The 72,089-nt window shown below is 47.2% G+C and overlaps 2 long non-coding RNA genes across 5 annotated transcripts; both read right to left on the bottom strand.

Moving 5' to 3' along the window:
• Positions 1–29,224: 29,224 nt before the first annotated feature.
• On the bottom strand, positions 29,225–36,713 carry LOC133255701 (uncharacterized). 4 transcript variants are annotated; one of them, XR_009739017.1, is made up of 3 exons: positions 35,028–36,713; positions 32,389–32,606; positions 29,225–32,186 (listed from the first exon to the last, which is right to left on the bottom strand). It is a non-coding gene; the product is annotated as an uncharacterized LOC133255701 (long non-coding RNA). The 4 variants fall into 4 exon arrangements; XR_009739016.1 differs by having other exon boundaries at positions 32,389–36,042; positions 36,588–36,713; XR_009739014.1 differs by having other exon boundaries at positions 32,389–36,713.
• Positions 36,714–36,720: 7 nt separating this feature from the next.
• On the bottom strand, positions 36,721–65,223 carry LOC133255703 (uncharacterized). The gene is made up of 3 exons (XR_009739018.1): positions 64,137–65,223; positions 38,875–39,283; positions 36,721–37,009 (listed from the first exon to the last, which is right to left on the bottom strand). It is a non-coding gene; the product is annotated as an uncharacterized LOC133255703 (long non-coding RNA).
• Positions 65,224–72,089: the final 6,866 nt, after the last annotated feature.

The raw sequence follows: 72,089 nt of genomic DNA, 5'->3' as shown, positions 1-72,089 counted from the left end.
GGTGGCGAGTCCTTCTTCAGGGCTCCTGCTGCTCAGGAGGGCCTCTCTGATAGAAGGGTTCAAGGGGAAGACAGCTGTCCACCAGCACTGTGCCAGGCAGCCCCCCACGGTCCCGGAGAGCCGTGGTACCGAAACCACAGGAAGGATTCCCAAGAAACCACAAAGGCCTGCAACTGGAACATCCATCTCTTCTTCAAGAGTTTGGTTTCTGTTGTCTAATGTTTCTCCCCCTAGGAGACAGCACAGGTTCACTTGGGATTTGTTTCAATCCCATTTGACAAATGAGGAAACCGAGGCTCAGATAAATAGCAAGCTTCCCTTATGTTTCAATGGTTAAGAACCTGCCTGCCAATGCAGGGGATGTGGGCTCGATCCCTGGTCTTGGGTAGATCTAACATGCCATGAGGCAACAGGGCCTGGGAGCTACAACTACTGAAGCCTGTGTGCCTAGAGCCCTGCTCCCCAACCTGAGAAGCCACTGCAATGAGAAGCAATGAGAGCTCACTGCAACCAGAGCAAGCCCTCTTACAGAAACGACCCAGAGAAGCCAAAAATAAATAAATAAGTGAAGTAATAAATAGCCGGTTAGGAAAGAGCTGGAGTGAATACAGATGGCTGCCAAGTCCAGAGTGACCCCTTCTGCTGAGTGCCATGGCTCACATTGTCCTTCGACCCAGGCCTTATCTGGAAGTCTCCCTGGCACAGACTAGACAGAGAATTTGGCTCTGCACCCACCCTTGTGAACGCTTGATTTGTACACCATCAATTTTAACTCAGAGACTCAGACTTCTGGAAAGGGTGGGGTTGAGGGAATTCCAAGACATTTGATTGACCTGGAAGGAATTTCAGAAGACAGTATTGCCTCTTTCAACTCTACCCACAGACAAGAAGGTCTGCCTGAGTCAAAGACTTGCTCCATCTCACTAGGGTGGTTTGTCCCAAGCCCTGTCCCCCATTCCTTCTTTCCCTCTCTGCTCCCCCTCTCACACCCCATCCTGAAGTTTCCAAGGGAGCAGGGAGGCCAAATTCCACAAGGTTTAAATCATAGTTCCATTTCACTCTGGTAATTGGCATTTTCAAAGAGTCACAGATTGTGAGAACTTGAAAGGACCTTATTGATGGATTTGACTGACTCCAACTTTTAATAGCTAAGGAAGATGAAGGCAGAGAGGGGAAGGGGGGTCACTGGGGTCAATCACTGGGTCAGCACAGAGTTTGAGCCAGAACCGGGAACCCGAGTCCCCTGGGCACCACCATTCCCACTTTCCACTCTGCATCACACGGTGCTGTCACTGGAACAATGCACAGGAAGCAAGGGGTTCAGGCACAAGCTGGGGACAAATCCACATGCCATCAGGGCCGCAAGGTCACGTCAGAGGAACAGGAGAGCCAGGACAAGTGGGGAAGGGGGTGACAGCCACACAGGCTGCTGTTCTGCCCACTCAGGATTTCTGGACATTCTGACTTTAAGGACATCTATAAAATACAACTTTTAATGTGAAATATTCCCACTTTTAAATAGAGAAACAATTCAAGTTTAAAATGAAACACCCGAGACTAACTCACAACTGGCGATGGTGTCCAACTCCAGCTCCATTTAATAGCTGAGGAAACTGAGTCACAAAGAGACCACACACAGACCCAGGTCTGGCATGGCTGAGTCATTTCTGGGAATCCCACTTCCGGGTCACCTGTCCTCTCACCACTAATCTTGGGATGGCATTGCAATTACCTGGCCCCCGACCCTGACTTCTCCCAGGGGACTTTACCCTTGGCCCTCTATTATGTTTTCCCTGCGGCCCACATTTCCAAATCTCTGAGTATTTTTTCCCTCAACACGTCCCATTAAGACTCCAGAGTGGGCCAGAACATTCCGAGACCCATGGAGGCTGGGAAAGGCTGCAGACACCCTTGCCCTCTGCCAAGCCCTTCCCACATGCCATCCCCTGCCTCTGGACATTCTGCCCTCCGCAGCCCAGCTCAGAACAGCACAGCTGACACTCCAGAAAAAAAATCTCATAAAGCCAAATTAGGAACATGTCAGTGAAAGGGGAAAATGAGATCATGGCCACCCTGCCACCTTCCCCGGCTGGCTAAATCTGTCAGCAGGCCGTCAGTCGCCAAGTCTTCACTGACCCCTCCTGAGTGTCCAGTCCTGTGCCTGAGACCAGGGCATGGCGCAGTTACAGGAGGAGATGACACATAGCCTCAGAAAACTGGAGGAGAAAGTTGAGTGCTAAGATGAGCATTGCAGATAAGAAGGGTCTGCTGAGCTCCAAAACGGGGATGGCTAAAATAAACAATGGCACAGCCGACAGATGGGTCTGGAGCTATCTCGAAGAATAGATAGAATTTGTATAAATGGAGAGGAGGGGACATTCCAGGTGTCAGGCAAGCACAGAGGTGGGTGGATGTGGTGGGTTGGAAGAACCTGGAGGCTCAGAGGCCCCAGCTGCCGCAGCTCTTGGATAAAATCCTTCATGGTTCTAAGCTCTGCTTCCTCATCCACAGATGGAGGCTTGGGCCAGATGAGCCCAACATGTTCTTTATTCTTGAGCCGAAAATCTGTGTTTAATTCTCCAAAACTCAGCTTACACCTGATCTATGTACTCTTGGACTGAATGAATGAGTCATCGAATGATTTAACATAAACATCAACCCAATGAAAAATGTGTAAGAACAGATACTAAATAAGAAAATTTTGGATTTACAGTGTTTCAAGACATTTCCCCATCACCCTCTGTGGCTTCTCCACAACAACCAGAGAGGCAGATAGCATGGGTTTCATTAATCCCATTTTACAAGGAAGGAAACCAAGGCATGGAGTATGTTGGAAGGGGTCAGTGACTTATCTGAGGGGTGAGTTTGGGAAGGACCTGAGCCCTGTGGCTCTACTGTTCTGGGCTCGCTCTCTTAGGGGCCCGTCTGCCTACAGCGAGCATCCCGTAGTCCCACTACTGAGAATGGGGTCTGCAGTCAGCCCACTGGGCCTGTGCCTGGGTGGAAATTCTGGCTGATTCAGGAGGGTTGTGAGCAGCCCCTCTGCCCATGGGCCTGAGCCTCATACTCATGAATAGCACTTATCAGAATAAAGCTGAAATTTTGATCTCCCTCTGAGCGACCCTGCAGTCACCTCTCAACATGTCCTGAACTCAAGTGGGGCAAGAGAAAGGGGTGTTGTTTGTTGTTTCTCCAAAACCTCAAAAGAAATGTTAAGCAACTTAGATAATCGAAGACTGTACCTGGGGGTACCCTGGAGGTACCTTCATCCTCTTTCCAGCAGGAAGAACCCTATCAAAGAGGGATGGGAGGAGTGGGAGAAGTGGCCTGGTGGGCCAGAGACAGAAGATTATTCTCTGATCATGAAAGTCTGGGAGACTATAATGACTTAAAAGCCTATCAAATTCTATTCAGCAGGACTTACCAGAACCACCGATATGCTGGTGTGCATGGTGGATCTCCAAATAGAAATAGATAAACTGTGCATCAATTTCCAGACTTACTGGGGTACAGGGTTGGTTTTTTCTCATAGGTCAATATGAGGGTCCAGTGTTCCACCATTCCATATTTGGGGAAATATTGTTCCTCATAGACTCTTCCCCTCACTCCCAGGTCAAATTCATAACCAGTTGCCTGCTGCCTGAATTTGGCTCTTCCCTGTGGCAAAGACTGTGGGATCTGTTCTCCCCATGGCCTTAGGAACATAACTAAAGACTGTTCCCTAGGCTGGAGGTGGGTGTGGCAATGGAAAAAAATTCTATCAATGAGATATGAGGGGAAGTGGTGTATATAAGTTCTAGATCATGCCTGTCCTTAATGGAGATGGCATTTCCTCAACTTCCACTTTTCCTCTTTCTATAAACTGAACTCATGATGTGATGGCAGGTGCTATAGCAACTATAATGGGCCGTATGATGAAAGTTGCTGATAGAGAAGGGCAGAGCAATAAGACAGATGGATCCTGGGTCTTCAAAACCATGAAACTGCTATATTTTAATCTGGTCTCTTAAGTTATTACTGCTACATGAGGGAGAAATAAATTGCCATTGTTACTTTGGCCTATAGCAGCTGAACTCATTAAATTTGTGTAACTACTTCTCATCATTCTTCAAAACCTGCTCAAAGGCCACTTCTCTCAGGAAGTATCCCCTGATTATATACCAATGACATCTTGCTTCACACACCGCATCATCCATCCAAGAATGCGCTGCCTAGACCAAATCTTGATGCACTGAATTCAATTTTATTTAGTGTTATTTGTTTCAATATAGAGCATGGCACACATCAGGAAGCGTGGAAAGATGGCTATTGATTTGGGTTATGTGACCTTACCTGATTCACAGTTGGTTTGGCGTCTCTTTCATTGGCATAATACCTTCCAGATAGTTCTGTATGCCACTGCAGGGGGTGGGGGGGGGGGTCAGGTCACAGACCTCTGTTGCCAGCATTCACAGCATATGACACTCAACTGAGACCCAGAGATCCATGTTACCCAAAGAAACCAATGGGAAACAAGGCCAGCCAGGTGGGGTGTGGCAGGGACAGTCCCGGCGCCGAGCCCTTAAATATGACCTGATGTCAGAGGACTGTGTGACACGTAACCCAAGAAAGGTCCTGCTATAACTGGATTCTTCCGACATGGAAAAATGAGGCAGGCTGGCTGCCGCCACCACGAGGAGGTGACAAATGTCTGACCTCGGGTGTGAGGATGACCGATTCCATGCTGTCACAGGGAGAAATGCACACCTGTTCCCGCTGGAACACAGTCAACCCTGACCAGCCGCCCTCGGATAGACCAGCTGGAGCCCTGGAAAAAAAATGGATTGTGTTAGCTGTTACACAACGAAGCTGTTGAGCAGCTGCTCAGGATGGAACAGTCTGCCTCATCAAGTAGTGAGCTCTGTGGAACTAGGGGTAATCAAGCCAGATGACCCCTGGTGGGGATACTTTAAGGAGATTCTGGCCTCAGGTTTGGGAAGGGGATTACACTGGATGACTTGAGGCTTTATGATACTGTGGTTTTTCAAACTACGGTGTGAGTCTCCTCTCAAGTGACTTCATCTCAACATTTCTCCCTGGGAACTTACCATAGTGCCTGAAGTTCCACCATTAGAGCGTTATTCATTGGAAGTAAGGCATCACAATTTCCTGAAGATGCCTGCTAAATAGAGGGATGTTACATAGTGTTACACTTGCTGATTCTGTGAACTTCTTTAGCAGATCCTTCTCCCAGATGACTAGGGGCAATGGTTACCAAACCACTGGTCACCACAGCATGCGGCCCTTATCATTCAGAAGGCAATGTGCAGCAAGAGTGTGCTTGGGTATGGTTGTGATGAGAGAGCAGAGGGCACAGGAGGAGCTGAGAAAGCAGAAGTGGCTGAGTACACCATCAGAAACACTCATCCAATGCACAGCTTGACCCACAGTGACCCCGCCTGCTCCAACAGCCCAGCTTCTGTAAGGCACCTTACTCTTCTCAAAGGAAGGCCAAGACCAGGAGTCCAGAGCCCTGGCCACTGCGGCTGGCTGGCTGCTCCCTGGCAGTGGGCCTCAGAAATGTCTCTGCTTCTCCCTGCAGAGCCCAGCTCCCACCAATGCCAAATAAGAGGAGACACATACTGGTTTCCAAAGGTGTTTTCCCCGTGATGGGGTCTTGGGCCAGGGCCAAGGCACCAGGGCTGGCTTTGGGGCCACCCAAACCTAGTAAAACCCAACTCTGCTTTTCCTGAGTGGTGCAACATTAAGCAAGCTACACAGGCTTTACTGAGCCTTAGTCCCCACCTCTGAAAAATGGGAACAGCAATACTAGATCCAAGAATTAAGATGGTGAAATATGAAATTACTTCACATCAACAGGGTGGGTGATATCACTTATCCATCATGTCATTTTACTACTTAACACCTCAGTAAGAGAAGATAGGCTCCACCCATTAAAGGCAGCTGAGACTTGGATTCAGAGTCAGCTGCTGCCAGCCTTTGCCCTTTTCCCAAAAAGCCAGCAGCTCTGAGCTCCTGCCAGCTCAGACCTTGGCCCTCTTACTTCCTTCTGGTGGCCCCATTCAGAAAAAGCCTGGGTGGCAATGGGGCTGTGCCTCTGGCTGCGGGCATGGGAAGCCTGGCCCCCTCCCAACATTCTCTACCCTCACTGGTCATCCTCCCAGAGTGGCCTCCAGTGGCCAGGGTCTCTGCCCTCTGGGCCCATGGGAACCAGCCTGGGACCAGATGTCAATGTTTTCAACCCCATCCCTTCCTTTCCTCCACTGCCCCTCTGCTCAGTGGTGGGTAGTCAGGCAACTGTGGGCTTGAAAGCCTGCCCGGCCACTAACTGCCATGTGCCCTAGGCTGGTTCCTTAGGGGCTCTGTGCCTCAGTTTCCTCATCTGTAAAATGGACATGAGCAGCACCATTTCCCAGGGGCTCTGTGGAAATTTAAATGTGGAAGTCAGTGCCCAGCGCCTCACAGGCCCTCTACAAGCGGGAGTCGCCTGTTTATCCTTCCCGTCCACAGCTTACAGCATTGATTCCAGGAAGAAGCGCTATTTTTTTCCCTAATTTTCCAAACCCAAGTGCATATTTTAAGAATAGGACCGCAGAGTCATGTGTACTTTTCACCTAGATTGACGAATTTAGCATTTCACCACTTTTGCTTTCTCTCTATTGATACACATCACGCTGTCTATTGCTGTGACTATTCTCTTTCCCCTTAACTACTTTAGTGTTTTCTAGAAACAATGATATTTTCTTATACATCTACATCAACAAACTAACGATGCAACAGAGGTGTAATGCTCTAATATGCAGCCTGCATCCAGATTTTGCCAATTGTACCTCTAATGTCCTTTAGAGAAATTTTTTTCTTCCTGGTCCATGATCCAATCCAGGATCAGGACTATGTATTTGCCTGTTCGGTCTCCCTAGTCTGGAATAGTTCCTGCATTGTTCTGTGTCTTTCTTGCCCCTGGTAGAGGAAGGTGGGGGGAGGAGGAGAGGGAGGGAGAAAGAGTAAAGAAAAACAAATCCATGAACAGGGGCTTGGTTAAATATGTTTCAGAACATTCATATGAAAGTTTTTTGACCAATAAAAATGAAGTTTTTGAATAACTAAAAATTTTCCAGTAACATAATATTAAGTGGGAGAAGACAAAAACAAGCTATTGATACAGTATGGTCTCAGTTTTATAGGGACACATACATGCAGAGCACAATATTGAAGGAAGTAACCCAAAGACGTTTACCTCAGTATAACTAGAATCACATGGGATTTAAAAATTTTAATGTTTATACTTTCCTATACTATTTATGTGTTTTACAAGGATATGTGTTATTTCTTATAATTAGCCGTTTTAGAAATTGAAGGATAATATGAACACAATAGGGCTTCCCTGGTGATTCAGACGATAAAGAATCTGACTGCAATACAAGAGCCCCTAGTTCAATCCTTGGGTCGGGAAGATCTCTGGGAGAAGGGAATGGCAATTCTTCAGGAATTCTTGCCTGAAGAATTCCATGGACAGAAGAGCCTGGTGGACTTCAGTCCGTGGGGTCGCAAAGAGTCGGACACCACTGAGCAACTGACTCTTCCACTTTACTAACTTCTATAAACAAAATCAGAGGTACTCATCCTTCCTGGGAACATACATCTTTTTGCCTTAGCAGGGGAGGCTATGGTGAGGACAGATCATGTATGGGAGATGGCAAAAGTATGGGATGGAAGCCAGGGTTTGGGGAGAGGGGGGATTAAGTGGGTTAGGGAGTAGGCTAATTACGGAGGGCTGGGCAGGGGCCATCTCTGACTTCTCTGCCACATAAGTGAATGTCTATAAATATTTGCTCCAGACCCTTAGAGAGGAATTGTCAAAGATCTTGAAAAGAAGCCACTTTGCAGAAAAAGGATCACAGATGACTTTTAAACAGATGAAAAGATACCCAGCTTCAATTATAATCAAAGAAATGCAAAAGAAAAAAGCGCTATTTTTCACTTAGCAGGTTGGCGAAGATCACAACGTGTGCTGAGAACACAGGATGACTAGCCTGAAGGGAAGCGGGTTCTGCCCACCCTGCAGAGTGGTTTGTAGTATCTGTCAGAACTGAAAACACACGTGCCCTTTGATACGGCCACTCTGCTTCTAGGAATTAGTTCTCAGAAGTAATTGTGCATTGCTCATCTGCAAAAGGGGGTGTGCAAGGGTGTTTATTGTGGTGTTGCTTATCTTAGAAAAAGATTAGAAGTCACATTTTCAGTAGGGGTTTAATTAAATAAACCCTGGTGCCTTCATCTGCTGGAAGACTGTGCTAAAATACATTCATCTCAAAGACAGTTATAAGTGATAAAGTCAGGGTGAAGAACAAAGTTTACAATGTGCTATTTTTGTAAGAAAAAGCATGTACATTTATCATCTGATATTTATAGCACATTTCTGGTGTCCTTGGGGGTATCTGAGGACCTAAATGGGAATTAACATTCATTATTTACACTTTCATGTAAGTGCATGCGTGTGTGCTCATGTCATGTCCAACTTTGCAACTCCGTGTATTGTAGTTCCTCTGTCCATGGGATTTTCCAGGCAAGAATACTGGAGTGGGTTGCCATGCCCTCCTCCAGGAGATCTTCCCAACCCAGAGATCGAACCTGCATCTCTGTGTCTCCTACATTGGACCAATTCTTTACCAACTGCACCACCTTACTATTGGGTTATTTGATTGTGTTCACATGTTATAGTTTCAATTTCAATATATAACTTGAAAATAAAGACTTACTGAATTAGTAATTGGATTAAGAAGCCACAGCAAGGCATTTCGATGTGACAACAGGAGCCATAGGGAGCCATTGGTGGCTTTTGAGCAGGGGAGTAGAGCATAAGAGTGGTACTGAACAAGGGGGACCCAGAAGAATGGCAGAGTGGCAGGGAGAGGCTGAGAGTAGGGAGAGGAGCCTGATCAGCCAGACGAGCCCAAGGCATCAAAGTCCCCAGGCAGGCAGGCTGGACCCAGGGCATCTGGGATCAGGGATGGAGGAAGGGTTACTCCTTGAGTAGCCTGTCTCATCCTATTCAATCTGGATGTTTTCTGTCTGTTCCCATGCCCCCATTATACTCACAACTTTCCAGCTGATGTATGGAGTAATTCTCAGCTTTTCAGGAGTGCAGATACTTACTTTTTAACTGTGGTCTCAAGTACCACTCTACTCTCACCTGCTGGGATAGATTCCCTCATCCTCTCCCTCCTGACACTCCCTGTGCTCCCGTCAGGACCCAGCCTGCTCTTGTCCTTCATGCAGCCCTCACCTGATCTCACCTCTGAGCCCACACTGCTCTCCATCACACACACGGGGCTATCCCTCTTGCCTGACTCAGTCCTCCAGTGAGCTCTTAGGCCTTCTGTGAGATAGATTACACATGACCTTCTCCTTTATCCCAGCTCCGCTAGGCTCCCAAGGGGTTGTGATGTGTCTTAAGCCTCAGGAAGAGGGTGGAGAGGGTAGAGGGAAGCCAGGGTTTTAGGGAAAGGAAAAAATCCTGTCCTGCTTTACTATACCTTAATAGGTGTACTTATTTTAATATCAAATGTTTTAAATTATTTACCAATGAGCTAAATGAGTGTTTTTAGAGATGCTCCAAGCTGATACATTTATCCCATAGTCCAGGGTTTCTCAAACTCGGCACTATGGATATTTTTGGATGATTGTTCTTTGTTGTGGGGGTTGTCCTGTGCATTGTAGGAAGTAAATCAGTGTCCCTGGCCCCTACCTAGTAGACGCTAGCAGCACCACCCGCTCCAGTTGGGACAAACAAAAACGCCTCCATGTTTTGCCAAATGTGCCCTGGAGGCAAAATGGGCCTAGTGAGAACCACCCCTTATAGTTGCCACGTGTTGCCAACCACAGAAACACATGCTGATGGGGGGAGGGCACGGTCTCCCTTTATTGGTCTTCACCTGAAGTCATAACGGGGAGTTTCTGACATTGTGGGGAAGGCAGGCGGCAGCTGGCAACGTGCCCTATAAACTGCAGCTCAGAGATGACCTCAGCTTTGCCACTTGCTCCCTTTCTGAAAACTAACCTGGAAGCCTGGCCTGAACCACTTCCAAAACTCTGAGATTCCCAACCTACATCTAACTACATTCTTTAGGTTCTTTGGGTTTTCACCCTGAACTACCAACACTCTGCTTCTTAGACTCTTTTATTGTTAAGTCTACAAGGGCAATAAAAAGCCTCAAAGGGTTTCCGGGACATCAAAAACAAAGGAGAAGGGGAGACCTCCAACCTTTGTATTTTGTTACACAAGTGAATTAGACACATATGGAATATGTTTCCTTCTAGCTGGGTGCTATTTTAAGATTTAGGAGAAGGTCCTTAAAATATTTCCCAGCCCTTTATGGCTGCCTGCGTTTTTAGAGGAACTGGCTGTCACATAGGAGTTGCAGTCACCAAGGCTGTAGCCCAGGATTCTGAGAGAGTTGGTAGTTGCTTGACGAGGAGCCCTGGTCATCATGACCCAGGACATCCAAGAAGATGGGTATTGCACCTTTGGACTGGAGTGGTCAGGGAGGGCTTTGAAAGAAAGAAGAGCATAGACATTTTTATAGTTCTCAACAGTCTCTGAACATGAGATACACTTTCAACTCTCAGGATCTTTGCTCAAGATTTTCTCTCTACCTGGAAAGCCCTATCTCCTTTGTGTACTTAAAGTGAAAGTGAAAATCACTCAGTTGTGTCTGACTCTTTGCAACTCCGTGGACTATACAGTCCATGGAATTCTCCAGGCCAGAATACGGGAGTGGGTAGGTGTTCCTTTCTCCAGGGGATCTTTCCAACCCAGGGATCAAATCCAGGTCTCCCCAGTTGCAAGCTGATTCTTTACCAGCTGAACCACCAGGGAAGCCCAAGAATACTTCAGTGGGTAGTCTAACCCTTCTCCAGCATATCTTCCCGACCCAGGAATCGATCCAGGGTCTCCTGCATTACAAGCAGATTCTTTACCAGCTGAGCTACCAGGGAAGCCCGATAGTACTTACTGCCCCCCTTAATCTTCCAAGAGTACATCCATATCACTCATTCTTCTTTCCTAATGAAATACTTGGCAAGTGAGCAAATATATGTATTAATCTAAGAAAGTATGTATGTGTGGTGAAATGTGTGTGTGTGTATATATATATATGCCTATAAACAATGAAATACATATATTGCAATGTGGTTTACAGTGATGAAAAAGTGGAAATACACTGAAATGTAAGAGGGGATTAGTTAAGAAATGGCAGTATAGTCATACAATGAAAAATCACTCACTCATCAAAAACTGAAGACATGGCTGACTATTGATTAGATGAAAAAAGTTAAAAACAGCATATATGATCTGATATTTTAAAAATATATGCTACAAAGAGGATTCTGGGAAATTGCAGAGTAGGAAGTACCAGGAGTCTTATCTTCCCATTTAGACAACAATTGCAGAAAGTATATAATGTAACTATTTTGGAGCTCTGGAGGTTTTTGAAAGCTTGCAAATTCCAGGAGAAGGGTCTGATGGTAAAATGCAGTTAATCTTGAGCAATTTCAGCTCTTAGCTCAGCAGTGGCTACCTATCCCCACCCAAACCTCCATGGCAAGCCACTATACACATGTACCAGGAGGAGCTTGCACACCGTTTGTGAGAGGACAATAAGGACCCTGTCCTCAATCAGGAGTCCTATTCTGCAAAACTGTCCTTCAAAAATGAGGGAGAATTTAAGACGGTCCCAGACAAACAGAAGATTCATATACCATGGATCTGAACTGATTGCTGCTTCTGCTCATAGAGGTGCAAACGCAGAGGCGTGCTCCCGTTGCTGTTGCACCCCCTGCCACTGCTGCAAGTCTCTCTACCTCCAGCTGAAGCAACATCTAGGGGATTTACAGGGACCAATGCCTCTGCGCTCTCTCTCTCTCTGTTTTTTGGTAACCAGACATTAAAGACTAGGATATTCAAAAGCATTGTATTTACAGGGGAAAGTAGAACAAACTTTCACTGAACAGACTCAGGGAAAGGCATAGGCTCATAAAAGACCTGAGAAGACCTTAGATTTATACCTCAGACTAATACTTAGTACAGAGAGAGCCTATAACAATAAAAACAATAACAAAAAGTAAACAGTAGACCTTAATTGGGGGATCTAATTCTCAGTTACCACATTATTAGATTAAATTTCCCGTTTTCAACCCCAAAAATCACAAGACATGCAAAGAAACAGAAGAGTATGGCTCATTGAAAGGAAAAAATAAGCCAACAGAAAATGTCACTGAGACCAAAAGAGAGTTACTAGACAAAGACTTCAAACAACTGTATCAAAGATGCTCAAAGAACCAAAGGAAGACATGGAGAAAGTCCAGAAGACAATGTGTGAACAAAATGGATATATCAATAAAGAGACCAGAAACAAATTCCAGAGCTGAAAAGACATTAACTGAATTGAAAAATTCACTGGAAGTTTTTAAAGACATATTTGAGCAGGCAGAAGAAAGAATCAGTGAACTTGAAAAGAGAGTAATTGGAACTATGGAGTCTATGGAACAGAAATAAAAGTGAGCAGAGCCCAAGGGATCTATGGGACATCATCGAGCACACCAACACATGCATTATAGAGTCCCAAAAAGAGAAGAGAGAAAGGGGCAGGGATTATTTGAAGAAAAAGTGGTCCAAAACATCTTAAGTTACATGAAAGACATCAATATAATTTCAAGAAGCTTAATAAACTCCAAGCAAGATGAACTCAAAGAGACCCATACAAAGACATATTGTAATCAAACTATTGCAAGACAGAGAAGTTTAAAGCAATAAGATGGAAAGTGATGCTTCACAAATGATCTTATAAAATTATTAGAAGATTTCTTATCAGAGACTTTGGAGACCAGAGATATTGTGCTGATATATTCAAGGTGCTAAAAGAAAACAAAACAAAGCCCTATCAATCAAGAATTCTATATTCAGCAAAACTGTCCTTCAAAACTGAGGGAGAAATTAAAGCATTCCCAGATCAACAAAAATTAAGAGATTCTGTTACTACTAGAACTTCCCTGCAAGAAACATTCAAGGGAGTCCTGCAAGTTGAAGTACAAGAGCACTAGATAATATCTCTAAGTTGTACAAAGAAATAAAGATCTCACTAAAGGTGAATGTATGGAAAATTTTAAAAGCTAGTATTATTGTAACAAGTTTCTGACACCACTTTTTATTTTCTCTATGACTTAAGGGGTTAAAAATTTTAAAATTATTAATCTAAAAGCTAATATTATTGTAACTTTTGGTTCATAGTTCCATATTATGCTTTCTATATAATTTGAGACCAATGTGCTTAAAAAAGAGTGGGGCTTCCCTGGTGGCTCAGACAGTAAAGCTCTGCAATGCAGGAGACTTGGGTTCAATCCCTGGGTCAGGAAGATCCTCTGGAGTGGGAAATGGCTACCCACTCCAGTATTCTTGCCTGGAGAATTCCATGGACAGAGGAGTCTGGCAGGCTACAGTCCATGGGGTCGCAAAGAGTCAGACATGACTGACTAACACACACACAATACACTAAAAAACAACTATTACTGTGGTTTTAGATACACAATGTATAAACATATAATTTTGTAATATCAACTAATCAAAAGAGTGGTGATGGAGTTATAAAGGGCCAGAGTTCTTGTATGTTACTGAAGTTACGCTGGTATCATTTCAATTTGGAATATTATAAATTGAGGATGTTAATGTAATCCCTACAGTGACCACAAAAAAAATAAGTATATGCAAAAGGAAATGAGAAGGGAATTAAAACATTTCACTATAAAAAACAAACCACTAAATAGAAAGCAAGATAGTAATGAAGGAAATGGGGACAAAAAAGCTATAAAACATACAGGAAAAAGATAGCAAAAAGACAGAAGTAGGCCTCATTGTTAGTGAGATCATTAAATGGATTAAACTCAACAAAAAAATGCAGAAACTGGCAGAACAGATTTAAAAACCATGACCCAACAATATACAAAAGCTACTTTATATCCAAAGATGCCTAAGTCGCTTCAGTCGTGTCTGACTCTGTGTGACCCCATAGAGGGCAGCCCACCAGGCTCCTCTGTCTCTGGGATTTTCCAGACAAGAACACTGGAGTGCGTTGCCATTTCCTTCTCCAATGCATGAAAGTGAAGAGTCTCGTCGCTCAGTCGTGCCCGACTCTTAGCGACCCCTTGGACTGGAGCCTACCAGGCTCCTCCATCCATGGGATTTTCCAGGCAAGAGTACTGGAGTGGGGTGCCATTGCCTTCTCCGATATCCAAAGATACAAATGGATTAAAAGTGAAAAGTGTAGAAAAATATATCATGCAAATAGAAACCAGAAGAAAATGGGAGTGGCTATATTAATAAAAGTTTCAATATATCAAGAAGATATAACAATTATAAACATTTATGCACTCAATAATAGGCCATCAAAATATGTGAAGCAAAAATTGACAAAATGGAAGGGAGAAATAAATACTCCCATGATAATAATTGGAGCAATCAATAGTTCACTCTCAAGAATGGGTAAAACTACCAGACAGAAGAAAAGTAAGGGAACAGAACTTGAACAACATAATAAACCCACCAGATCTTACATGTGCTTTAGCCAACAATAGAATACATATTCTTCTCAAGTGCACATAGGACATTCTCCAGGACAGATCATATGTTAGGCCACAGATTTCTCAATAGACAGAAATATAGACATTACACAAAATATCTTTAAAATGAGGTGAAGTTAAAAATAAATAACAGAAGGAAAACTGGAAAATCCACAAGTTTGCGGAAATTAAATAACGTCCTCCTAAACAACAAATGGATCAAAGGAAAAATCACAAGGGAAAATTAGAAACTATTTAGAGGCAAATTAAATTTTAAAAATACAGCATGCCAAAACTTGTGGGACATAGCAAAAGGAGTGTTAGGGAAGAAATTTATAACTACAAACACTTACATTGAAAACAAAAAAGATATCAATATCCTAACTTTACAACTAAAGGAGCTAGAAAAAGAAGAATTAAACCCAAAGCTAGCAGAAGAAAAGAAATAATGAAGACTAGAGCAGAGATAACATAGAGAAGAGAAAAACAATAGATAAAATTAATAAAATCAAAAGTTGGTTCTTCAAAATGATCAACAAAATTGATATGATCTACCAAGACTGAATAACAAGGAAATAGAAAATTTGAATAGACTTAGATATAATATTAAGGAAACTGACTCATGCTGACGGGCGTCTAGGAGAAGATGCAGCTAGACGTGGTCCACACTGCTGGTTCCTGGAAGCCAGACCTTAAAACAGAGAGGCCTCAACCTCAGCTGATGCTGCTCCTCTCCATTGGGAGAAGTTCCACAAGGCAGGATACATCTTAGAGCTCTGCCATCTCGGACTCACAGGTCTCTTGTCTCTGCCTAGCCTAAGTATTGGTACCCTACCTCTGCATAGAATAAGTAGCCCCCTCTTGGGTGTGATATGAAATGAAGCCATACGTTTCCCCATCTCAAGCCCTGGTGTTCCCTATTACTGATGGACTTAATAGAGGCAAGCATTACCCTCCCCATGTTTATCTCTCCAAAGACACATTCCTCACGGGAAGGAAAGCACATTAATGCCCATGGATCACAGTGTTGTGATATTGGCCGATATTGACTGAGATATTGGCTGGTCCTGCTCCTTACTCTTCTGGAGGAACCTGGGCAGGTGAGAGCTCTGGCACCTGGAGCCAGACAGTAGAAAGAGCATGGTTGGGGAAGGACAAGGGGTGAAGTAAAACTCTACTGATGCCATGATTGGATCTGCCAGGACCTTGCCTCCTGGAGAATCACAAAATCTTAGACTGTCAACTAGGAAGGATTCTTGAGTCCAACACCATCATTGGACAGATGGGGAAACTGAGAATTCACATAGGCAAGAGAGATACCATGGCTATCAGTGGCAGAATCAGGACTAGAACCTGGGTGTATTGCTCCTGGCCTGGGGTTTTGCTTTTTTATGAAGGCTTTCTAGAATTTTAAAAGCCTGGGGCAACAGGGAACTTCAGAGATCATCAAATTCAGACTTTCTTCAAAGATAGGTATGTTCTAGAACTCCACCAGCCAGTTCAGACAAAAGGACTGGAGCTCTGACCATCTCTGGAGGAAAAACCTACTGTGAGATTTGCATACAATTGCTGCAGGAGACGCAGGTTTAATCCCTGAGTCAGGAAGATCCCCTGGAGGAGGACATGGCAACCCACTCCAGTATTCTTGCCTGGAGAATCCCATGGACAGAGGAGCCTGGCAGGCTACAGTCTATAGGGTCGCAAGGAATCGGACACGACTGAAGTGACTTAGCACACACGCACACACAAAGGTGACAGCAGATTAAAAATGTGACTAAGCTTACTTGCTGAGGGTCTACTCTAGGCTAGAAAGTTGATGGAAATTCTTCAACCTATGTACTCTAAACTAGCTCTTGAAGGCCATTATTTTCCCTACTTTATAGTGGAAGACACTGGGGATCAGAAAGCAAGCAATTTATTCAAAACCACAGAGATAGGAAGTTGAGAATATGGGATTTGAACCCAAGTCTATTAGAATCAAAAGTATATGACTGTTCCATCAACTGATCATCGGTTCTTTGTGTGTGTGTGTGTGTGTGTGTGTGTGTGTGTGTGTGTAGGGGGGGCGGGGCGGGCAGGGAGAGGGAGGGAAGAGGAAGGGGAGAAAGAAAGAGTTTGAAAAAGCGAGAGTGAGTTCTACACTCTTAAGGTCCCTAATGGTGGGAGAGCTGATACTAACAGGCTGTTTGTACAGTATTAGTCTAACCTATCTTCCAGCATCTGCCCCTGCTTTCATTGACTGGCTTCCCCAGAACAGGTCAGCTCTCCTATGACGCGCCCTCTCAGTACACTCTGTGTTTCCCTTCCTAGCATTTGTCGCAGTAATGATTCATTTACCCATGTAACTGTTTCTTCTCTCCCTCACTATACTGTAAGCCTCAGAAAGGTAGGAACTGTGTGTATCTTGGTCACCACTATATCACTTTGCACCTAGCACAGGGCCTGCACAAAGTGTGTGCTCATAGTGTTTGTTGGATGGACGGACAGATGCATCACTGATGCATGGATGCTTGAATACTTGGAGGAACAGATGAATCCCAGCTCGCTGGAGACCTGAAATGTGCAGCGACCCAGAGCCCTAGGCCTGGGCTCCTGGCTGACACTCCCAGCAGACCAAGACTCTATCTCTGTCCCCCAAACCCTGCCTATGTGGTGAGTCATCCTGTTTCTGAAAGCCACAGGCTTCTTTCCACAACGAGGCTGCCCAGAGGGGCCTCCAGGCCTCAGAGTGTCAGAACTCTGTTCACACACACAATGACTGCCAGCCCCTTATCACTGCCGCTCCATTGATGTGCTCTTTGTGAGTCAGAGCTACTGTTGCCTCAGTCCTGTTCCTGTTTCAGCAGCACTCTGACATCTTTAAAAGAAAAAAGTCGGAAGTGGCAGGCTTTGTCTTTAGACTAAAACTGCAGACAGTCCTTTGATTTGATTACTCCTTGATTTGATTACAAACGGACTTGGGGTTGAAGGGGACAGTGATGTCAGAGAGACAATGAGTGGGCCTCTCATCTACGGCAAAATGAGGGGAAACGCTCCAGGACTTTGGAAGAAACCATCCCTAGCTTCTCTACTCCAGCAGATTTACTGTATGTGCCTCCCTTCTGGTCAGATGAGGGTCTGTTGTTTCTTGACACACCTTGAACTTTCTTCTTTCTTTTCTTGCCTACACATTTCCTCTTGCTAAGAATGCCACCCCATCTCCCATCTCTACTGCTCACTTATCCAAATACTGGGCATCCTCCTGGGTCCCACTGAACTGTCCCTTTCTCTTCTAAGCCTCTTCTGATCACTAGAGTCCCACCACCTCATGACCTACTTGCTCTCTGAGCTCTTGTCATATTCATGTCCCCTGTAGCAGTTACTCAAGTTTCATCTAATGACATGCATTTTGCAATGTTATGTTACAACTTGAAGAAAGTCAGGGTATCTTGGGAACAATGGCACTCTTGGAGCCAAAAGACAGAAAGTAGAATCCAACTCAGCTATCTCCTTCTTATCTGATCTCAGAGAAGTTATTACTTCAGTTTGTTCATCCCTGAAGATGGATTTTTTGGGAGAGTTTTGAATATGAAATAAGATGATGGAAGTAAGTATGCTTTGTGACTGCACCACGGCTCACATGTGTGAGGGATGATCAGCACCATCATCATCTTCATTCTGCCCATCGTTTCCAGCATCATCAGGATTATCATGCAAGTGCTATTTCACATGTGTTATCTTCCAAACTGGATGGTGAGTCTCTCATAGTTAGAGACCCATCTCTTCCTATACCTAGTACAAGACTAGCCACACAGTTGGCATCCAGTGACGTTCTCAATCCACCGATAAACTCAGAGGGAAATAAATGAAGGGAAGCAGGTTGTATTTTGACAAGGATGCCTTTCAGAGATCCTGTTGTTTTAGTCCCTCTGTCTAAAACAGAACAAATGGAAAGCAAAGACATTTTTAGTCAGACACATCCCTGCCTAAAAAGGAAGGTCATGAACATTTTTGCCACAGTCCCAGACTGCACCAGGATACTTCCAGTGCAGTATCCTGGAATAATCTCTTAATCTCATCCAGCCTTCAAGAGTCCTGAGGAAGCGGGTAGAGGAGCCTAAGTGCATCAGCATCCCATTCTACAGTCAAACAGTAAAACTCAGCCCCTGAAGCAGGCTCCTCACCTTGGCTTTGATTAATTTCAGGGGGACACTCATTTCACTGAGAGAATTTTCTACCTCTAATTGAGAGAGAGGTTTTATAAATGTTACTGTTCCTCAGGGTGTCCTTGCAAGGACCCTTCGCCACCCATTTTACACATGAGAGGACTGAGGCTCTGAGAGGCGGGATGATCTGCCAAGATCAGACACAGGAGAGAGGGCCAAGGTCTCATTTCCCAATGCCTGCTGAGCACACTCGAGGCCTGTGGGCTGAGCCTCCTGCCCGGGTGTGAATCTCTCCCCGTGTTCTCTGGTTCCCCCATTCTCAGGAAGTTCAGGTCAACCACATCCTGCCACGTCCTTGCAGACAAGATAACGATCCTCACCACCGCCATTCTCTGTCCCACCACAGCCCAGCTCAGCCCAGAGAAGACAAACAGCCTCCCTCGACTCTGTTGACATCCACTGAATGTCAGAGCTACCGGAGACCAAGTTCTCTGCTCCTCAGGGTGTCCCCTCAACAGTCGACTGAGACACATGAGAGCAGCCCAGAGCCCCAAGCCATCTCTGGAATTTGAGACAGTGGAGCCAAAGTAGGGCCCTCGGAATCTGTATTTTAATAAGCACCGTGCATCCTTCAGTGAGTGTTCAAGTTTGGGAGACCACTAGTCCAACTCTCACTTTCAGAGAGAGAAACTGAAGTATAGAGAGAAGGGCCTTTGCCCTCCCAGCCCAGAAGCACAGGGGTGGTTGCCTCTGGCATGCCTGTTGAATCTCTTCAAAGGGACTACTGAATCCTATTGAATTCACACTTCCCTGTTAGGGAAGCATGTTGCAAAACTAATTAAGCCAGCTTGTGATCTAATCCACCCAGCTCCATAGAAGCAAAAGACAGAAAACTTTTGTGGAAGGAAAGAAAGGTCTTTGGAGGCCCTCCAGAAGAACTCCCTACATTCAAAGTTGAATCCACAAGCAGACAAGTTGGAAGGTGCTGTCTTTGGAGTGATCTGAAACTGGCCTCCCATCCAAAGGCATTGACTTTTTAGCCCAGTAGTAGGCAAACTACTGCCTGCCGGTCAAAGTTGGCCCGCGGCCAGTTTCTGTGAAGTTTCGTTGGAATGTGTCCACCTCCACTTGTTTATATATTGTTTATGCTGCTTGGCTTTTGTGCTAAAAGGCAGAGTAAAGCCTAAAATATTTACTATCTGGCCCTACACAGAAAATCTTTTCCAACTCCTATCTCAGCCCATCAATCACCCGGCAAAGCTTCATTCCTATAGCTGTTCCAGTAGATCTCTGGTTCCCCCAGTCCTGTATTCCCAGCGCCTAGCAGCAGAGTGCATGGCATAGTGTAAGTACTAGAAAAAACTGTTAAATAAGAGAACCATCATAATAAGCTATTTTACTTCCCATTATACAAATGAGAAAACCACAGCTTTCAGAAAAGGTTGAGTACATAGTCTAAGCTCTCAGAGGTAGAAAGGGCCCTCAGGATTAGACTCTGTCTTGATCCAGAGTACAGTATTTTCCCCTATATACTTGAAACAGGAGTCAGGCAGAATCTTGCCAGAAATCTGCAGAAATGGCACAAAGGGTCAGTCTTTCAGAAACAGGGGTTGGAGAGGTAGAAAGACCCAAGGCAAGAATAAAGAATAATCAGAAGGGATAAGAAGACCCTGCTTCTGGTGGGAAAACAATTCCTGGAGATTTTCTGACACTAATTCATACTAGAGTGTTAGCTGCTTTCTGGACCTGCTTTCTTAACTGCTGCTGCTGCTGCTGCTGCTACCTAGATGGGAATAAAGGAGCTTTTTCACTTGTAGGCAAAGGAGAGCTCTTCAAGAAGTGCCAAAAGAAGAGATAAAAAGATGTCAAGCATGCTTGCTGCTGCTGCTAAGTCACCTCAGTCGTGTCCGACTCTGTGCGACCCCATAGACAGAAGCCCACCAGGCACCCCGTCCCTGGGATTCTCCAGGCAAAAACACTGGAGTGGGTTGCCATTTCCTTCTCCAATGCATGAAAGTGAAAGTGAAGTCGCTCAGTCGTGTCCCATGGACTGCAGCCTACCAGGCTCCTCCTTCCATGGGATTTTCCAGGCGAGAGTACTGGAGTGGGTTGCCATTGCCTTCTCCATCAAGCATGCTTACCAGAATACAATTCAAAATGAGCCAGGCTCTGGTCTAAGTGGTGGTGAGTCCCTGAGAACGTTCATAAAGAGCACGGATAGCCACTTGGCAGTGAGGCTGTGGTGGACATGCCCACCGCAGGAAGAACCTGGGCCCAATGACCATGAAACCTCTCTCAGCTCTAAGCAGCTAATGACGTGGCTTGAGTCAGCCCCGACACTCTCCCCTTTCAGCTCATGGAGAGTCATTAAATGTACAGGACAAGCTGTTTTGAATCTGATGAAAGCTGGCTTGATGAGGGTCACTTGGCCTAAACAGCCCTAGAAAGTGGGGAATCCTTTGGGTTCTCTGATTTAAACCCTTTGTTATCTTTCCCAAGCAAACCACACCCACAAGGTATCATTGACGTTTTATAGTCTCTTTCGCTTCAAGTGGAGTGAGAACATAAAACTGAATGTCAAAAAATTCAGTTTTACAGGGTTTTCTCCCCGCTCTAACCTTTGAAGTTGTATCACTTACAACTAATTCACCAGAAAGTTGAGCTATCACATGCATTGATTCTCTTTCAAGCACTCAACTTAGCTTATGAAGAAACAAACTCTACTTTTACGCACTCATATTTCATTATAGAATAATAATTGAGCTGTTTAATTAAAGTGATAGGAACAGGTAGAGAACAAACACAAATAACAGCTGATAAGCACACACAAATCCACTGATGGGAACAGATGTGCCTGGGAAAATCAGAGAGACCCTTCTAGCTTCAAGGGTTTGGTGTGTTCTGGGTAGGGGCACAGTGCTTGCTGAGGGGCATGGAGAGCCTCCAGCAATCTGACAAAGTGGTTAATTGTTTAAGAAGGTTCTGCTGTTTAACCACACATGCTGCAGCCCTTTGTCATGGGCAGAGCACTGCCCCGTGTGAGCCTCATGACCCTCTGAGATGGGCAGAGGAAACTTACATCTAGGTAAAAAGAGGGTCAGGGACATGAAGGGACTTTCTCAAAGACAAAGGCACAGAGATGATCTCCTTTATGTCTGTAGTGCTGGAACCCAGCACAGAGTGGACACCTGAAGGAGCAAAGTCCACCGTTTACAGGGCAGAAGTGGTAGAGCTGGGTGGGCACAAAACCTGGGAGACGTGCTTTGAGATGCCCAGTTCCCCTAGCTCACCGATAAAGCATTTGTGAAAGGCACACTCTATGCCACACTCCATGCCTGGCCTGGGTACAAAAGAAGGAGCCTATTTAGGGCTCTGTGCATCCTAATTCTTATTCTCCTCCTCAACTTTCCCGTGGCGGGGTAGGGGGGGGAAGCCAAATCCTGCTGCCTCCTTTGGTGTTACTGTTAAATTTCTATTGCAGAATGACCTGGGAAGAAACAATTGGGAGCACGAGGCTTACGCCAAGCTCCTCAGAGGAAGGCTCAGCTGAGTGCCCCCTATCTGGCTCACCTTCACCCCTTCACTTCGACCTCATCTTTAACTTCCAACTCCAAGACTTTCCGCACTTATGCAAAACATCCTGGACTGTCTCCACAGACCCCCCTCCTCCACCAGCTCTAGGGGAAACCCTAAACCTCAAAGTGAAAATAAGGGGCCCATTTGCCCCCAGGAAATTAGACACAAACAAGCCTGGGGTGAACCGCTGGGCCAAAACTGTTTCTCCGGATTAGTCACAGTTACCCATTCACCAACGTCTCCCCAGCCCCCCACCCGCCTCAGCAGGCTACCCCTTCAGCCCCAGCTCATCTGGAAGGCTGGCCTGGCCACCAGCAAGACCAGATGAACAGTGGGTGAAGAGGGGAAGCTGGGGGAGGGACGTGGCCTAGGAAACCGCAGTGACCTTCCATCTGGGTGGGGCTTCTCATTTCTTCTTTTATCCTCTCGCTAAACTGTTTGAGAAACTGCTTGTCAGCACCTCCGCTTCCTTCCTGCCTACTAGGAGGCTTTACAGGCTTAATAGGAGGAGGGTGGTGGCCCCAGTCCCGTCTTCACTCTCTAGGGGAAGGAGGCATTGTTCCTGTGGCTTCTTTATCAGCAAATATTTATTTAAAGCCTGTTTTTTGACAGGTATGCATTAACCATGGAGCTGATGGTTAGTAAGGTGAAGACATCCAATAATCACTAGATAACACACTCGCCCCACCAAAGGCAGGGGTTTCTGTCTATTCGCCTCTTGCTGTATCATCAAGGCCGGGAACAGTGCCTGGCATATAAGTAAGCACTTCATAAGCATGTGTTGAATGAGTGAATGACAAAAACAATTGCAGAGGTCATGCTGAGTGCAAGAACTGAACCTATCCAGGGCCATAAGAATGTGTCACTGGTCACCTTTGGGTCTAGGTAAGGCTTCTCTGCAGAAATGATGACCCAGCTGAGATTCAAGGATCAAGTAGAAACTGGCTAAGGGAAGGAAGCATGGTGGCAGGAAGAGAAGTCTGGGCAGAAGGAGCAGCATGGTTGAAGGTCCAGACACAAGAGGACACAGTTCCTGAAGGGCTGAATGGAGGAAGTCATTGGCGTGGAGGATGGGCAGGAAGGGAGGGTTGGATCGAGGTGATGCTGGAGAGGACAGGAGAGCAAGCCCAGCTGACTCCGGAGAGGACTCCAACTCCTTCCTCAGAGCAATGAGGAGCCACTAAAGCATGTTCAGCAGGAACTGATGTGGTCAGACTTGTATTAGCATCACAAGTTGAGATGCCTCTGGAATAATATGTTTGGGAGTGTCTGGCTTTATAGGAGAAGAGGGAGTTGGTGAATTCACCTCGGCTGTGATTGAAGTTTGTACTGATGTGTTTCCAACCTGCTAGAAGCTTACCTTCACGTCACTACATAATGTGTTCTATTTATCAAGTACCAATAATGTGTGACTACAGGTTAAATGCCATTCTAAGTGCTGGGCAAACATTCACTCATTTCATCCTCACAGTGATCTTGTGGCATTGGTGCTATTATTATTATGTTTAGGAGATGAGACAACTGGGGTGGAGCATTCAAACTGAGATCACAGATGGCAGAACCAGAGTCTTCCTCAATCCTGTGGGGCACAGAGGGCTCCAAGTCTCAATGGACCGGAGGGGGGGAAAGGGAGGAGGCTGGCCCAGGAGCTGCAGTAGAGGACAGGGGTACCTGGGGAAGCCAGATGGGCCTTGAATGAGGGTCAGTCAGCTGTCAGGATGCACAGCACCAGTCACACTAAGGTGAGGGGAAGAGATGGAGCCCTGTGTCTGGGCCACAGTGGCAATCCTGGCATCTCTCCACATCATCTTAGGAATCCCTTCTCTTGCTCTGCCATTGGATCACCTATTTCATGGGACCCACATCTGCCTCTTTCTCAGTGGACTCCTTCATTTTAGCAAAACACCCCCTCCAGTAGCATTGTGAGACAGGGAAATGGATGGCAAATTTGGGGGGAATTTGCATTTTTAGCAATGTCTTAACAGCCTCTGCTGGAGCGTGGTGTGGTTGAGTATGGACTCTGCATTGCAAATCACGTTTCAAAATTTTGAAGACATTGCTTTTTTGCTTCTGGTTTTCAGTGCTTCTACTGGAAAGCCCACACTTGATTAATAGTTTGGCTGGGTATAGAATCCTAGGGTGTAAATCATCTTCAAAGACAGTTGTTGAGAAATCCAATGTCATCCCATATCCTGATCCTTTATACGTATATTGGTTTAGTTTTCATTTTTTCCTTTCTGAAAGTTTTCAATATTCCCTTTAGCCCTGGTTTTCTAAAATTTCACAATAATATGCTTTGATGTGGGTATTGAGCATGAGGAGGATTCAGACAAGGAGACCCATGATTTCAGTTCTGGGAATTTTATTTTTGTATTATTTCCTTGAATACGGCCTCCTTTGTGTTTTATCCTTTTTTTTTTTTTTTTCTCTTTTGGGGACTCCTACTATTTGGATCCTTACTATCCTGGATGGATCCTGCAATTTTCTTCTCTTTCCTATTTTCAGTCTATTTATTCTTTTGCTTTACTTTCTCACTGTTAACCTCATGTTCAAAATATTGTGTTATTTAAAACTTTTTTTTTTTGGTCTTTTAATTTTCATTTTCAAGAGGTCTGTTTGGTTTGATCTTCCACTGTTTCTTTTTACATTCTGATTTTGGCTTTGGATATGGAGTATCTTCTAATCTCTCTGATATTAAATATTTTTTTGAAGTCCAAAAAATGTATTTAGGTCACTAAAGATCAGATGAAAACCTCTTGTGGGGTTGAATAGGGCTTATCAGTTGGTGAAATTCACTACAAGGTAATCACATGGGAACTAACCACTTCATGGAGGGAACCCCAACCATTAGGAATACCCTCACTTGTAGATGGGGGAGCAGCCACTAAGAAAATAAGCAGCTCACTCAAGTTCACAGTGAGCCGGGGTAGCTGAGATTCAAACCAAGGACGTCTCACTCCGGAATCAGTGTTCTAAACCACTGTGCTACCCTGCCTCACAGAACTGCAGCAACAGCTGCTGGCATTTATTAGGTGCTTTTTGTCTACTAGGCGTGGTTGTAAACCCTTAAAAACATGAAATCTATTTAATCCTCACAACAACCCTTGGAAGTAAGTACTATTACTAGACTCATTGTTGATGTTGACCTGAGACACCGAGAAGAGAACCCACTGGCCAAAGACCACACAGCTGGTGTCAGAGGCAGGATACAGTCCAGGGCAAGTCGTCTCTAGAGTCCTCTCTCCTTGGATTCCCAGAGACTCAGTTTCCCCATATGAAAAAAATGGCCATGTGATCCCCCTGAGTTATTCTGAAAATGAAATGAGAGAATACATAAGAAACTTGTACATAATAGAGTCTCAACAAATGTTATTTTCATTAAAAAACATCCTCTGCCCCTCTCCCCATCCCACCCAGTCTTCAACTCCTTTAAAACCAGAAGCTACAGTGCGCGGCTCTGAAGGTTTCTCCTGCCTGTGAACTTCCACGGTTCCAAGAGCTGGACTGCAAAGTACGGGACCTAACTCCGAGGAGTGAGATGGGGTGGGAGTGGGGGTGAGGATGGAAGGCCCCCAGGCCCCCAGGCCTCAGGGATAGAAGACAAAGATTGGAGGCGGGAGCGAGTGTGACTTGGCACAGACTGGGGCCCGGAGCATCACTCCTGCGTTCCCAAATAGCTGTGAAGTTCAAATAACAGACTCCAACTGACACATAAAAAGAAACACATGTAACCACTTACAGGCCAATTAATATAGAGGCGGGGAAAAAGCCACAGGGCGGGGAGGCTGCTGGGGTTGAAGTGAGCAAAAGAATGATGGCCGTGCTTCCGCCCCGGGCTGAAATGGGCTATTATGTGTCATCAGGAAACTTAAGAAGGGGGGAAAAAACAACCTCTGATCAAAGTCCCTTTTGTCAACTTCTAACAGATTAATAGATGACAGATTTTGCACTTAGAGCTCTACTGCAAGGTCAAGGGCACTGAAATGGGGCTTGTTGGGACTTTTTTCTTCTTTCGTTCAGCTTCTAGGTTGCAGAACTCATCTTTCTGACAGCCTGCCTGCCTGAAATGGCTCGAAGAAGGCTTGCCTTTCCCAGAGCTTTTGTGGGGGAGGGCAGGGAGTAGGGGGCGCCTTTTTAGTAGAGACAAGCCAGGCTTGTCTCCCGTTCACAGCCCCTTCTCTGCTTGGCCTCCTGCTCTCCCTGCAGCCCAAAGCTCATCATGCCTCTGCCCCCAGCCCCCCTCTAGTGGCCTCATGGTGGCTCTCCATGGACCGCAGAAGGAAGACACACTTCTAAAGCTGTCTTCTAAGTCCCTTAGTGATTCGGCCTCGCCCTCAATACCCCAGTGTGTTTCCTTCAGTCCTACCAGATTACTTGTAGCTCCCGAAATGCCCCTTGCCCTCTGCCTCTATGTCTTGGCCTTTTCTGCCAACTGTTTCTTCTTCCTGTCAATTTCCTAGACATACATCAAAGCAGTGCCAGTATCAACTCCTTTGGAAAGCCCATCTGAGCCCCCTGCCCTGCCCTCCCAGACAAAGGAGGTATTCTAAATCTCTGTGACTCCCGGATCCTTCAAACACACAGCCTTGGGCATTTACCTTATTATAAGGCCATTTGTGCTCTTAGGCTCATCATCCCCACTTGGCTGTTTACAGAGACCAGCATGCTGCCCGTCATGGAACAGGGGCTTCCTGTTACATAGAGACAGGTACATGCTGGATAATTCACCCAGGTGTGAGAAATTGTGAAGGAAGTCCTTAATATCACCCTAATAACCCCTATCCCTGGCAGAACTCGTGACTTGCTGCGAACCAACAGGCCAGGATAAAGGTGATGTGGTGTTACCCCCTTGATTTGGTTACATTATCCAGCATGAGTAAAGGGCTGCCAATTTCACGATGATGTTGCTTTATAGAAAACTCTGTGCTGACATCCTAGAATGAGAGATCCTCCTTGCCTGCTTGATGAAGGCAGCAGCCATGTTTTGGAAGACACATAGCGAGGAACTGAAGGTGGGCAGCTCTAGGACAGCCTCCAGCTCCCAGCCAGCAAAAAGCAAGGTCCTTGGTCATACAGCCTCAAGGAATGAATTCAGCCACAACCTGAGTGAGCTTAGAATTGGATCCATCCCAGCTGAGCCTCCCAATGAGAATGCAATCCAGCCAAGACCTTGACTGTGAACCTGTGGGATCTGACACAGAAGACCCAGCTAAGCTATTCCTGGTCTCCTGATCCATGAAAACTGTGAGATGATAAATGTTTGTGTTGTTTTAAGTTACTACCTTTGATCTACTCTGCTACTCAGTGGTTAACAAACTGATAGATGGCTCTTAAAGACACATGCTTTGGGATCTGGAAGTCCCAAGTAATCTGGGGGAAATTCAGTTTCACTCTAATCAGTCAATGCATTGGCAGGAAATTTTTGCCAGCCAACTCATAGCAAGACTTCAGAACAAGGGCTTGGAGAGTGAAAACGGGGCTAGGCCTGGGGAGAGTGAGAGAGAGGCTTAGAAAAATGAGAGTCACACAGTCAGACAGGGAACAGGTAGAGCCCTGGGCCTGAAGTCAGGTTCTGGGTTCCAGACTTTGCAGATGGTTTGCTAGTAGGCTTTGGGCAAAGCAGCCTCTGTCTGGGTCTCTGTGATCTCATCTGCAGGCCAAGTGGTATAAACAGTCTGAGCTCCACAGCTCCCTCTGGCTCTGGCTTTCTCAGTGAATGGCAATTCAAGTTTGCCAAGGAACTCTACAGCTTAGAGTATGCTCAGTCTTTTACTTGTTCATTCATTCATTCCCCTTTCAATAACTCTTAGGACTACTAACCACGTAGAACATACATTTACTAACACCATTAAAAGAGTGACATACAATGAGTTAGGGGAGAGGGAAAGAAAGCTATGTGGGAATCCCAGGCTGAAGTAGACATCTGCTTGCATAGCTGTTCCCCACATCTCCTTAGGGTGGGGCTCCTTTTCCCACCTATGGGAGTGTCATTTGGTCCAGATTTGACCAATCAGAGTACCTCAAGCCTCTGGCCACTGTAAATGGTTCAAAAATGGGCATACACACCAAGCAGGACCAATCAGAATCTCCAATAGGACTTTGCTGCCAGAGGTGGTGGGAAAGATTCTCTTTCTTCTGGGGTTGCTAAGCTCATAGAATATAAGTTTGGGATAGTTTGGGGCTGCCTTGTGGAAGAAGCCTATCTGAAAGGGATCCTTGAATCCAGCTCCTGAATCCAGCCCTCTCTGAAGTCATCTCAACTTACTTGACCTGATAAATTATCTTTTTATTTAAAGTAGTTGAGGTTGGATTTCTGCCACTCATAACCAAAAGTATCTTCAATGAATGTAGATGTTATTTCTAATAATGAATGCGGTTATTTCAACTGAGCATGTAATTGAGCTCTGGGTCTCTTGGAAGCCAAAGTGAAAGGGGAACCACATTGCCTCACAAAGCTCCCCTCCACTGATATAACAAACCCAAAGCATCAAGAATGAGAGCCTTCACTGAAGAACTCGGGCCTTTTTCTCATGGACTTTTGCATTGGTGGCCCAGAATGACATCTCCCACAGCTGTTTCAGAAATGACGCAGAAACATTCCTCATATGGCTAGCTGCCTTTTGGACTGAATCTCAACCAAAGACCAACCAGAAAAACCAAGCATCTCGGGGCTCAGGAAGACTTCCTAGACCTTCACCCAACAAGGCAAATGGGCCATGAGGCTTGGGGTCCTGCCATGAGTTGTCCCTGGCCCCTCCTTCCATTGCCTCCCCAGAAACCTCTCCTCCAACTGCCACCCTGAGGTTGGACTGTAATCCGTCATTTCTTTGGTTGGAAGGTTGGTGTTTCCTTGCAAGGGACCACAAAGCCATATTACTTTCAAACTTAAATAAACAAACGCTTGAATCTGTGTTTTATTGGTTCCATACCATCTGCCATCTGGTTTGGGGGAGCAAGGAAAACTGTGGTTTTGTTGATTTTATATGTGTGTGTGGTGTGTGTTGTTGTTGTTGGTTTTTTGTGTCTTTTTTTTTTTTTTCCTTTTCCCTGTGAAAATTCCCTAAGGTTGAGCACTGGCAGCAATATGGGCTGGTTAAAAGCCACCTAGTTTCCCACGTCTTAACTCAGAGCTAAATGTTGGAGGCTGGTCTGGGTCCCCATATGCTAAGCAGCCTGTTGTGTGAAAATGAGATCTATACATATGCAGAGCCCCACAGCCCGGCTCCCAAGATCTGAAGAATTGTTATAAGCGAACCACAAGAAGTGCTTACTTAATGCTGACAGGCTGCACCCAGACCAAAGGCTAGAGCGGGGCGAATGGAAAGGGAACAGAGGAAGCTTGGTGTCTGAGCACCCTGGGGCTGTCAGAAAAGACAGCCCCGCCTTCAAGACCCGGGGTTGCTGGAGATCTCGAACCTGTAATGACTTGAAGGAGAAAATACGTCGCAGACACTGAGTGGGAAATAAGCCCCAGCCTGCCTGGAATCTTTAATCTGGAAAATGCAATGGTTGTTGGGGGTGGGGAGGGGCACATCCCACGGTGGAGGTGGAGTGAGGGCCACCGTCACCTCCTCTTCTGTTGGCCCAGCTGTTTCTGGCCGACAGAAACCTGAAGCTGCTCAAAAGGGCTGGGATGGGGAGGACTCTCAGAGTTTCTGTTTCTACATCTTTTAAGGCAGGTCTCCGGCTTCACCATCAATAAAATACAGACTTGGGGATGGGTCCCAGGACCCATGCCAGGCAGGTGATGAAAATGAGGGAGGCTGGCTGGGTGGGAACCCAGGGACATGTGCTAAAGGGCAGCAGGGACTCAACTGGCCCCAGCAATAGTGGCCACACAGGGCTGGGCTCCTGGGTGGCCAGATGGCCCACGTTCTCAGAAAAGGCCCAGAGTTTTGATTTGAAATCAGTGTTTCAATGCTGACTGCTATTGCAGTTATTGAAAACAATTCAATCAAATAAAACCTGTCTGCAGCCCACACAAGGCCCCCAGGTCTCCAGTTGATGACCGCTGTGGAAGAACTCAAGGAGACAGTCTTTGGAGAAAGCCAGGAATGAGGATCATCTCTTCCTATGCAAGGGCAGGGCCTTGCACAGGCCTAAGACCACACAGAGGTCCTCCCTAGTGCTGGCCCCTCCAGGCTTTGTCCACAGAGGCTTGGAAGGCCCTGCTGCCCCTGCCATCCCACCCAAGATGTCCTCCCTACTTCCTCCCGAGTCCTGGCAGGTGATGAGATTCCAGTGGCAGCCCAGTCATGCCAGGGACACAGCAACTGCCTGGGGCACTCAAGCTCTGACCATCCCTGGTCTTTCTGCCTTGCAACTCATTCCTGGAAAAGCGATGAGCTCTGCGATCTGCATGTATGACGCTCCTGCTGCACACACCCTCTGAGTCTCCACAGTTTGGTCACCTCCCAGTCACTCTTTTATAGTATCACAACTTGGCAAGGGGGTGACCTGTGAAAGTGAGACACAGCCATTCAATCTCCTGCTGGACGTCGTCTCTCTTGACACGATGTGAAACAGTCCTGTCTCAGGAGCTAAGGAAGTTTTAGTCCAGTTTTTCTGAGTTTTGTTATTGTTGTGCTTTCTTTATAATTAAGGTGTGGAAAATTCTAGATTCAGTTGAAGTTCCTGATAAAGAAACAGTTCAGATTTTTCCCAGTAACAAAATCTGCATATTTGTATTTCAAATAATGTAGCTGAAGCAAGGCAAAGTCCTCCTTTTTCTCTCTTTTGGCTTAATGAGCATCATTTATCCAGTATGAAATCTTTATACTGTATGTCCCACATGTTAGGAACATAGGTATTTTTTTAAAAAAAGGGTATATGTACATTAAATCTTGATATGATTTTTAAAAAAGGGCAGGCAGGAGCCCTGCTCTCCCATCAGCTGCTGTCTTGCTACTCGGTCCTGGTGAATCACTCACTCCTCTGAGCTTCATTGACTCCAACTGCCATCTGGACAGAGGGTGTTAGCTGGCCCCCTCCTTCTCTCCTGCAGAGTGATTGTGTGGGGTAGGGAAAGGGACAAGCATGTTAAGAACTCCCTTACCAAAAATTCACAGGCAAGCAGACACTATGCCATGTGGGCACAAAAGGCTCACAGTCTTGAAGTCCGCTTCTAGAAATAAGAATAGCCTGTGAGCTCATGGTGGCAGAGGGTAGGTCCTGCTACCTTTGGGTCCCAGAGCCTACTATGACAATTGCACAGACTCTGCACCCAAGTCATCATGGAATTTATTCATGTAAGAATCAGTTGGAATGGGTTGACATTGCACTTCACAACCCTTCCATCCCCTTGAGCCTCAACCCAACCCATGAGGTAGGATGAGGTAGGCATGGCTGTTCTCCAAGCAGAAGTGGGAAACTGAGACCCAGCAAGTTCAAGAGGGTTGTTAATGGCAGGTTGCAGAGAGAACCACAGCTAGATCTCAAGCCTCCCCACTTCTGAAGAATAATCCTTTTGGAGCTGTGGCTCTCAGGGGCTTCTCAAAGCTTTCTGGGGGTAGATGGTCTGGAAGTGAAAGTGCTCTCTGAGAGACATAGAGTTAAAGAGAGTAACTAATTAGCTGATTTGGTGTTAAACCAAATCCAAACTTATACCATATTCTAACATAGAGGTAAGGCCAGGCATCGAAGATTTATGAACCTGTGGGACAAATGGGGGAAAGAGAGGGAGGAATGAATTGAAAGAGTAACATTGAGACAAATGCATTACCATATATAAAATAGCCAGTGGAATTTGCTATATGACTCAGGGAGCTCAAACCTGGAGGGCGGTGGGAGGGAGGGGACATATGTACGCCCGTGGCTGTTTCATGTTGATGTACAGCAGAAGCTAACACAATACTGTAAAGCAATTATCCTCCAATTAAAAATTAAAACAAACAGAATCCGTAGGAGACAAAATCAGAATGAAGGGAACTCTATTGCTCACTGAATTTTGTTTTATGTTCTATGACCCACATCACTATATGATTTTTCCCAGGGTTAAGCCCCACCCCCACCCCCACCCCCACCTTTACAAGAGGCGCACCATATTAACACTCACCAGGTACTTGCCCAGGTCTATGAGTGTCTATCTGGGTCCCAAAACGTCTTGGCATGTTGGGCAGGTCTGAGAGGGAGTCCTGGGCTCCTCAGGTGGCCATGAACCCCAGGTCCATGAAAGGCGAGTCGCTCTGACACACGCACACTTGCCTGCACACTTGCAAGCACACGTGCATACACACCGAGAGGAAACCACATTCGGTCTAGGCTGGCCCCGAGCTGAGGAAGAAACTTCGAAGACTGACTACCCCACTCAGTAAATCAAGATGTGGGATTCAAACCACTTCCTCCCCCAGCTTTGTGTTAGGAACATCATCTACCTGCTTTGGGGCGGTGCTCACAGCCCGAGAGGGAGGGGAGCCATCCTCGCATGATGCTGACACAAACACCCATGCAGATGCCACGTGACTTACCCAGGGAAACAGCTAGTGAGAGGCAGGGCTGAGAGAGGCAATCAGATCTGCTTCTCCCACTGGAAGAGACTTCTGTGGACCCCACCCTGCACAAACCCCTGAAGACTGAGGTCCATAGACTCTGGTCCTTGGAGATGTCCAGGCGTCTGCCCAGAATTGGACAACAGACTTTCCTGTGCTTTCATCTTCCCCATCAGTTCCAGCTGAGTGTCTGGGACACTCCTCGACCATTTCCTGGGCTCATTTCCCCAGAAGGAGGTTCTGGAACATCCTCTTAAGTGTGATGGCCTTTCATCTAATTAGACACCCCCTTGGGAGTGAAAATTAAATTAGAAGGCCCAGACCTACATTTCAGAAAACATCCCACAAAATCATGGGTTGTCAGCCAACAGTGAGACCTCCTTAGGCAGAAGGGTTTTTCTATCATGGAAGCCCTGCCCCTTCCCGTTCCTCCACTCTCCCAGATAGAAAGGCAGGAGTCTTGGGTCCCGGGGAGTCATGGGCCCTTTGGGTCAGGCACTGAAGCCACTGAGCCCCCTTCAATGTGATCCCAGCTCCACATTCCCTTAAGGGGCTTACATAACCTCTGCTTGACCATCTCCTGCCACAGGGAGCTCACTACCGGTCTCCGATAATCTCACAATTCAGAAAACATTAGGCATTGGGATGTGCTTCCTCCTCTGAGCTGCCATCTGCCTCCCTGTTCATGAGATTCACTGGCAGTTCTCATTCTTCCGTGTGGGACACACAGGATGAAGCAAACAATTCCTCAAAACTGCAACCACAGCCTGCAGCAGAGGCAGCTATTTCTAGTCTAAGATAGGACTCTGATCTCTGTATATGCTTGCGTTCATTACATCTACCAGAAAAGTCCTGTTTGTAAGATGAGGAAGTCTGGACAGAGCGAGTCTAAGGCCCCTTCCAAATCTGTCCTTACGTCCATGCCAGGGAAGACACGGGCAAGAACTCGAGGTTTCTGAAAGCCAGCAGCTTGGAAACCAGGAACAGAATCTGCATTTCCTGGTTACTGATCTGGCGTGTGATCTCCACCCATGGGGACATGAGAGCATCACAAACATATAAACACAGCCTGAGATGAGGAAGACCACTCTCATATTCAAAGGGGAATGAAGGGCTTCCCAGGTGGTGTAGTGGTAAAGAACCTGCCTGCAATGCAGGAGGCACAGAAGATGTGGATTCAATCCCTGGGTTGGGAACATCCCCTGAAGAAGGGGGTGTCAACCCACTCCAGTATTCTTGCCTGGAAACGCCATAGACTGAGGAGCCTGCTGAGCTACAGTCCATAGGTCACAAAGAGTTGAACACGACTGAAGCGACTTAACACATAGAACTTCCCACAGCCAAGGAGATAGGATTGGATATGGTCCAATAAGTTTCCATGGAGGAAGAGAGCCTGTCACAAGAAAGCAAATCAGGAGGACAGAAAGAGCTTGAGCTGAGATAAGGACTCCCATCCCAGCTCAGTCATCAACTAGCTAGCTGATCTTGAGATGTTGCTTGACCTCCAGCTCCTTGATTTCTTCCTCTGCTAAATGAGAGACATTGAGACAGCTGATCTCTAAGCTCAAAAGTCAGAGAATAAATAGGGAACATAAAAGTGGGCCAAGAAACAAGCTTGGCATTTGCTCAGTTTTAGTAAAGCTGTCCACAAGACTGACAGTCACATGGCACCAGACAGATATGAATGAAGCTTTAGGAAGATGGGGACCACGTGTTTATTATCACTGAAGCCCAGTGCCCAGGCGAAGGCGGCCATTCCTAAAGGGGAGAGAGTGTGAGTGTTAGTGTGGTAGAAACAAAGGCTAGAGTCTAGGTCCAGGGCCATCATTGTCAACCAGGAGCCTTAAGCACACTGTGTAATCTCTCCAAGCCTCCTCTTTAACACAGGAGCAATCCCTGCTACTGCCTGGAGCTATCATAAGGCCGAAAAGAGCTGAGTGCCTGGCACACAGTAGGGGCCCAGCGGCCAACTATGGAGGCCGAAGTTGGCCATATGTGCACCTGTGTGGGAGGAATAAGCCTTAGTGAAATTCTGGAATCTTGCATTCTTTAGCTGCCTGGAAGGACCTTAATCTTGCATGTGGCTCAGAAATACACCCATCTTTTTCTGTCTATCTCTCAGACACACACACACACAGAAAGAAAGAGAAAACAGCAGTTGGCCTGGGGCGTCCCCGGGCATTGGAAAAACGTGCAGAACAAGTACCTGATGCAATAAATCAAACTGTGGGATCCAAATCCAAGCCGGGGTCCAAGCTCCAGCTCCAGCTGCATCAGAGGCTGGGCCCTGCTCTCTGTTCTGACAGCCAGTGATGCCGCCAGGAGGTGCCAGCCAACTCCCTGGGCCACTCCGGAGGTGGCTGACCCTTCTTGGGAGCTTGGGAGTGGCTGAAGTGAGAGGGAAGAGAGAAGTGGGCTGCTGGCCATGGGAGGTTTGGCTCAGCTTAGCCAAGGAGATGGCGAGAAAACCTGATTGTGGCAAACCACCCCAATTTCCTCAGTACGAACGTTGGAAGGGATTGTAGAAAGACACAAAGATGTGTTCACTAGAGGCCCAAGGTGGGGTGGAGACTCAGACTCTAGTTGCTGTGTGGCCCTAGGCCAGTAACTGCCCTTCTCTGGGCCTTGGTTTTATCATGAAAAATTGAGGACTTAGGCTACAGGAGAGCCTCTAGGAGCCTTTTCTGCAGTATGATTTTGCTACATTTCTCTCATAGAGTTGAGCTAGCCTGCTTCTTAAAGGGCTTCAGTTCAAAAAAGCAGTTAACTGAATGTCAATTGCATGCCAGGCACTTGTGCTGAGCACTGGTTGGGCCAAGAAGAAAAGTCATGGCTCCTGTTTCAACGCTGCCAAGGAGCTCACAGTCTTATGAAGGGAAGCACATATTTAATCAAATATGTATAATATAAGACAGTACACCCCACAGTAGCAATCCATTCTCCCAGGGAGACTGGGGAAAGATCCACGGAACGGAGGGATACCTGGGTGAGAGTCTGAGAGATGAATAAGAACTTTCCAAATTACTGAAGGCAAAGGGAACAGCAGAAACCAAGTCAAAGGTTAGTTTCAGTGGGTATGAAAACTCATCTATGTGGTTATAGTGTGAGAGGGATGGAAAGCCACACTTTTATCTCTCTGGGAACAGAGTGTGGAGGCCATGAGTGAGAGCCAGAGAATTTGTTCTTTACCCGGTGGGTGATGGGGAGCCATAGAAGAGTTCCTGGAAGGGGAGGGACAAAACCAGTTCTGAATTTTCAGACCATTTATGTTGGTAGCACCATAAAGCTCACAGATCAATACACCCCTGCCCATGGATCAGATCTAATCCACAGCTTTTTTTAATGGCCTGTAAACTTTTTTTTCTTTATGATAGTTTTTTACTACAACTTGATTGAGATATAATTCACATACTTGTATAATTCACTCATTTCAAGTATGCAATTCGATGTCTTTTAGCATACTCACAGAGTTGTCCAACCATGACCGCTATAAATTTTAGAACATTTTCATCTCTTCAAAAAGAAATCCTCTTCCTTTTGAATAAGCTAACACACCTCATTCCCCCACTCACCTCCAGCCCTACTTTCTGTCTCTATGGCTTTGCCTGCTCTGGGGATTTCATGTAAATGGAATCTATAATATCTGGCCTTTTATGTCTGGCTTCTTTCACTAACCACAATGTTTTCAAGGTTCTACCATGTCACAGCATGAATCAGGATCTCATTGCTTTTTGTGGCTAAATAATATTCTATTGAATGGATATACCATATTTTGTTGATCCACTCATCAGTTGATTGGAGAAGGCAATGGCACCCCACTCCAGTACTCTTGCCTGGAAAATCCCATGGATGTAGGAGCCTGGTGGGCTACAGTCCATGGGGTCACTAAGAGTTGGACACAACTGAGCGACTTCACTTTCACTTTTCATTTTCATGCATTGGAGAAGGCAATGGCAACCCACTCCAGTGTTCTTGCCTGGAGAATCCCAGGGACGGGGGAGCCTGGTGGGCTGCCGTCTATGGGGTCGCACAGAGTCGGACACAACTGAAGCGACTTAGCAGCAGCAGCAGCATCAGTTGATAGATATTTGTGTTGTTTTCACCAGAGAAGAATATGCAATATAGATTCGTATGGCTTCCAAAGCCTAAATGGCTACTGTCCAGCTCTTCACACACTAGATGCAGAGCCTAGAGAACAAGAAGACAGGACTGGAAGGACTGACAGGTCAGGGACTCTCAGAGTTCCCAAGTGAGATATGACAGTGGCCTCAACCAAGGGAAAGGATACACATTTGTGGTGGCCAAATCAGCTGCACTCGGAAACAGATCAGATGCTTGGGTATAGGGGTTTCTGAGGAAAATCCATTTACCATAAAAAAAAAATCCAGTTCGGATGGAGTGAGTCATCTGCAGTGAAGTCACTGGCTGATGGCAAAGCCGAGCTAAGAATCCACTTTCTTCTTGCACACAACTCATGGACTTGTGAGATTTCTGATCACCTTTCATAGGGAAGTGGCCTGAACTGGTGGCCTTGACCTTGCAATATAAGGCTTCCACCTCTAGGCTAACCAGGACAGGCATGCACTCCACACTGGCATGGTATCTCAGAGAGAGTGGCAGCGTCTCCTTGAGCCACCTGCAGTGTTAATATCTCATGTGTCCCTCAAAACACCTTTGCAAACATCTCCCAATCAAGTGGCTTCATTCTAGGTGAATGGATCGGTCCCTCCTCTGCTGTCTTCCTCCAGTCCTGCCTCTAGTCCTGCCTTCAATCCTGTGAGCTCTTCAGTGCTCACCACTGTGCTGAGACCAACTTCTGCTCAGCTACAGGCAGAAGCAGCTACGGTTTCCCTACCAAGTTTGCTTGGGAGACCAGGACACATGACTCCTGCAAAGCGACAGGGTACCAGGACAGCCTCCTGGGGTCCCAAAGGAACCAGGACAGAGTCTTCTCTGCCGAACTTGTGACTTATTACTGTGCCTTCCAATCTCCTGCAGCTTCTCTGGATTTCAAAAGAATCCAACACTGAGCTTGGTACTTAAGGCTCTTCCCCATCCCTACCTAGCCTCCATACACCTCTCCAGCCACATCTCCTTCCCTTCCCCACATCTACACTCTCTGCTCCTCTCTCACTTCTTGGTCCCCAAACTCACCACACCCCTCTCCTGACCCTGAGCCTTCCTCCTTCTCTTAGCATTGTCCGGCCCTTCTGCCATCTTCAGCCAGAAAACTCCTGTTCATCCTTCAAAATCCATTGAAATATTCTGCCTCTGGGAAGTCTCTCCCTCTAGCTCCTGTTCATAACGTCGGCCATGCTGAATTGTGACAGTCCCATTCTTCTGTCTTTCTCCCCTACTAGCCCAAGCCTTTTGTCGTTCTCCCAGCCCATGGTCTGGGCCCTCTAAATATTTGCCAAGTCAGTGAGTGAGCCAGCAAACATTCAGTCTGCTTGTCCTTCAGTTTGAAGGGGAATTTCATTTTTGAAGTCCCTCTGGGTCTTTCAGAGGAAGCCGCTTCCAGCCTCGCTACTTTCCCTTCTATTGATCTTGGGATTTATGGTACTATTGTTTCCTTTTATTAGGCTGTAATGGCCTCCGTTAAAACATGTTACATGGAAATAGGCTAATTAAGTATGTCAAATAAGTCACCGTCCCACAGAGGGCCCGGGCCTCCCTGGGCAGGGCCACGGTGCCTCGCAGCAGAGAGAGACAGGCAGGGCTCAGGGAGAGCGTGTCCTCCTCACCCTTGTCTCTCAGAGGAAGGGAGAGCCCCCCCCCCGACCCCCACCGTGTGTCTGAGGCCTCACTCTATTGCTCTGGGTGCCTCCCGGAGTAGGTGTGAGATGCCCCGCTGGGTGTTCTCTGTTCAACAGCACGAGTCAGAGTTGAAGCATCCATGCTGGGGACCACACGTCCGCTCCTCAGCTTGTGCCTAGCTTAGATGCCTACACCCCTCACAGGAAGAGAGACCGGGTGCACATCTGCGTTCCAGGAGAACCTCTAGTGGCAGACCTGAGATGATCAGACTCTGGTAGGAAACCTGTCCCACTCACCTCTATCTGTCCGTTTCCAATCCACGCATGTTTGCAGGAAGCCGAGCTGGCAGGAGATGCCCCAGGCCTTGGAGGCTGCCTGGGAATGCTTTTGAGGCACTTCGGATAAGCCCTTGGGCTAGTGAAGAACAGACTCCAAGACAGTTGTGTTCTTTTGAAACACAGATATCATGCTGGGTTCTTCTGGTCCATGGGGAAATGGAGGATTTGATGAGATTCTCACGAGAAAGAACCCCTTAAGGAAAAGGACTTTAACTCATACGAAAACTTTTCAATTTTGCTCTGCCGTGGGGAACACCTCATTGACTGCTGAATCTGTTCTTCTGGACTCAGTCAAGTCCATTGCCTTACCCTCCCTTGAACTTCTGAAGATGAATTGTCTCCATGAGTCCGTGACAAAGCATTACTCCTGTAAAATGGAGAAGGAGGAGTCTGTGCTCAAAGAAGTTTGCAGGACCCTGTATTAACAGAGCTAGACAGGCTGGTTTACTCGGAGCTTCTCAGAGCTCACACCAGGTTCATGTAGGGTTTCCAAGTGTGGCAGGTCCCAACTTTTTACTATACCCTCCCAATCTTGGAATCATATGTCCTTGCCCTTTGTCATATGACCTTGCAGCGTTTCCCACTAGGTTAAGCCATGTGTATTTCTAGTTCTCACTGATGTTCACCTTCGTCACATGACTGACTCTGGCCGGTGGAGGGTGGGTGGAAGTGGGGTGTCTCAGAGCTGAAATGGAAACAGGCGTGGCAAGTGTCTGCTGGCTTTCTCTCCAGTTTTCACCACTGCCATGAAAAGAGCACAGCCCCGGCACCCGCTATCCCAGAAGGTAGCTGGTGGAGAGACTTAAAAGCAAGCTGTTCAGCACTATTTACAACAGCCAGACATGGAAGCAACCTAAATGTCCATCAACAGATAAGAGAAGCTGTGGTACATATATACAATCAAATACTACTCAGCCGTAAAAAAGAATGAAATAATGCTATTTACAGCAACATAAATGGACCTAGAGATTATCATACAAAGTAAAGCAAGTCAGAAGGACAAACACCATATATTAAGTTTCCCTTACATGTGGAATCTAAAATATGACACAAATGAGCTTACATACAAAACAGAAACAGGCTCACAGACATAGAAAACAAACTTATGGCTACCAGAAGGGAAGGAGAGTGGAGAAGGATAAATTAGGAGTATGTATTAACAGATACAAGCTACTATCGTAAAACAGGTTAAGTAACAGGGTCCCACTGTAAAGCGCATGGAACTATATTCAATATTCTATGAGATCTTCCCAACCCAGGGATCAAACCTGGGTCTCCCACATTGCAGGCAGATTCTTTACCATCTGAGCTACCAAGAAAGCTCCTCAATATTCTGTAATAAACCATAATGGAAGAGAATATGAAAAAGAATATAGAGAGATAAAACTTCGCTATACACCAGAAACTAATACAATGTTGTAAATCAACTATACTTTAATTAAAAAACAAAAAAATAAACACTGGCTCCGATCAGAACCAGAGCAACTCCAGGCAGCCCCTAGGCCTGGGGAAGAGAAAGCAGAATTGAGATGGTTGGTTACTTATCTGTAACTGACTATATGAGTTTCCTACTGCTACTGTAACAAATCATCACACACTGAGTAGCTAAAAGCAGCACACATTTACTCTCTTATAGCTCTGGAGGTCAGAAATCCATCAGTCTCACTGGTCAAGTCAAGGTGCCGTCTGGACTGGTTGCTTCTGGAGACCCCCAGAAGAGAACCCCTTGCTTGCCTTTTTCAGCTTCTAGCGGTCACCTATATTCCTTGGCTCATGGCCCCTCTTTCCACCTTCAAAGTCCACCACTCCAGTTTCTACTTCTGTCACGACATCTCCTCCTCATGCTGATCTTCTTTCCTCCCTCTCATAGGGACCCTTGCTATGACATTGGGGCCACCTGAATAATTCAGAATCATCTTCCCATCTCAAGATTCTTAACCTCATCACATCTGCAAAGTCCTTTTTGCCGTACGAGGTGACTGTCATAAATCCTGAAGTGTAGGATGAGGGTCATTTGGGGGTGTTACTCAGTTCATCACCCTGAATGATATAAAAAAGGCTAAGAATATATGAAAGTGAGGTGTTAGTCCCTCAGCTATGTCCAGCTCTTTGCAGTCCCACAGACTGTAGCCTGCCAGGCTCCTCTGTCCATGGGATTCTCCAGGCAAGAATACTGGAGCGGGTTGCCATTTCCTTCTTCAGGAATCTTCCTGAGCCAGGGATCAAACCTGGGTTTCTTGCATTGCAGGCAGATTCTTTACTGTCTGAGCCACTGGGGCAGACCCTACGTAAGAATGTATAGGTTTTCCCTAAATTAATTGAATTTTTTTTCCACATCTCAGAATATCTCCTCCCTTCTCCTGAGGATGCCAGTTTTGGAAATTGGGCCTTCCTCGATTATTTACCAGTTCTGTCGCTAATCTGCAGTTATTGATAAACGGGTACCCCAGTACCTACTATAGGATTATAAATTCCTACAGGTTCAGTTCAGCCGCTTTCTTTGCTTGGTGGTCTTCTCTCCTAGTCTGTAAATAGCAATAACGTCATCTGTCAGAGTTGAACTGACTGAATTATAGGAAATAATTTTGAGTGTGTTATATAGGGACTAGCCATAACTTCTAAATAAATGGCATTTGCCTTCCTTGCCTGCCTGGGCTGAAGCAGAGAGAAACTAACAGCAGGCTGCCATGGTGGACAGAAAATGCTCTTTGGCTGGTGGAGGTAAAAGCTCCCTGACACCCGCATCCCCGCTTTGTACCCTCGGTTTTTCCTTCTGCAGTGTTAGGCACGCAGCATGCACTGTCCTTCGTCTCTCTGTCCTGTCCTCTCCTAACATATGGAAGACCCAGGGGGAGGTGAGCAGGAACGGGATTGCAGGGGTTAATGAGCCTGACTCACCACTCAATAGCTGTGTGGCTTTGGGAATAGTCCTTGTTTTCCTGGGGCTTTGTCTTCCCCCTGTGCTAACACAAGACTGGATCAAGTGCCCCAGGGCCTCTCCCTACCACATTCAAAACCCTCACGTCTGTGACTCTCCCTTTTCCCACTATTCTGTTCAGCCCAGGCTCTGGACCCCATTGGTACTGAAGCAACATTTGGCAAGGAGAACACTGGCAGCCCTTTTTGTGCAATCAGTTCCTATTTTGCATTTTAGTGGGCTCCTTAAACCAATATACCCTTCAGAAACCTAAAGAAAAAATGGCAAATTACCCAAACTCCAGAACATAAGGACATATTCATAATCATTGGGTTTCCAGGGACCTCAAAACCCCTATGCAAAGCAGATAAATAAATGCCCCCTGGGGAGTCCTGAGGACCAGAGGCAATGGTAGGTTACAAACCCACTGGAAAGTTCCAGTCCGGAAGCCCACCAAACCTTTTAGAGTCACCAAGCTCTTCGTGGATGATCAACACCCTTATTTCATGAGAGGATGACCAAGAAAATGGTTAAGCCCCAAAAGCTTCCATTCCTTGATTCTGCCTGCTCTAAAATCTGGGATGATTCCTGCTATTAATATTTTAAGCAACTAATTTGACATTTTTCCATTTAATTAACTTGCATATATATGAGAACAGGGTGCTGAGAGTACCATGACATTTAAACAAAGTCATTTAAGTTTGCCTGTTTCTGGTCGGGGGAGGACGGTGTTGCTCTTTTCTTTGCCTTTTTTTTCTTTTCTCTCCATTTCTGTTTCGCATTCCTGATCCTGAGGCTGGCTTGTTAGCTCAGAGAAATGACCAAATTTCTCAAAGCAAATGTGCCATAATCTCAACCTAGGTGACGTGGGTGGGCCCGGCGCTCTAGGCTGCGGAGCTTTTAAATTCGATCCTGCTCTCTTCCAAGCTTTTGTGCAAATGGCGTTTGAATCAGAGCAGGCCCGAGTCACAGGCTAATGTTTTCCGGTTGCCACACCAACCCTGGGTTGGGGGTGGGGAAGGGGCGGCGGGCATGCCCAACATTTATCAAACGTCACCATCTCGGCAGAAGAGCTGGGGTTTCAAGAGGCAAACAATAATTCCGTGGCGATTTTCTCTTCCAAATGACAAATAATTGCTGTCATATTATCAAATGATTAAGAAATAAAGGAAAATGGACAAATAGAGTTTAGCCATTGAGGGATGGTGTGGGGGGGACCAGGGAGATGCTCACTCAGTGTTCCGTAATTGAAAAATTGTACCCTAATTAGCTCCCACCCCAGAAAATTCATGAGTTCTAGGCGCCATCCAATCCCCAGCCCGCCAAGTCACAGAACTTGCGGCCCTTCAAGTTTAGTGCTGGTTTCAGAAGGGGTTCGCCGTCTCCAAATGGTTTCAGAGAGCGAGACGCTTCAGCTCGCTCAGCCCTCAGAAAGGATCCATTACTTCATACTTTCATCTGCCATAATTAATCACAGATTTTTCTCTGCCTATCAGCTTCTCCGGCTGCTCTCTCCACGTGAACCTGGGCACTCCTGGCTCCAGCTTCTCCGTGGTGGTCAGCCCAGCCAGGCTCGGACGTGCCACAGAAACTGCATTCCCCGGATGCAAAACGGCACCCCCCAATCCGAGGCATCTCAGCGGGAGAAATGGTCCTGCATTTGAAATGAAACCACATTTGCAAACTAAACTCACAGGACTCTAGAGATATTCCTTGTCTCTGTTTCTACCCACTTTTGGGATACTCCCTGGGGATTTCTAATGAGGCTGTCAGACTTCAGGAAGAATATAAGAGAAGAAGCGTCCCCATTCTCCCCCATCCCCTCCCCCTGGGCAAGGGTTTCAAGCCCAGCTCCATGACCTCATTAGATGCGTGACCCTGGGGAAGAGACTTGGTCTGTCTGAGCATGAGTTTTTCCTTTTATAAAATGCAGCTAATGGTGCCTACCTTTCCAGAATGTGATGGTGTATGGTTGCTAGCACCGCCTCTTGATCCTTCTATATGAAGTTGGGATAATAATCTTACCTACCCACTGGGATTTAATGACAATTGAGTAGAGACTGCATTATATGTTCCTTGCACAAAGTTAGTATCCAGTAAATATTTGAATTGAACTGAACTGAATCGTACATAATTGGTTGATTCATTCATTTAATCCATCAGCTAATAGTTGTTAAGTGACTGTTTTCTGTCAGACACATTATTTGGCATAGGATAGACGAAGGGGAATGAGACAGACTTGATTCATGCCCTTGGGGGCTTACATTCTACGGGGGAAAACACTCAAGAAAGACAAAATTTTTAACAAAACACAGGTTGTAAAAATTCTATTTAAAAAAATAGACAAGAACTCAGATAGAGGATAAAGAGTTGCATGGTGACTTTTAAATGAAAATCTAGAGGCTAACGAGAAATCATGTGAGGAGTAATAGAGAAAAGCGTTCCGAGCAAGGGGAACAGTATGGGAGAAGCAGAGTGAATCTTAACACATTTCAGGCGCCGAGCACAGGCCATTAGTCAGGGTGAATGGTGCTAGTTGCTAGAGCACATCTGCTGCTGCTAAGTCGATTCAGTCGTGTCCGACTCTGTGCAACCCCATAGACGGCAGCCCACCAGGCTCCCCGTCCCTGGGATTCTCCAGGCAAAAACACTGGAGTGGGTTGCCATTTCCTTCTCCAGTGCATGAAAGTGAAAAGTGAAAGTGAAGTCGCTCAGTTATGTCCGACTCTTAGCGACCCCATGGACTGCAGCCCACCAGGCTCCTCTTTCCATGGGATTTTCCAGGCAAGAGTACTGGAGTGGGGTGCCATTGCCTTCTCCATAGAGCACTGTAAGCCCAAATCTTAGTGATTTCAGCCAGTAAAAGTTCATTCCTCCTCCTTGTCAGAATCCATCAGGTAGGTAGTCTTTCAGTGTTTCAAAACCTAAACTCCTAGTTAGCTGTTCTGCCATACTCTAGGATAGCAGTCCCCAAACTTTGGGGCACCAGGGACCAGTTTTGTGGAAGATAAAGTTTTCCAATGAGCCGAGGGTGAGGTGGATGGTTTGGGGATGATTCAAGCACACTTTATCTAGTTATTGTGTACTTTATTTCTATTATTATTAACATCAGATCCACCTGAGATCATCAGGCATTAGATCCCAGAGGTTGGGGATCCTTGCGCTAGGGTCTTCTTGGAATTGTCCACCGCATCTTCCAGTTGCAGCCAAGAGCAAAGAGGAAAAGCTCCTGGTACACTCTGGAGGCCAAGCCTGGAGGTGGTGTATGTCATCTCCACTCATATTCCATTCACCAGAACTGAAGTGCATGGCGCTGCCCGACTGCAGAGGGACTGAGGGTAGAGTCCAGCTACATGACAAGCAGGATAATAAACAGGTTAGGAGAACACATGGCATTTTTCTGCCTCACAAAGTGCATAAGGGTGGGTGGTGAGACATGAGTTGAGAAGTAGATGGCCGGGTCGTGCAGGTCATCGTGTAAACCAGGGGAGGAAGTATCAGTTGGATGCTGCCCCGACCCATGACGGACCAGACATTCCAGGATATTCCATCCACACCAGTTTGCATCTTATTCAGTGAGAAGGGGAAGCCAGTCCACATCAATGATCTTTTAATATATCTTAAGAGCTGCTCTGAGGAGATGGTCCCTTGGAGGTGCCCTGCATTCAGGTGATGGGGGAAGAGGATGGAGGGAAGTTGACAGATGTGGAAATGTCACCCCCATTGGATCTGATTTCAGTCTCACTGGCTAACCAACATTCAGACCCCTGCTGACCAACTAGGGGTACCGAACAAGGCTCCAAAAGGTTGGAGAAAACAAAAGCACTGGGCAAGGCAGCTGGCTGTGAGGATTAATTCCAGAAATGACCACCTGGACCAATAGCTTGGAGTCTGTTTCCTCACTGGACCTTGGCCTCCTGGCCCAGTGCACCAGCAGACCCTCTCCAGGTCATGCTTTCAGTGGCAGGGAGAGAGATTAACACTCCATTAGGTTGGTTCCAACTGGTCCCAGTGCAAGTGGCCAGAGGGCAGCTGGGAGGCGGTGGACAGTCTGCGAAGAGCATGACCACTCCCAGAGCACAGCCTCCAAGTTGTTCAGTTTAATCTTTCCAACTGGTCTGGGAGGATGGAGTTACCATTGACTCCATTTTACAGGTTGCTCCTGTGACTTGCCCGAGGGCTACCCTGTGAGTGACAGCCCCAGGATTGAACACAAGTCTTCTGTTCGTTCTGGAGCACCACCATGGAGTGCTCCACTGGCAGGATTCATCCAGGCTCACTTGGAGGCCAAATGATGAGTGAGGATCTGCCTGGGTCTCTTCACATTCCATGCTTCCTGTCAACATGGTGGTGGCCTCCTTGAACTGGATCCAGCCCTCTGTCATGATGCACCAGTTGTCCTGCTAAGCAATGCCTTTGGACAAGTCATTGGCTTACCAAGCTGACTGATCTTTAGAATTACCTGGCAGCCTTTAAACATACACCATCCTGAAATACCCCGGATGTATTGAAACAGAGGGCCTGGCAGCTGTGCTTTTAAAATCTCCCCAGGTGCTCAGATAAAAGCACTATGGCATTGCCAGTGGGTGTGTGGGTGGGTTAAGTGAGGCTCAAGGAGGAAGTGTTATCAGGTAGTGAATTAGTGACAGAGTCAAGAGAAGAAGATGGGCCTCTTGCCTTTCTCACCTCTTTTTCCACAAGACTATACTGTTGCTTTGTAAGCAGTTATGGGAAAATGCATCCTTACCAACAATCTAAAATGTCACAGCTGGACAGGAGCTTTGAGTTTATCTTTCCAACCCAGTGGTTCCCAGTTGCCCATTGGACCAGCCGTGTCAGTGTTATATGAGATGCTTGTTACAACACAGGTTCCTGGCCTCCCCCTGTACCTACTGTATCAGCACTGGGGAGATGCAACATTGGAAACTATATTTGTAAGTATCTTTGGTGATTCTGATATTAGCCTTGTTTGGAAACCATGGATCCAGTCCTTCTCGTTTTATAGTCAATTCAAATCCAGTCCTCCAAGAGAAGTGATTGGCCTAAGACCACCTGGTCTAGAAGTCGAGTTTTCTGGCTCAGTCCAGAGCTCTTTCCACTACTCCTCACATATCTGAAAGCCCAGACATGTGTAGGGGCAAGAGAGGGAGGTGGTCAACCAACAACATCCAGAGAGACAGTTAGGCTGAAAGAGCTACATCAGAGAAACATCTAATTAACTGTTCATAGCAGGTTTTCTTCCCCTGGTGATCGATGCCTATTCTCCCTTCTCTTGCTAATACCTCCCCTCACTCATCCTAATGTGATCAGTTATTCCCAGAAATAAATTATGCACACAATGTACAGTCTATTAGGTAATCAGTGGGACGCTGGCCCAGCAGCCAGAAGGCAAGACAGGCTGTCTGGAGCGACAGCCAATGGAAGGGGCAGTGCAGACCCAGTGGGTGGAAATCTTTTAAGTGGAAAACCCTCCAACAAGGAAACTGGGCTTTCAGATATGAACTTTCAGGCCAAACTTGAAAACAACTGGAAGCACCAGTACAGCTCGATTCAGGCTACAGTTCCCCAGGCCAGCCACTTCTCCAAGACCTCCCATCTCCCACACCTCCAATCCCTGCAGGAGTTCTGTTTCTGATCCAGCTGACACTACAGCCAGCTTCTCAGATCTTGGTGTGGTCGTGGATCACCGGGAATACCATCAAGATGGAGGTTCTGATTCGAGGGTCCTAGATGGGGTGGGGGGGGGGGCTGAAACTGCACTTCCTGACAAGCTCCCAGATGATACCAATGCTGCTGGTCTGAGCAAGAAGGGCCTAGAGATGAGCGTCGGCTGAGCTGGGTGGTCAGCTAAGTCCCAACCACCAAGTGTTCACTGCTTGGTCCTTTCCCAGGCCAGTCTCTTTGAATGTGCTGTTTCCTCTGCCTACAGTTCCTCCTTTCTGCTTAGAAAACTCCTGTTTGCTATTGACATTCTGGATTGGGCCATGTCTCACCCCTAAAATCTTCAGTGACCCCCTCCTGCTTCAAGTAGACTTAGGGGAGATGATACTTTCCTATACATCAATACTTAACTCTTTTGTGACAGTAGTTCATCTGTCACTCAAAGGCCTGGGAACTCTGAAAATTGCACGGACTCTGCTAGCCACCAGGCACCACAGGGCCTGAGAACTTCTGAGAGATCTCTCAGAGAGTTTAATACCCAAAACAAAATTGGATTGGATCCAAGACCTGAAGGGAAAACTTTGCAATAGAAACGAATAATGAAAACAATAGAAAAGTTTAACGAAACATCTACCAAACAAAACATTACATCAACCTCATTAATGGTTTCATTGAGTATTCATAAAAATTTTGTTATATTTGACAACGATGTGTAGGTTAGATTTTCTCACTTTGCAAGAATTCTTGAGTACCTCGATCATTGCTGAGAAATCAAAGCCAAGTGTAAATTGAATGAATTACTGTGGCCAAATAATTTCAAAAGCAAGATTAGAAAAATAATTTTTTTAAACATAAAAAAATATACTTAATACAGAATATGGGTGAACTTCAGCAAGTTTGATATGTTCAGGAACTTACCAAACATACTTCCAAAACATGTGTTTAGGGCTTAAGTGTCTGAAAACCATCTTGATGTCTGGCCAAGGGGAAGCACACAAGGGATTTCTCCCAAATGAATGGGCGAATAGATGGGAACCCAAAGTGAATCTGAAAAGTGCAGAGGGGGGAGGAAGGGAAGAAAAGCAGGCAAAACATAAAATGTAAGCCGAAGTTTTGAGAACAACAAAGCCAGTCCTCCTTAGCAAGCCATCCACTAAGGCCCAACTGGCTGGCAGATAGATGATAATCGCCCCCTACTGGCTGGAGGAGTCCTGTACTGCCCACAGACGCTGGCTTCATTTATTTATCTGTCATTGCTGCCTTTCCAATGCCGAAAACATCAAAGCCCCTTGGAATCGCCTCAAAGAAAGAAAGCAGTGGTCCCCGAGGATCAAGACGCTGCCTCTCCTCTGGGAAGGGGGCTCAAGGGGTGCTTTATAACTGACTGTGTGTCAGACATTCTGAATGGATCCAAACCCATCTTGAACCGATTTTTACCTTCCTCCTGAACCACCTCTTGGTTAATGTGTTCCATATGTTTCTTTCTCTGAGGGAAAATAGGCTTACTTTTATTTCAAAGGGCATCATTGAAAAGTCACGGGGGGACAGGACTTTGTTCTAAGACAAGCAATACTTGGGAAGTTCTTCTAAGGAAGCAATCAGAGATAAACAGAAAGATTTATATGCAAGATGTTCATTGCAGCATTATTTATAAGAGGGAAAGATTGGAAACAGTCTAAATGCCCAGCAACAAGGGGGTCGTTAGATAAATCATGATCTACCTACACAATGGAAGATGCCACAGCCATTAAAATTCATTTTTGAAAAGTCTGTTATAGAAACAGCCAACCTTTAGCAAGCCCTTCCTAGGTGCCACGTGGAGGTATCTTGGTATTGTTTGTTTCAACTTCTCACAGCCAAAAGCAATCTTTGTAATTTCCCCATTTGATGCACAGGGACACTGAGGCACAGACAAGCCCAGGTCACACAGGTAGAGATGAGCACTGAACTGGCACCTCTGAGATGCACTGTCACGCACGGCAGGATGCTGCCTCTCTCTAACAGAGGTTCATTGAGATTCTGAACCTGGGTAGTGGGAGATGTGTGTGCGTGCTAAATTGCTTCAGTCTTGTCCAACTGTTTGTGAACCTATGGACTGTAGCCCCCCAGGCTCCTCTGTCCTCGGGATTCTCCAGGCAAGAATACTGGAGTGGGTTGCCATGTCTACCTCCAGGGGAGCTTCCCGACCCAGGGATCGAACCCACATCTCTTAGGTCTCCTGCATTGGCAGGTGGGTTCTTAACCACTAGCACCCCCTAGGAAGTCCAGGGAGTAGGAGAGGGAGAGGTCTATTCTTTCCCAGGTCCACAGCAAGCTATCATGAAGAAGGGCAGATGGGAGCTGCCTGGGAAGTGATGACATCTTGGCCAAGCTGTCCTCAAAAGAGGAGGAGTAAATTCCCAGAGCTGGCAAGACTTGGGGTCCTTTCAGAAAATCCTGGGGAGGCAGGGATGGCTAGCACATCAAATGCATTATAATTGTCCACTGAAAACCAACAAAGAAACTGCAAGGGACTGGGCTGAGGTCCTACTCTGGGTGTCAAAGCAGAGTCAATAGTCCCTGAAATGATTAACAGCCTTGAGTCCATCCAGACACCATGCTGAGAGCTTTCTTCTAGAAGCCCATTAAATCTTCAAGCTACAGCCTCTCTTTGGGCTTTCATTGTTCCCATTTCACAGATGAGAAAACAGAGACATGGCAGGCTTAAGTAAATTGCCTGAGATCTTAACTGGTAGGTAACAGTGGCTGGAGCAGAACCTGGTGATGCAGAGGCCAGAGGCCACTGGCTTAACTGCTTTGTGACATCCTCTCCTGGGAGGTGGGCTGTCAGCACGGAAACAGGAGCCCATGTTCACCCCCCAGCAGCCACTGCTGTTTTCTGTCCCATTGGCTACAGCTGCCCTCCCTGGCTTTTCAAGGAAACCCTTCTCCACAAAAATGATTGTAGATCCTCTTGATTTAGGAGAACTCACAGGAAGCCAGCTTCTGGCAACAGGTAAGAAGGGGAAATGGGAAAGCATCCTCATATTCGGGGAAAACAATCAAATGGCTTCTGGTCCAAGAGCATGGTGAAACCTAGAGGCATCTGAAGCAAAGGAACTCTCCAGTCCCCACTCCCCCAGAAGTCCCGGGCCCCTCCTCAGCCCCAGGCTGCTGGCCACTCACTGGTTAGCCTCCAGTCCAAGCCGCTCAGCTTCCTCCAAAAGCTGCCCTTCCCACAGCATCCCTGGGCTCTGAATCTGCTCTCCAGGCCTGCAGCAGAGGAGTTCAGCCCCCACCCCAAAGACCAGCTCCCCCAGAATCTTTCTAAGTTGATCTACTTCAGTAGCAAACATGACCATATTCCTGAGTTTTACTTTCCCTGTCTCTGTCTCTCTTTCTGAAGAGGTAAATTGAAGTCTCTGTGGATTCCAGCCACTGTGTATCTTGAGGGCACCCTTCCCAAATGCCCTTTGACTGACATTACTGAATGTGGGGCTTCCCGCATAGCTCAGTTGCCAAAGAATCCGCCTGCAGTGTAGGAATCTGCCTGCAATGCAGGAGACCTGGGTTTGATTCCTGGGTTGGGAAGATTCCCTGGAGAAGGAAATGGCAACCCACTCCAGTATCCTTGCCTGGGAAATCCCATGGACAGAGGAACTTGGCAGGCCACAGTCCATGGGATCAGAAGAGTCAGACATGACTTAACAACAAACCACCACCAGTCTCCAAGGTAAGGGTCTACAGAGAATAGACAACCTTTAAGGGCTAATCCAGGGCCAGTACCCCTCTCCTAAGAACCACCCCCAACACCCCCATGGGGGGCAGGTCTCTGGGGCCATGCTGCCAGGAGATATCCCCTTTGGGGGCATTATCCCGAGGTCCCCAGACTGCTGCCTGATCTCAGCCAATCAGACACTCCCCTGGGAGTTTAGAACCCAGATCCTCCCCTCCACCTCTATGGGACACTGGGCAGTGGGAAACAGGAGCTGGGGCAGCTCTGTGGTCCTGCTAACAGAGGAAGCTGGCTGGAAATGGAAAGAAAAAAGAGGAAGAGAAGCTTGGGGGAGTGAGGCGGGAAAGATACAGACATGACTTTGCAGTTCCTGATTCTAGTTCCTCAGTGGCAGGGATGAATTTTTCACCCTTGGGTTTTTTTGGAAATATGGGCATATCCTTCCCATGAAGTCATCAATTTCCTTAAGCAAACAGTAGTCCTTTGCAGCCAAGGGGCCCCAGCTAGACCATCAGGATTCGAGGAGCGTTTCCTCAGAGCGAATGAGATGATTGGATGGCATCACTGACTCAATGGACACGAGTTTGAGCAAACTCTGGGAGATAGTGAAGGACAGGGAAGCCTTGCATGCTGCAGTCCGTGGGGGGTCACAAAGACTCAGACATAACTTAGTGACTGAACAACAATAAGAATCCTCCCAGAGGGCTGCTCTGAAGATCCCACCCTGCAAGGAAGTTCTCAGGGCCTTGGGCCCCCCCTCTGTGGATCAAGGGTGGGTTGTGTGGAGAAGAGCAGAATCTGTGTGGTGCTCATGCTAGGCCCCATCTAGACATTCTGGCGTCTAGGGCTTCTGCAACCTGCCTCCCCTCGGCCCATTCACAACTGCCTTACTGGTGGCAGAGCCTAAGCAATCCTTTCCCTTGTGCCTCATTCTCAAACGCTCCCTGCTGCATATGGGATGAAGTCCAAGTTCCCTGACACAGCGTTCATGTCCACTTCCTGCAGCCCCATCACCCACACCACCCCACCCCCCATTTTCTACTTCGTGTCTTGGTTTTCACCTCCACGCCTTTGCCGATTCTGTTCCCTCTGCCTGGACTTTCCTGTGCTTCCTTCTTTGCTGTGCTCATCTCCTCTTGACTTTCAGGAAGGCCACTAATTCCGCACACATCACTTCCAGGAAAACTAACTTCACAGGCTGGGCTGAGGGCTCATCCCCTGCCCTCCCATATTTCCTGATCTTGCTTAATTTATCAAAACTCAGACCAGATTTTCCTTCCTTGATTTCTAAGAAAAGACTGTGGGCTCTGCAACGGCTAGGATCACAACTTATTCTCTGGGTCTCTCCAGTGCCAGATTCAGTGTCAACTGGCCTCTGTCCACCCACCCATGCCACCTTCTGGCTATTCCTTCCAACCAAGGACATAGATTCCCAAGAGAATGCTCATCACCTATCCCTGTTTTAGAGACGACAGCCCTGAGGTTCAGAGGGGCGAGGTTCACTGATGCCCTGGTGCACACGAGTTTCACACTTCCGTGCCTCCGTGCGTGCTGTTTCTTCTGCCCTGGTTCCCTGTGAGGACTCAGTTCCTCATTCTGCCTTCTTCATCAAGATCCACCTCCATGTCCCCCTTCACCTGAAGCTTTCCAGGAGCCTTCCTGGACTTGTTGCCTGTGGCCTCCTGCCTCATGCCCACAGAACACCTCCGTCTGTCTGTGACAGTCCCTGGCTGCCACACTGGGCTTCAGACCCACCCACTTGCTCATGTCTCTCCCTAGTATACAGTGATCACTAGATTATTCAGCTCCTCACCAAAATCTGGCGTATACTAGGTGCATAATTAAAGTGTGTTGACGGGAGAAGGAGGGAAGATGATGTTTGTAAAGCGTTTCAATTGAGAAAGCCTAAGACCTAACTGCCGGGGAAGGCGATGGCACCCCACTCCAGTACTCTTGCCTGGAAAATCCCATGGATGGAGGAGCCTGGTAGGCTGCAGACCATGGGGTCACTAAGAGTGGGACACGACTGAGCGACTTCACTTTCACTTTCCACTTTCATGCATTGGAGAAGGAAATGGCAACCCACTCCAGTGTTCTTGCCTGGAGAAGCCCAGGGACAGGGGAGCCTGGTGGGCTGCCGTCTATGGGGTTGCACAGAGTCGGACACGACTGAAGCGACTTAGCAGCAGCAGCAGCAAGACCTAACTGCACCTGGTTCCTCTACAGCTTCTAACAAAGGGCTGTGGGCAGATGAGAGAATCAGCAAGCATTTCTAACCAAATTCTACACACTATAACTTTCTTCTGTGTTTGTGATGTTTTGAAAGCACTTTTGCACACACTGACTTAATTTTTATAATCATCATGAGGGAGCCGTATATTTTAATTTGCATATGGAAGAGCCACTAGAATCGGCCTGTAATCCCAAGCCTTACCCACAACATGTACCATGTCTAAGGTCAGAGACCGGCTGCCCAGATATGTCCACACATGTGCTGCTGTGTCTGTATCCTTGTCCACTCGTGGTCCAGGCACAGCATAGTTACATGATGCGTCCAGATACAGGGAATCCTTGACCAAGAAGTGGTCCTTTTCTTGTAAGCTCAATGCCCTGGCCCCAATAAGAAGACTCAGCCACCCTCTACCTTGTAATCCTGTCCTGCAATTTCCTCCCCTCCCTAACCTCCCACCATAAAGAAGGTCCCATGCCTTCTGTGTCCCCCAGGGCACAGTGCCAGCCCATCTCAGATGTCAGCTGGTGGGTACAGCCAACCCCATATCCCGTTTTGCCTTACTTCTTAATTAAGCCTCCACAGTGCAGCTCAAGCTGTACCCCAGTCCCTCCAGTTTCCATAAGCATATCCATGCAGCTGAGCCACCCTGGTCAATAACATCAGACTCCTGCCCCTGATAGCTCCTGCAGCGAAGACTGGGTCCTGGGGAGGACCAGCCTTTGCTGGGGTCAGTATCTGGGCTAGGGCAGTATGGCAGACTGGCACGAAGGACTGAGACCCAGAGGAGTGCAGACACCTCCTGGGGTACCCTCTCCTAGATCAAGCCCAGCTTCCCCGCCCCTCACCCCACCTCCTCACTGAGCAAAGAAACAGTAATGACCAAAGCACCCAACCATGTAGACTTTTCTGCATCTTGCCTTGGAACTTCCTGACCTCGGAGTTACTCTTCCAGACGATGACGGTGTAACATGACAAGCCTAGAAGTCGTCACCCCACCACTGCCTCCAGTCCTCCCTGCATTTCAGAGGCCAACCTTTGGTCAACTGTCTCTTCTTTCAAGAGAGAAACCAGAGCAGCTGCCAGCAGAGGGGGAGGGACCGTTGAGGCCTGGGTTTGAAGCCTGGCTTTGCCCACAGAGGGCTGTGCTTCCTGGTTCAAGTGGCCCCATTCTTCTGGGCTACAGGTGCTCCCCTCACAGGAGGGCGACGGCTGCCTTGAGCCACCCGTTTCCTCTTTCCTTCTAGTCCCACTATAAGCATAAACCACAGTCCTGGGTTAGCAATAAAGCTCAACACACAGACAGAAAAGGTTCCTCCCTTTCTGCAAAAAATAACAAAACAACAAAAACAGCAGTGTTTCTACTTAGTGAGTGCCTACTCTGTGCCAGGCATGTTTACATACACAATCTCATAACAATCGTCACAGCAAGGTGAGAAGGTGGAATGTCCCCATTTTAAAGATGGAAAGTAAGTGCGGAAAAATACTGTCTTCTTCATGGACAGATGCACAGCAGCTGATAAGGGACAGAGATTTCAAACTGAGCCATGTGTCTGCAGAAACAAGACACTTTGAAACTCAACTTTTTTTTCTGTATCAATCTGACCAGCTCAGCTTTCCCTTCTCCATGGAACATTTAAAAACTGTGATCACATACTTGGACACAAGAAAAAGAAATTTTTTTTGAATTTAAAATTGGAGGTTTTAACAGGCCACAGTCAATTACTATAATCCAAAAATTTTAAATACAAAACATAATGTGGCTGAAAATATTCTTAACTACTTGGAAATTAATAAACATTCTAGATACCCCATGGGTCAAAAGAAACATTAAAACTGAAATTAAAAATCATCTAAAAAGAGATGAAAAGTGGAACATTTTATTTCCAAAAACCTATGAGATCTGGAAAAAAAGCTCAGCTCCGGGGGAATATGTACAAACCGGAAGACACGTCATAAGAAATGAGAAAAGCAAACAGAAAAAGCAAGTTCGAAATGGGAGTTAATCAATAGCTGAAATTAATAACATGGAAAATAAGAGAAAAGAAAATACACAGATTCCACAAAATCAAAATTGGCTGAAGAGACTAACAGGATTGCAGGGCTGGGTGAAGGGCCCAGTTCTGCAGGTATGTCCGTCAGGCCAGGCCCCACTGGTCAGCGACGTGGCCCCTGCCCCTGGGCTCCTGACCCCTGGGCTAGTGGCTGCCTTCCACCTGGACATCACATTCAGTCTGTGGCGATCTGACTGCCCACCAGAGGCTCCTTGGACTGGAGACTTCAGCATTTCCTCTCAGAAATAAAACCCTTCCATCAGGGCTTATTAGGCAAGCGAGTCAGTTTTGTGTTTTCAGCAATGAAAGCTGCTGTGGTTTTGTTTTCTCTCTGTTGCCAGGAGTTGAGAGGAAGTCTGTGGTTAGACATCTTCGGGTGGAGACATATACAAACACAGTGGCTAGAAATGAGCTCCCCGGATTCAGTTCTCCAGCCCCGTCAACAGGACTCATGAAACTGAGCAAATGAGAAGAAGGACGGGTGGAGGGAGGGGGCCCTGAACCTCTATCCCTCGGCCCCCCAGACCTGCAGTGGCATTCACGCTTCTGCTTGCTCAGCATTCACCCAGCCTGACTCTGTTTCCCATTCTGACATTAGGATACTGCATTTCATTATTTCCTCAAAGGATTTACTGATTTGCCTTCACCCCAACCCAGCGACTGAATGTTAAAGGATCCCGTGAATTCAGCACCCATGGCAGTAGCAAAGCTATAACAGGCACTACTGTCGGCTTCCATCCATCATGGATTCTGGCTTCTCCTTTTCCTTTCAAACCCTGGATTTGATCAGAGTGATGGTGTGCCTGGCCACAAATCCTCACATCCCCAGGCTCCTGTGTATAGAAGCTGGCCTTTTGATTACAGTTTTGGCCAGTGAGTTATGGCATTTCTAAGAAAATGCTTACACTCCCACTATAGGCACCAACTCTTTCTCCTTCCCCTTCTTTTTCCTGCTTGGAACTTGAACATGAGGCCTGGGGGTGCAGCAGCCACCTTGTGCTTACAAGGTAACTGCATGAGGATGAAGTTAGAACAGAAAAACAGAAAGAAGCCACGCCCTCCATGGCATTATTAGCCTTCTGCCCTGCCCTATACGACTCACCAGGAACTTCTTATTTCATGAGAAAGAGAAAGCTTTGGCTGGTAAAACCCCTGGAGCTGTCTGTTCTGTTACTTGCAGTTGAAGCATTGTTACTTGAAATGAGAGCTTCAGCTTTCATAGGGTTTTCCAAACATTTTCATCCCATCCTCTACTGGGTCCTCACAGACATCCTTTAAGGTGGATATCAATGTCTTTCTTCCCATTTTCAGATGAGCAAGCTGAGGTGGGTCAAAGAGTTGAGGCCTCCACTCCATCATTCTATCCCCTGGTCCCTGGCTTTTCCCCAGAAAACCCCTCTTGCCTAGAAGCAGTTCAGAGCTTTCCCCTCCCTGTAACACCTCCCCCTACACAAGCGTGCAGGCTGAAAGTGAAAGTTCCTCAGGGACCAAGGAGCGTGTGAACTGATTTCAGCCCTAGCTTCTAGTGCCCAGAATAGATGTGCTCTTTTGTTTTAAAATTCATCACTTGGAGTCAAAGGATCTGAGTTCAAGTCTGACATCTCATCCTCATTTGCTACATGATCTTGGGGGGGATAAATCTCTGAAAATCTCCCTGACCATCTGTACAATGAAAATGGCAGCACTTCTTCTCCTGAGGCTACACTAATACAGTCGCAGATATACGATCATGTATGGTACAGGATAATCAGCTCGGAGATAGTCATCTGTGAGCACTCAGGATGTCAGGGAAAATGCTTTGCGCATGATAAGACACCAGTGTCCCCATTATGGGGCTGTTATCACGATGGCTTTGGTCTGTCTCAAGGCTCTGACTCCACCCACGGCTTGGCCTTCCTCGCAGCTGACGTGTAGATTACAGATATGCTGCACCGGCCTTCGGGACCACTCACCCCTCCCTGTTTGTCAACCTTAGAGTTGAGAATGCTGATCTCATGAGGCTCGATCTTTAAGAATGGATAATGTCAGAGTTCTGATACTTACTTGCTTGTTAAGCCAGGCTATTGCTATCTGATTTCATAAGTTTTTTACTTTCTTAGTGTCCAAAACATATCTATACATCCCCTTTAGAAAAAATAAAAAAAGAATTAGACTCTATGTTGGGGACTCTCAGAGTTGGATGGGATTTGAAAGTCATCTGGTCCATCCTGTGCCTCCAAACCCAACCCCTCCCCATTCAGGGCTGACACCCCCTCTTCATGCTCCCCTCTCATCAAACCCAATGGACACAGAACTTCCACTTGCTCACATCAGAGGCAAGTTTACCACCCCCAAGGCAGTCCATTTCACCTCCTAACATCCTCTATTCTAATTCTTCCTCCAACAGGCACTCCTTGGCAGACATGAGGATGTGTTCTTGACAAACCTGTAATCCTGTGCATGCTTGACTGTGTGGGATGGTGACTGGCAGAGTCGGTGGGGGACGAGGAGCCCATGTGAGGTGTTACCAAACAGGAAGCGCCATCTGTGCTGGGTGATGACAGTAAGAAAAAGTGTCAATCAGCTGCCCTGGGGGGCTCCAGAGACAGCTTCTTGTTTCAGCTACATGACAGACCTCAAGAATGGCAATCACTCCGTTCATTCTGATGTTCTGGGTATTCACGGGGCTAGGCTGGACCATGCTGCAGTAACAGTATTGAGCTCTCAGGGGCTTAATACAATGCAAGTTTATTTCTTGCTTCTGTAAAGTGCAATGTGAGTTGGGAGAATTGTCCCCATTTTGCATGCCATCTGGAACAGAGGGCTTCCAAAGTCAGCACAGCCAAGGGGGAATGAGGAGGAGGCATACCAGCTCTTAACTGCCTGGGTCTCAGGCTCTCAGTCAACAGGAGCCACAGGGCCCCCACCTGGCTGCAGAGAGGGCTGTGGGGAGGGCAGCAGAACCCTGTAGTGTGGGTGAATGCTGTCTCTGCCAGCACATCGAAGGTTATGCCATCAAAGAAACGAGAGTCAGCTCTAAAAAAAAAAAAAAAAAAAAAAAGGAGCCCAGTGAGGTGTAATGGGAAGGAAATACACAAGGTGACGGGAGGGGGGACATTATGGGTGAAGAAGGGCCTCTGCTGACTGCTGTTCATGCAAGTAGCTATCACATGGCAATCTGTGGTGGGTTCATGTGCATGGGTGGCCAGGCTCTTCCACCCACGGTGACCATATGCTAACGCAATGAGGACAAGCTTCAGACATAGAGTGTACCCAGCCTCTCCACCACCACCCCCCATTGCTACTTCTCCCATTAAAAATGTAGTTCTTGCCTGCTCTGCTTCTCATCCGGCCCCCTAAGAAGAGTTTGAGCTTGGCCATCCCAGATCCTGGGAGAATAGGGATGGACAGACAGCACTGGAGAGACTGAGCTGGGGATGGGGGGAGTAGCTTGATTTGTTCTACTGTTTGCTTGTTTTTAGAATCTTATGAGGTTTAGTCATTCTGATGCTGTCTTTGGGTACTGTGGAGGCATTTTACTCTGAGAACCTACTCCAACCATCTCAGACAAGTCTAAATTATGTAAGCCCTTTCACCGATCTGAAGCACATGTCAAAAATGCTCAGGTTGGGTACTACCTACTACAGAGACCCAGTGACAATATCACTGGAAAGTACAGAAGGAGGATCCCAGAGATTCAATCTGATTCATCTGAAATCTCACCTTAAGTCTGAATGTACACTAGCAAATGCACCTTTGGTTCTTGTAATGTTTCCAGATGAAGCCATCTCTGAGACTTAGAAAAATTTTTTGAATCAGTTCTGGAGCCCTTGTTTGTGGTGAGAAATTGGGGTCAGCAACAGAATGGAAAGAAAACCAACAAAGAATGAAGAGGAAGGGAGACGGAGGGACTAGCAAAAGGAGACACAGAGGTTAAGTCCATCTAGTATATATAAGGGAGATGTGGAAGGACAAAGGAAAGGTGGCCTGTTGGGTGGATTGATGTCAGGAGGATTTGGGATGCTTTGGTAAAGTGCAAGGTTCTAGAGATTTGAAGCCCAAGGTAATTAGAGAAGCAAAAGGAGGCCTCATCCTTTTTTCATGTCTTTGAGAGATCTGTGTGAAAGGCTGAAATCTCTTCCTTTCATTTCCTTGCTGGACTGTGCTTCTTTGAATGTGACAGTGTAGAGACTCGGTCACAAGGAATCCCTGCATTTACTCAGGGTACATTAATTTAAGCATAAAAACATAGGAAGTAGCTTATTCCCAAGGCAGGTAAGGCAAATGCAGAAAAATGAAGAAGGGGTTATACTTGCTCAGAAATATATTATTAGCACACTTTGGACAAAGGATGAGAGGGATGCAGCAATAGCCAACAGCCCCCTCCCACCCCAGCCACCAGCAGATAGTCGGTGCCCCTTTCCCCCTGAGGTTTCCAGGACTGCATTTCCTGCATGCACCCTGATTTAAGAGTCTCTCCTCCCTCCCCGTTCATTGCCCTCCACTTGCCGCAGCTACAGTGACATTAGCTTTGCTGGCTGCCACCTCCCACTGTTGACTCATAAAGACTTCCTGTCAACTAAAAACCCAACATCTTTCACTTGTGCTGTTGACCCAGGTATCCCACATCCTGTATGTGTCCGGTGGGTATTCTGAACCCCAGTGTGAACAGAGGTCTCTGAGGCTGTTAAGCTTGGTAGGCACTCAGCGTAGCCCAGTGTTCATTTCAGCCCTATTGAGGCCTTTTTGGGTCCTGCCTCTCACCTTCCCTGTATTGCCCACCCCTTCCACCTTCTCACAAGCCCCTAGTCACAAGGCAGTTCAGCCCCATGGGTGACTCAGTGCCCCAGGCTTTGGAGTCAGACCCATCTGGGACCCAGATCTTAGTACATCAATGGCTATAGGACTCACCCTCTCCTGGTCTATAAAGGAGTAATTCGACCTTTCTTACCGAAATGTTATGGGGAGTAAATAATCTATGTAAAATACTTACAGAGCTTGTTGATACTTAAAAGATTCGCAATAAATGTTCATCCTCTCCCTATAGCTGTAATTCCAGCATAGCCACTGGTAAAAGTGTTGAACAAGATGTGCTCAAAGATAGAGCCCCTTGACATACTCCCATCTAGGCTGGTCAGCCAGGTATTCATGAAGTAGCTGTATTCATTCATTCCATTTCCACCGGTGGATCCACTGTGGGAAAGAAGGCAAAGTCTGCATGTTTTGAAAATAAAACCTAAGATCTCTGAGGCATTTCCTATCACTAGCATAGGACCCTCAAGAGCTTCCCAGGTGGTGCTAGTGGTAAAGAATCCAGCTGCCCATGCAGGAGATGTAAGAGATGGGTTCGATCCCTGGGTGGGGAAGATCTGCTGGAGGAGGCTATGGCAACCCACTCCAGTATTCTTACCTGGAGAATCCCATGGACAGAAGAGCCTGGCGGGCTACAGTCCACAGGGTCACAAAGAGTCAGACATGACTGAGGTGACTGAGCATGCACATACACACAGCTCTTCCTAAATCTTCAACCACCCTCCCGGCCCACCTCCCTCTCTGCCTTATTTCTCCAAAACGTTAGGTTCTCTTTCATTCTAATTTTTACCCCACCTTTCCAGGGCACAGCATAATGAAAAATGCCACTGGCCATCAGGAGACCTGATTTTGAGTCCCCCCAGTTCACAATCTGGCTATCAAGTCACTCACACACACTGTAACCCAGTTTCCTCGCTTTTAAAATGAGAGGGTCAAATTAGACATCAATAGCATCAACCTCCACTGGTTGCATGCCTGCTCTGTTCCAGGCAGGTCAGAAATGTCATTTATTTACACAAGTTCAATACCCTAAGGAGACATCATGGTATCCCAGGGAGCAGACGCCATGCTGCAGGCGTGGGCTGTGAACTAAGGCTGTGCAGCTTTATCGCCCCTACTCTCCATGCAGCTACAGTTTGGTCTAAGATAAGTAACTTAACCTCCCCATGCCTCAGCTTCCCCTCTGCAAACAAAGGTGGTTGCAAAGATTAAACCAGATCTCCACATGGGGTCTTTAGGGGCAGCCCTGCGTGAGTGAGTACCCCAGAGGATGCTCACATCAGGGGCCTTCTCAAGGCTAGCCAGCTAAGGCCTGTGCAGCCTCAAGGTTGTGCCCAGTCTCCTACAGAACACGGTCTCCTTACATGACTTCAGAGAGCCCCCCACGAGCAGCTCTGGCCTTGATTGGAGTGGTAGGCTGACGGCCGGGTGCCCAGGAGGAGAGGATGTCAGGGTAGAGGCTAGAGATCCTGGAAGCTAAAGCTTCCCTCGTGCACGGTAGACCACCAAGACCCCAGCAGGCATGCCCACATGCCCCCCTCTTGCACACACTCATACCCTCACCACTGGAGTCGTATTCTCAGCTCTGCCAGCTCCAAGGCCCCATCCAAAACCCCAGAGCTGCTACAAACAAAGCTTTGAGTCAAGGATCCTGTCAACACACCTACCTGGGGCCCCAGCTGCTGCCAGATTCTGTGAAGGACACATGGGAAAATTCTCTTCAATGTCACATTTGTTGAGCACCTGCTATGTGCCAGGCCCTATGCAAGGCACTGTGCACTCAAAGACAAACAACCCAAGGTCATCAGACTCATGCATAATTCTGGCTCATGGCAATGTGGAAGACCTGGGATCAATCCCTGGAGAAGGGAATGGCCACCCACTCCAGTATGCTTGCCTGGAGAATTCCACGGACAGAGGAGCCTGGTGGGCTACAGTCCATGGGGTTGCAAAGAGTCGGACATGGCTGAGCGACTTTCACTTCACTTCACAAAGCAAAGAATACAGACCAAAAAATGAGTTCAGAAATTTTCATCAGTACAGGGGATATGAGCAGAGTTTTAGAGTCCTTAAGTGTCCTCACTGTGGGGACAGGGTGGGGATCAGGTTTCCCAGGAGGGAGAAGCAGCTTCAGACATGCATGGGAGTAAGAGACGCTGGGCCGACCTCCAGCTGGAGGTTGTGGGTGGGGAGGGCAAAGATGAGAGCTGAGGCTGGGGAGATAAGACAGGGGCTTGGCCTTGTCTTATGTCAATGGGTAGACACTGAAGGACATTAAATAAGTATAGAGGGAGCACAGGGAGAGTTTTGAATGAGATGCCTGGGAAGACTTTCTGGAGGAGGTGGTTTCTGAGCTGGCCCTTAAGTAATGGTCAGGACTTTGGGAGGTAGAGATGGAAAGGAAGGCCTTCCAGTGTGAAGGCACAGAGGGCATGGAACAGTACACGTAAGGCCATCGGGGGACAGCCAGGGCCAGTAAGGGATAGTGGAGGAGACATCAAAAGAGGTAGCAGTCAGGCTGTAAGTAAGGGCTACTGAAGATCACGGGAGGGAGAGAGCATTTGGGCTGGAAGGCTCAAAGAAAATCTTATGAAGAGAATGAATGAATCACTTATCAGTCAGTCCATGAGTGGGGGCCTCGATTTGAACCATCAGGTTTAACAGGCTTGAGTGGGTACAGGCTCCATACCAAGCAGACCACCTCTGCCTGACCCACCCCATATCCCTTGGTCCTGCCCTTTCAACATACCCTCTCCAAACCTACCCATCTGGAGTCCCATCTCTTGGAACACTGCTAGGAACCTCACAGTTAAATTTTTGAGCTAATCAAAATCCTAGATTCCATACAACCGAAGCCCTTAATTTTGCACTGGAGAACACAGAAGCCCAGAGATGGGAAGTGACTTATCCAAAGTCACACAGTGACACTTTGCAGTATGAGAGCCAGAAACAGCAGCTGGAATCCCAAGGGTCTGCCTTTTTAGCACAAGACTTCTCGGAGGTGAGATTGCCCATAAGGATCCAAAGGAATGAATTTATGATGGTGATGCTTCAAGCAATACAACCAATTCTGGGGAAACACCTGGGTACTACAAATAGACCAGGTGGGTAACTTACCCCCTCCCCCAAATTGGAAGCTGGCCTGAGTCTTAGGTGCAGAGCAGAAAGGGGTGAGGAGCTGAAAGTTTCATGTAATTTGTTTCAATTTCCACATAAACCATATAGGAAAGGAAATATGAGCCTTATTTAGCAAAAACTGAGATTTCAGGAGTTTTCCCAGGCCTGAAGGATCCAACTCTCCCTCCTGGAAAGAGGATGCCATCACCGTCAGCCTCCCCCGCCTTCCCCATCAGCTGCTCTTCTTTCGGGGGCCTGAAAACCCCACAGGGGAAGGTCTGTTCTTGGCCAGGTCAATAACAGCCCATTAGGAAGCCTCTGTTTAATAAACCATTAACGTTAAATTATTGAAGGGAAAGGAAAGTACCATGAAGGTTCAGGTCAACAGGAGTAGGGAGCAGGAGGATGATGAAAGGATATTAATTGAATGTCCGTGAGTATGACATTCTCTTGGGTGTGACTGTGTGGTTTTTATAGCAACCTCAGAAAAATCCAGGTCTTTACTGTTACAGAGCAGGAAACTGAGATTCAGGGGTGTTTACTGACTGTCAAGGATAAACAGACATTGAGTGGAGTTTAACTGAGGGCAGGCTGGCTCTTTCCTCGGCACGATGCTGCCTAAAGAAGTCAGGATGGAGAAGACAAGGGGATGGAGGGCAACTCAGGGGAGCTAAGGGGGGTCAGCAAGAGGGAAGAGGGGAGGGGAGAAGCCAGGAAATCAATTCTTAGGAGTACCTCAGTGTCTCTCATGACCTTCGCTTTCCTCCTGAGGGTTTTCTAAAAATAGTTTTGTTGATTGATTTATTGCTGTGTTGCCTCTCCATTGCTGTGAGCAGGGTCCGCTCTCTAGTTGCCGTGCACAGGCTTCTCATCGCTGTACCATCTCTTGTTGCGGAGCACAGACTGGACACAGGGGCTTCAGTACTTACAGCAGGCAGGCTCAGCAGTTGCGGTGCATGGACTGAGTTGCCCCGGGGCATATGGAATCTTCCCAGACCAGGGATCGAGCCCACATGCTCTGCCATTGGCAGGCAGATTCTTAATCACTGACCACCAGGGATGTACCTCTTCCTGATGGTTTTTACCAACCCTCATAACATGAAGCTGGTCTGTTAGAGGCAGGAAGTAGGTAGCAGAGGAGAAACAGAACAACCTCTCCTTTTCCTGTATCCATTCCAGTTGCTACCCTTCCCACCTGGTCCAGCCAATCAGTGCTCACAGATCTTGGCCAAAAATGCCCTTCCAGATGCTGGAGAACATTTTCATGATGCTCCTGTGGGAATAGAAGAACAAGGGAAAATAGAGCTAAGATGTTAGGATCATTTAACCAGACATTGGATTTCAGGATTCTGAAGTCTTTAGGATGTCACTGTCCATGTGACTTCTTGGGACACTTTGCAGGGGAGTTACAAGTGGTACGGCAAACACCCCTCAACAGCCCCTGACCCCTCTGGGAGCCAGGTGGAGAGCTGCTGGGACAATCAGCCAGGCAATTCTGCCTCCTCCTCCTCTGGGCCCTTCATCCTGTTACCTTGGAAGGAAACCCTACACATGAGAGGCTGGCTGCCTACATAATGGACGGGGAACCAATGTGGGCAGCATGAAAGGCTGTCCCTGCCTTCAGAACACCCCTCCAGGAGGAGTCCCAGGCTCCTACCCAGTGGAATATGGAAAGTTTACCCATAGTATATGCTCAGTAAATGTTGGTTAAACACCTAAGCAAATGCATGAACAACCATCTAATGATCTGATTCCCCAACTGAATAAGCAGGTCAGGCTGCCATAGCAAAATACCATAGACAAAATTTTTCAGACAACAAAATGGTATCTTCTGGAGGTGCTGTTGTGGTCAGGTTTGCAGATGACTGCCTTCTCCCTGTATGTCATATGGCCTTTCCTCGGTGTGTATATAGGAAGGGAGAGAGCTTTATCTTTCTATGGGGCCACAGTCCTATTGGATTAGGGCCCCACCCTAACCTCATGTAACCTTAAATTACCTCCTAAAGACCCTGTCTCCAGATGGCGTCAACTAGGGGTTAGAGTTTTAACATACACATTCGGAGGGATACAATTCAGTCCACACCACCGACCAAGGAAGGAATTTAGTAATGATGTCATGAAAGGCCTTCAGCATTTAACATTCCTCTCTAGCAAACCTAGCAAAGGTTTCAGCACCTGGGAATCCCTTAAAGAGTAGTAGTATTCTCTTGAGGCTGCCATCCATGACAAAGCCATGCTGCAGAGCCTGCTGGGGAGGTACTGTTTTCATGGCTAGAGGAGAGGGCCTGGAATTCTCAGCAGGCTTCCTGCAGAATAAGGTCCCACAAGGGACTGGAGGGGCATGGGTGTTACTGAAAGAGCACCTCCTGAGAGCCCCAGCCTTCTCATGTCTCGCTGCTCTGCTGTGAAGCCTTGAGACCACTCCCCAAACAGGGTTTCAATTATGCCATCTGCAAAATGAGGAGGTGGATCAATAATTTCTAAGAATCTCCCACTGTGCTTACTTTACCTATTCCCAGGAAAAAAAGAGTCAGGGAGCCAAAAGTAAATCAGAAGCTAAGCTAATAAAGACTTCCAACTTAACTGCTAACTGCAGAGACACCTTAGGCAAATGACTTCATCTCTGAATTTCTCTTTCTGCATCTGGATGTTGGCGTTATCACAATTACCTCCTCGTGGGATTCCCAGCATCACTGTGGTAGGCTGATTACCTTTATGGGCTCTAATTCTTTACCTGTCCCTGTGTCCATGGTCTATGCTTCTGAGTTTATAATTCCTTCACCATAAAGAGGTGGAGTCTATTCCCCTCTTTGATGGAGTTAGGCCATGTCACTTGCTTTGGCTAATGGGGTGTTTGCAATGGGAAGCAAGCAGAAGTTTGGGAAAGCACCTGAATGATGGAGTTTGCATGATTCTGCACTCTGCTACCACCACGAGAATATGCCTGAGCCAACCTGGTAGAGGATGAGAAACACAGGCCAGTTATTGCCAGAGTCGCCCCAGTTGTCCCAGATGGGGTCAAGATCAACCAACAGGGACCCATTCCTGGACCTTTAGAGAGTTCAGCCAAGGCTAGAAGGAGCTCCCAGCTGACTCGTTAAGTCAAGGAGCTGAGAAATTTTTGTTTTAAGGCTCTGAGTTTGGGATGGTTTGTCTTATTTTGGCAACCAGTAACTGACACAATCAAAAAATAACACATGATAGGTACCCAAAATGTGTGTGTTTCCTCCATCAATCACCCTACTCACCCCACACCTTCAGATGCAAGCCTAGATATCCCAGAGATAGTCTGAGAGGCATCAGTCACGGTCTTGGTGGATTTTAAGCTTCAATCTCATTGTTACTTTCGCTTCCGATTGATTGCAGACACTGACTGCTCAATTTTGATTAAACACTAACTCATAAGCTGCTTACAAAATGCCTGCAAAAAGCTGACATTTATGAAGTCCAATAAACTACTTGTAAGAACAGGAGTGCTACATTGGGAGGAAAAAAAAATAAAATCTTCTTCCAAACAAACATCGGTTGACAGCAGACAGATGGTCAGAATCCCTTACTTGTAAACTAGAAAAATTAAGATTTGGCAAGGGTTGTCTGAAAATAACTAGCAAACATCAAAGTTTCCCCTTTCTAGGCTGGTGTTTTTCTGGGCCCGACTTCAATATTTTCACAGGCTACTGCACGGAAAAGGTGTTGCAGGCCTCCGCGTTGCTGGCAAGGAAAGGCTAAGAAATACCAGCAACGATTTATAGGAAGCGAGGGTGCCAACATCCCGAAGAGTGAGCGCTTAACAGCCAGCAACTGCACATTCCCATAAATCCCCATAACTCAGCATCAGGCCTTCCCTTAATCTGCTGAGGTGTGAGCGAAAGGGAAGGCGGAATTTTCTAACTTGATTTTCCACTCAGATCAGCTTTCACGGAGGTGACTGCGAGTTAATCTTATGGGGCGAGCAGTGATCTTAATAGAAATGGAATCCCCCCTCAAAACCGCAAGGCGGGACTCTCCCCACCTTTGTTAAATCAAGGGAGGAGGGTTCTAAGAGGGGCTTTGGCTCAGTCTTAAACAAGCCCTCCAAGTTCAAGAGAGACCTAGTCTCTGGCTGCCCTGGTTCATATTTCTTCCTGACCTTTCTATGACCTCTGAAGGGCTCAGAGCAGGCGTGTGTGCAGATGAGGTGGGGTGGCGTGTTTATTTACCTACACACAAGCATCGGCATGCTGATGTAGTTCCAAAGATGGCCCAGGTGCCGCCTCTTGGTGGCATTGCCCCACCACCTCGGTTACACAGCTGGCACACAAGCCCATGCCCTCCTGAACCACAGAATCTGGGGCCCAGCTATGATAGCAACAGAGTCTCACTGATCTCGGGTGGCCTCGGTCTGCAGCAGCTTGAAGTCGGGACTTCAATTCCAGGCCAGAGATTGAGGTCAGGCAACAGCAGTTAGTATGCTAAATCCCAGCCACTAAGCCAGTGGTCCGTGACAAGGCCCTGGCCCCTCAGCTCTGTAGAAGTAAATTTCCACATAGAGATGGAACGTAGTGAAACAAGTAAAGTATTTAGGAGGAAAAGAATATGGCTGGATAAACACACTGGTAGCCTCAGAGAGAGGGTTGCATTTCACGGTAGTTTGAATCAACTTTTATGAGGCATTCTTCTGGGTTTCCTTTGACAACTCACTTTGCCTTGCCTGGTTCTGAGTCCATATTTGGTATATCTCAGGGCCCTGCCATGTGAAGAACCCACCTGCTCATGCAGGAGATTCGGGTTTGATCTGGGGAAGATCCCTTGGAGGAGAAAGTGGCAACCAACTCCAGTATCCTTTCCTGGAAAATTCCACGGACAGAGGAGCCTGGTGGGGTCGCAGAGTCTGACACAACTCAGTGACTGAGCATGCACACATGCTTGGTACTTAATTCCCAGGACCATGATGAGCTAATCAATATAAAAGCACTTAAAAGAGTTCCTGGCATGTAGCACTACATATGCGTTTGTTAACATTAATATTATTCCAGATATTCAATACATGAGTGCAGAAAAAATTTGCAGTGTGTGAGAGCTCAGAGGGAGCCTATGATTTGCTTATTTATTAAGTGCATGAAAAACAGTGAACTGTATTCTCTGAAGGAACAAAGTCCGTCCTCATCCCACAGGATTCCTACCTCAGTTCAAACTTAGTTCACTGGAATCAGCTGTCTTTCCTTTGCTTCCCCTAAGAGTCACCAGTTTGGGACTTCCCTGGTGGTCCAGTGGTCAAGAATCCACCTGCCAATGCAGGGGACACAGGTTCGATCCCTGGTCTGGGAAGATTCCTCATGCTGCGGGGCAGCTGAGGCTGGGGGCCCCACCTACTGAGCCTGCGCTCCAGCGCCCATGCGCCACAACGAGAGAAGCCACCGCTCCCAAAACTAGAGGAAGCCTGCATACAGCCACGAAAACCCAGTGTAGCCAAAGATAAATAGATTTTGTAAAAGTCACTAGTTGTTGCTGAAAGCCATGAAATGACAGGGCACTCACTGGTGCCAACTGACTTCCATTAGAATCCCAGCTCCGCTCGCCCCCTTCCCTGGGCTGTCTCAGCTCCAACCCTCCCAGGGCCGCGGCAGCCTCTGGTGTGAAGCCGCAACGGGTGGACATGAGCACAATAATATTTAAACACTTGCATGCTGCGGTACACCTTCCCAGTCCCTCGGTAGAGTTTCCTAATTAATCACCCTGTGTACTGCATTCTACATTAATTAAATTAAAAGTAATTAAATCCAGGAAATTGAAATTAGTCTAATTAGATTAGAGGCACATTCAGTGACTGTGGTGAGGGGCGCCATGTAAATTGGCCAATTTTGGTGTAGAAACAAGAAACTCGGATTGCAGACAGGCTGTTAAGAGAGAGAGGCAAGCTTTACAAAGAATGAGTGGAGGTCGAGGCAATAAATGTTATCTGTGAGAGCAACAGTAACAGCAGAAATGAGTGGTACCTTCATCAGGGCTTCCTGGGGCTGAGCCTGCCTGGTGCATCCCCACCAAATCCCTCTGAAGCAGGTGCTGCCATCATCCCTGCTTGGCAGATGGGAAACAGAGGCTGTGCTGTGTGGAGCATCATGGTAGGGACCCACGTGGTTTGGCTGCAGAAGCCCCTCCCAGACTTCTCCAGGCAGCTTTCCTGGTCTGGATGGAGAGTTGCCTCTGTGGGCTGGACAAAGGAGGGTGCTGGAAGTGACGCACACACACAGCAGGCAGCACAGCTGCCACGGACTAGAGCAGCAACCTCTCCAACTTGCATCCTCCCATGATGCTCAAAAGTGGTCCAGGCCAGACATGGCGGTTGAGAACTGGGAGGTGCCCAAGACTGTCCATGCTTACAAGCTAATGGGTCAGCTTGCCCTCCTCTCATGGCAGTTGGCAGAGAAGCAGAGGCTCCTGGGTCAGAGACAGAGGACGTCATTCCTCACAGAAATAGCTAGAGTCAAAATGGCAGCATTCTCTTGCCTCGGTTTTCTCCAAGCCCCAAATCCCATAAGGCAACATGAAAGGGACCAGAGGATGCCTGCACCCACCCACAGTGGGTTGCGTTACAAGAGAGAAACCCCCATCTTAAGGAAGGAGACTCTTTTATAAGGAACAGTGAGGCTGTCTGCTATCTGCTCCAGAAGGGAACATTGTCCTCCAAGACTGCTATAGCAGCAGTCCCCAACTTTTTTGGCACCAGGGACCAGTTTCATGGAAGACAATTCTTCCACAGACCGGCGGAGGTTGGGGGTGGTTTGGGGATGATTCAAGCACTTTACATTTATCAGGCTCTTTATTTCTGTTATTACTGCATCAGCTCCACCTTAGATCATCAGGCATTAGATCTCAGAGGTTGGGGACCCCTGCTATACGGCATTCTTGGAAAAATGGTCTGGAATAAAGGCAGATGGGACCTGTGCTCACCAAACATGCAGAAATGCTCAAGTCCATGGAGAATTGTCTCCCAACAATCGGCACCCCTTGTTTGAAGTCTCAGTTTCTGGCAAATTTCCCCTGGAGTACACCACTCTGCCAGCTACTCTGATTCATTTGACTGACAGAATAGGACCAAATGTGTTCAGTGAGTCTCATACAGCATTTAATTAAGGCCACTACCAGCAGAACTTCAAGCAGTGAGATGAGAGAAACCTACAGTATTAACTGCAATCCCGCGCTGCCCCTCCAGGGCCCCGGACTGGTCATATGAGCAGAGCCATAAGAAATCAGGGAAAGCCATAGATGTCTCCCTGATGTTTCTGTGCTGACCTTTCTCCTTGATTCAAAGCAATGACCCAAGTAGTGCAGGATGTCTTAGGGGCTGCATAGGCTCCACCTGGGCCTGCCAGGAAACAGTGCAGGGCAATGCTGTGATCTAGAACAGTCCACACTGGTGAGCTGAGGCTGACATGCATGCTTCCAGGGCGAGGTGAGGTCTGCTGAAATCGGGGGCAAATTTTGTGCCACCTTTTCTACGTAGAGGACCCCCATTACAGGGATAACTAGCCACAGGGTACACACAGTGATGAGTCGGTTGTCTGTCCAGGAAGCTACCCCAGGTCGCTGCAGTCATCTAGGGGTGAGTGATCTACTGGTGCTGTTTACTTAGACATTAGTCTCCTGTGGTGACTCCCGCAGGACAGGCCAGCGGGGAGACTAATTAATGTCTGATTTCCACATACGAAGCACAACCCCATGGTGCATATGGAGGCCCTAGAAAGAAGGTCTTCTTTGCAATTGTTGAGGTGCCCTAAGTGAAGCCCACATCTATCGGGGGTACAGGTTGACGGTGCCTCCACCAGCCCCTCAGTGGGTGGTAAGCCATAGCATTCCCAGTTCAGCTGGAGTGAGTGAGTGAGTCTAGTCTAGTCCTCGATTTGGGGGGAACTGAGGACAGCCCGTGCAGCCTGCTCTGTTTGTGTGCACCCCAGCTGGGTGACAGTCACCTGCCCCATGGAATGACTGTGCAGCAGCCATGAGAATGGGGGGAGAGAAGATGTCAGAGGGGCAGATGGGTATTGCAGGGGAGGGGTGGCAGTCTTGCCTGCTGTACCTGTAGACTCTTCAGTGAGCCTGAGGGAAGTGGGGGCCAAATCATGGTCAGACCTGGCTGGTCGGGGAAGGCGGAATGCGTGCCGGGTGGGAGGGCTGCATGAGGACATTCTCTTGGGAGGGAAGCTTCAGGGCGGCTCTGAAAGGCTAATCTCATTAGTCCCTCCCTCCCCCATACCTCTGAGTACAAATCTAAACATTCCCTTCCCAGGGGTTGGGTTGCTAGCCATACTCCAATGCTATCCGTGGAGACCATCACCCTTTCCCAATACTTTCCTGCTCACACTCATACCTTTAGTGCAGAAGGTTCAGAGGCAAGACTGACAAGAGCATTTTCATAAAGCATAGAGACCCGTCATGGGTCTCACTTTGGCCCCCACGGCCCAGGGTAGGAGGTCACTTTGCTAACGCTCCAAGATCAGGGCAATCCAACGAGAGAAGCCAGGTGGCCGAACAGGCATTAAGTTTGAACCCCCCAGGTCCCCCTTTGGCTGCCCTGGGGCTGCTGCTGGGAAAGAAAGACGCACCGTGCCCAGGAATGGTCAGGGACGGGATCCTGAATTTCCCAAAGGGATCTGAAGAACACCCACCCTTTACACCCTAATCGTTACTCAGGAAGCAGCCAAGGGGACA

This window comes from Bos javanicus, chromosome 10, assembly GCF_032452875.1.
Source record: "Bos javanicus breed banteng chromosome 10, ARS-OSU_banteng_1.0, whole genome shotgun sequence".
In the NCBI taxonomy this organism is placed as follows: domain Eukaryota; kingdom Metazoa; phylum Chordata; class Mammalia; order Artiodactyla; family Bovidae; genus Bos; species Bos javanicus.
This window is presented reverse-complemented; position numbering and strand designations above follow the sequence as displayed.